The 62,350-nt window shown below is 42.4% G+C and overlaps 4 protein-coding genes, 1 long non-coding RNA gene and 1 pseudogene across 7 annotated transcripts in view; 4 read left to right on the forward strand and 2 right to left on the reverse strand.

Moving 5' to 3' along the window:
* The window catches only part of LOC115107758 (scavenger receptor class A member 3-like), a 12,695-nt gene extending 9,433 nt beyond the window's left edge, over window positions 1–3,262 (reverse strand). The window contains exons 1-2 of one of the 2 annotated variants that reach the window (XM_029631372.2): window positions 3,088–3,262; window positions 2,691–2,800 (exon numbers count right to left, since the gene is read on the reverse strand). In XM_029631372.2, the coding sequence (XP_029487232.1) occupies window positions 2,691–2,697 (7 nt within the window). In that variant the 5' untranslated portion in view covers window positions 2,698–2,800; window positions 3,088–3,262. The other variant, XM_029631371.2, reaches the window with a different exon arrangement.
* Window positions 3,263–9,815: 6,553 nt separating this feature from the next.
* LOC115107759 (clusterin-like) lies at window positions 9,816–17,477 on the forward strand. The gene is made up of 9 exons (XM_029631374.2): window positions 9,816–9,939; window positions 13,101–13,231; window positions 13,349–13,497; window positions 13,673–13,843; window positions 14,052–14,490; window positions 14,581–14,712; window positions 15,048–15,274; window positions 16,919–17,094; window positions 17,221–17,477. The coding sequence occupies exons 2-9, from the start codon at window positions 13,141–13,143 to the stop codon at window positions 17,231–17,233; spliced, it is 1,398 nt and encodes a 465-aa protein (XP_029487234.2). The 5' UTR covers window positions 9,816–9,939; window positions 13,101–13,140; the 3' UTR covers window positions 17,234–17,477.
* An 828-nt stretch (window positions 17,478–18,305) lies between these two features.
* LOC115107760 (ralBP1-associated Eps domain-containing protein 1-like) lies at window positions 18,306–34,064 on the reverse strand. Its single transcript, XM_029631375.2, is given in 20 exon segments — window positions 18,306–20,057; window positions 20,231–20,336; window positions 21,038–21,094; window positions 21,096–21,175; window positions 21,278–21,364; window positions 21,459–21,632; window positions 21,895–22,093; window positions 22,188–22,260; window positions 22,411–22,509; window positions 22,745–22,832; window positions 24,836–24,916; window positions 25,411–25,529; window positions 25,688–25,842; window positions 26,088–26,151; window positions 26,429–26,594; window positions 27,038–27,102; window positions 28,368–28,527; window positions 28,759–28,952; window positions 30,264–30,387; window positions 33,324–34,064. Coding segments are annotated over 20 exon segments (2,313 nt in total). The 5' UTR covers window positions 33,477–34,064; the 3' UTR covers window positions 18,306–19,988.
* A 236-nt stretch (window positions 34,065–34,300) lies between these two features.
* LOC115107301 (uncharacterized) lies at window positions 34,301–36,173 on the forward strand. Its single transcript, XR_003860180.2, has 2 exons — window positions 34,301–35,651; window positions 35,743–36,173. It is a non-coding gene; the product is annotated as an uncharacterized LOC115107301 (long non-coding RNA).
* Window positions 36,174–41,603: 5,430 nt separating this feature from the next.
* LOC115107475 (costars family protein ABRACL-like) lies at window positions 41,604–43,683 on the forward strand (annotated as a pseudogene).
* An 824-nt stretch (window positions 43,684–44,507) lies between these two features.
* LOC115107761 (headcase protein homolog) lies at window positions 44,508–49,937 on the forward strand. 2 transcript variants are annotated; one of them, XM_029631378.2, is made up of 4 exons: window positions 44,508–44,936; window positions 47,170–48,264; window positions 49,043–49,197; window positions 49,443–49,937. In XM_029631378.2, the coding sequence occupies exons 1-4, from the start codon at window positions 44,777–44,779 to the stop codon at window positions 49,605–49,607; spliced, it is 1,575 nt and encodes a 524-aa protein (XP_029487238.1). In that variant the 5' UTR covers window positions 44,508–44,776; the 3' UTR covers window positions 49,608–49,937. The 2 variants fall into 2 exon arrangements, with proteins under 2 accessions (XP_029487238.1, XP_029487239.1); XM_029631379.2 differs by having other exon boundaries at window positions 47,173–48,264.
* The last annotated feature ends 12,413 nt before the right edge of the window (window positions 49,938–62,350 follow it).

Genomic DNA, 62,350 nt, shown 5'->3' on the forward strand with positions numbered 1-62,350 from the left:
TCTCAGGTTCTGTGCTATAGTTCTTTTTTATTTTTATTTATTTTTTATTTCACCTTTATTTAACCAGGTAGGCTAGTTGAGAACAAGTTCTCATTTGCAACTGCAACCTGGCCAAGATAAAGCATAGCAGTGTGAACAGACAACACAGAGTTACACATGGAGTAAACAATTAACAAGTCAATAACACAGTAGAAAAAAAAGGGCAGTCTATATACAATGTGTGCAAAAGGCATGAGGAGGTAGGCGAATAATTACAATTTTGCAGATGAACACTGGGTAATGTGTTAAAACCTCTCATGAACTGAAAGTAATGAAAATAATCTTTATTAGGTTTAAATAATCATCCCAATACTTCAGGCATGCCTCAGCTACAACTATGGAGACAATTGAATTTCAACAGCCGACAAACTTGTAAGGGGTGAGAAATTGACACAGCGATGTATGGAGAGGATTAGAGATGAAAAACATTCAGAATGTTTCAGTTCTTAGGCAATGGTTTTGACTCTAAGAAGGAGGAAGCAATAGGGTTCATTTGTCTCACGGCCAGATGTCTTACAGTACGTAGCCACCCACATGTTGAGCTCTGTCAAAACACCTCGGCAAGAACATTAGAGGCAGTGACTGCGTTACATACTGTAGTCCTCTTCGGTGCTTCTCAAAATATAGTTGATTATTTGTAACCACATGCACATGAATACCCACGTAGTAGGTGTGAGGGTAAGTTTGACAAGCTGGCTAATAATCGAGTTGTCACATGTTAGGCTAAATAGTCAAATGATTTAACACTGTAACCTAAGAAAGGGTCTGGAAGAGAGGTCCATACAGAACTGCTGATAAGGCAAGGCCAATGTTGACTGCCTAATGATGGTCAAATGATGACACCCTAGGGAGAGGAACTGGAGTCAGTAAAGTGGGTTCTGTTTCCACAATAGGACAGCCACTTAGTTGGCTGACCCATATCTAATGATGCTATGACTGTATAATAGTCTATAGTCTAACCTGACACCTCCATCAGCATGACATGGCCCAATGTTTCTATTCCCAGTGCATTTGTTCTGCATATTAAATCATCACCAATGTGCATGTGAAATACACAGTGAACAAAGAGAAGGTTATTGGTCTTTCAGTCTGTCCTCCCACGCTCATTGTTGTAGTGAACTTTAGGCCACACTGAGCAAGAACATGACACCAGTCAATTCCCTGCAAGTCTACAAACCTCAGGATTTGTCAATGCTTGTGGTTACCTTACTGTGTTACTTCTTAGGATTACATTCGGCAGTGGATTTCTGAACTCTACACTTACAGCAATCTCTTCATATCAACCTAGAATATGTAACCCAGAACAGGGAAAATCCAGATTTGTTTGACTACTGAGTACAAGCTTTGGCTCAAAAGGTTATGTTGTCCTGTCTTTTAACAGAGGCAACGGGCAATCCATCCTCCACATGAACAAATGCCAAGACTGAAAACAAATTCTATAGTGTACTGGTTGAAATGTCCCCTTGAATGGAGTTCACTTAAAGCTTTTAACATGAATACCTAAAACCCTAAACCCAAGAGACACGAGATGGGGTTGCTCCAGAACCAAAGGGGCCTCAACTAATAAAGACAAGTGTCTTCACAAGCCACTGTTGACATCCAACTGTTTTAGATGAACTTACAAGGGAATGCGTGGTTCCTTTCAAAGCAATGAAATGCCTGGAATGTGTTGATCCAAATGGTCTTGCTCCAAGTTGTGGAGAAATGATCACAAACACAACCCCTTTACTGTGGTTCATCTGTACTGGAGTGAGAGAGTTGACTAGAAATCAAATTATACTATAAAACATGCCCTCGTTTTCTCCAGGAAAACGCTTTGGACATCGCATGATAGAAACAGACTAGTAATACTAACAAGGGTCTTGTTCTGTAGTCTAATGAACTTCTCTCTTGCAATCGCAGTAGTTTTCTATAATAACAACCTGTCATTGTCATGTGCCAAATAATTCTGACTGAATGTCTATGTCGAAGGAATACATTTGTCTTTCCAGATTAGAGGTGCTGTGTTAAACAGTCCTATTCATATACTTGTATGGCAGTCTGTGTCTCCAGTCAGAGTTCCTTCTACTTTACTGTACTATATGAGCCAACCACACACCTGCTGCTTCCACTACAGAGGTGCCTCCTTCCTGTTTTACATTAGGAATGTTAGACTGCATGTTTTGAGCTCTAATGGAGCACGCTCCTAACAAGACAAGAGGAGACCTCCTACCTGTGTGTTCCCCTGTAAATACCTCAACACTTAATAAGACCTTCAAAGCTAAAGCCATGTCGCTACTCTCCAATTCTCCAAGAGGACTCCTCAGATTTCTCAGCCTCTTCAAAGCTCCTTAAGAGTCTTATTTCATGCATTGTTGACAAAAGTTAGTATTCACATGTTATCCTTTCAATAAGGCTCCAATAAGATCTTTAAAAGAAGCCCAAAAGCAAATGTGCGGCTGCTGAAAATGGAGAGCTTTTGAAAAGGGTGGATGTTCCACATCATTCTCACTGGATCCTGAGGTACTGGTCTTAAAAGCAAGCTGTCTGCACATTTGTGTGCAACTGGTGCACTTTCAAGTCTCCTACATAATATATTATATTCCTCCACGGCAGGCAGTAGTCTGAAGTCTAATACAGCATCAACAGAGAATAATCAAAAGCCACTTTACCTTTCATGGTGATTCTTCAAGGCAGCTTTGGTGAGGATGTGAAGAAGTTGTTGCCCGGACAACAGCCTCTGACTGTCCTAGTCTCTCTTCTCTGCAGAAAAAGTATCCTCCTGGACAAGTAACGAAAGAACTGTGTCAGTCATTCATAGGACTTACCTGTTAATTTATAACTGCTATATATCCAGCCAGACGTTTCTCTAAACAACTAGAGTAGGAATTCTTCAAGCATGGGCTCTCTCTCTTACCAGCAACTTCTCACTTGAACTGCAGCTCACATTCATAAAACAGTCTAGCTCTATTAGTGCATGAAGACTACCCGGCTACATGCTACAGTTAGTCTGCTTAAAGGCAGCTGCTCCTCCTGCCTCTCTCCGTCAGAGCCAGAAGAAACTAATACCTTGGACAGTAACCATCTGCAGCTTGGGGAAACATGACTAGGAGAGAGGGAGGGAGAGAGATGGAAGGGGGACTGTGAGAGGGGAAGAAGAGGCAGGGGAGGAGGGTGCACAGATAGTCCGTTCTGCAGCTTGAGGAAACATGACTAGGAGAGAGGGAGGGACGGAGAGAGGGAGGGAGAGAGATGGAAGGGGGACTGTGAGAGGGGAAGAAGAGGCAGGGGAGGAGGGTGCACAGATAGTCCGTTCTGCAGCTTGAGGAAACATGACTAGGAGAGAGGGAGGGACGGAGAGAGGGAGGGAGAGAGATGGAAGGGGGACTGTGAGAGGGGAAGAAGAGGCAGGGGAGGAGGGTGCACAGAAAGTCCGTTCTGCAGCTCAAGCTAATTGCTAACAAATGTTTTAACATGGAGGAATGGGCACCTTTACTGCCTATGGCCTCCCTCCGCTGTTCAAAATGAAATACTTTTCTCCATGTCTGACAGGTCAGGGGTAATTCATGTCCAGAAGAAAAGAGGCAAACCTCAAGTCATTTCAGAAACCATGTCGTTGAATGGTTATAGACCACTTTAGAAGATAAACATCAGCTTAATTTACTTATAATACAATGTATCCCTCAATTTGTCATGGAGTGAGATGATCTGTCAGTAGACTTATAACGGCACATTGGATTTTCAACCCAGCCTTACTTATTTACATCGAATACAAACCCTTACCTTTTATCCTGATTATGAGGGAGGAAAGTACATTTGCTTGGTCCTCTTTGATCATTGTGCAGGGACATTGCATATTATTTTGGAATTTAAATGGAATAGTTTCTCAGTATGCAGTTTCCTAATGAATAACAAATACCACCTAATTACCCTCCATATGGGTGCATTATTAGCCATGGGTCATGCAATGCCAACTATTGTATCAATTATTCCCAACAATGATATCATGATGCTATAATGTTAGCAGGATGAACTCTTGCACCAGACCAGAGGAAGAGCAGATGCTTCTCTGTGAACCATATGGGCAGTAGTCACATCAACAGTCACCAGGATACGGATGACTGAGGAAGTACAGAGAGGATCTGGACAGGGCAGGAGGAAGTTATCCCATCACTGAACAATTTGAAGATTATTACTCGAGCTAAATGAGCTCATTTTTCTCTCTCCTCTAATTGAACCTTTTAGTTGGCTCCTTCTCTCCTGGTACCTCAGGGCCCATATACAGAGTCAATGATCTAGTTGCTCTAATGGAGTCCATCTATACGTTCCAACAGAAACCCTTTCATTGCTTTTGTCCACTTTGCTCCATTCTCAACAGATTTTTGTGATTGTTTTAGTCTTATTCTGCTCTACTGATGTTTTTCAATATGCAGTGACTGTACAAAATGTTGTGACCTTGGATGGGAATCATTACCAGCCAGTAAATCAATGGATGGATAAGCATTGCAAGATGCTCAGATAATCCTTCGTTTGGAAAAGTTTCTGAAAGCAATTTGTTTCTTAAGAAATGGATTCCAGCTTGCTTTGATAAAGCGCCATCTTTAGAACATGAGCTGAGGGAGATTTCAGAAAGAGAAAGCGTGCGAGAGCGACAGAGACAGTTGCATGATTAAAGACCACGGACGTGTTTTTCCTTCAATCGCATAAGCACAAGGTAAGAGGTTGTCCTTTCCCACTGTTAAATGGCCTTTTGGCTTGGAGAGCGGACATAATATTATAATCACTAGGAAGATCTAACAATATGCATGATGTTAGCCCCTATGCAAACGGCTTCAATCAGCATTCATTTAAACACTTTCATCAGGTTATTTATCAATTTAAATAGAACATCCCCTCTGTAGTTGAGATTAATAAACCAATGTGTTTTAAATGTATTTGCATTGCTGTTACTGGGGCAGCCATTTTGTAAATAGCCTACATTCCAGTTTAATGAGTTTATTATGAGAGGCCCTATGTTTCAATCCATAACAGATTAAATCAACATAAAACTGCTATCAAATAAATAGCCTGGCCACTGATTAATGGGAAGTTCATGACTGGTTTGATTTGTCAGTGATGCAGAGAGAGGCCATATTGGCTATAGTTTAGAGGCCGCTATTTTTAACACGTTTGTGTATACTTACATACAGATGTTGAGGCCTGAATGTTTCTAATAGCAGATGTAATTCAGCTGTTTGGAAGGATATCTATTAACCCTATCAGTCCCGAGACCCCAGCAAAAAATCAGACTTTCACTTATATTTACAGCCCTTATATTTAGCCTCACGGTTAAGTGTGTTACCATTTTATTTTCAGGACAACAAGTAGAACACTTTGACATAAACAGTTGCATTCATGAGTTTTATTGGCAATAAGGAAAAAGCAAAGCAAAATCCTGTTAAAAATGAATTTATGTGAATGATGTATGTACAGAAATGGTTTGCTCACTGGGAAATGAATATCCAACAAGTCAGTGACAACTGTGTGGAGTTGGTGACTGCAACTTTGTGAGCTTATTACAGTATTATAGACATTATGTCCTGGGGTTTCCTATGATCTTCTATGTAAGAGAACCCCTTACCTGCTAACGACTCTTTTGAGCATCATATAGCAAAACATGTTACATGTGCGTGAGGTTTGTAGCTCAAACCATTCGGACTTCGGGATCCGCCCTTGTATCACTAGCTCAGCCCCCTGTTAATCACACAGACTAAAGCAGAAGAAATACACAAAGTCGAAAACGCGGGTGGGACTATAGCAGTTAATGATGTTTCTAAAGGTCAGAACGCTATCACCTTTAGGTTTAAGACCAATTACTGAAGTTATGTAATTGTAATTGTCCCTAGAATTTCTAAGCCTTTCTAGGGAGTTTTTCCTAGCCACTGTGCTTCTACACCTGCATTGCTTGCTGTTTGGGGTTTTAGGCTGGGTTTCTGTACAGCACTTTGAGATATCAGCTGATGTACGAAGGGCTATATAAATACATTTGATTTGATTTGATGTAATGTAAACTCCCGAGTGGCGCAGAGGTCTAAGGCACTGAATCACAGTGCTTGAAACGTCACTACAGACACCCTGGTTCGAATCCAGGCTGTATCACAATCGGCCGTGATAGGCCCAGCGTCGTCCACGTTTGGCCGGTGTAGGCAGTCATTGTAAATAACAATAAAGGTTATAAAAATACACTATGGAGGAAACTGTAAATGTGGGACATTGACATGATGTTATGCAGTAGTACTGTAGGATACATTAAACGCAGTAGTACTGTAGGATACATTACAAACGCAGTAGTACTGTAGGATACATTACAAACGCAGTAGTACTGTAGGATACATTACAAACGCAGTAGTACTGTAGGATACATTACAAACGCAGTAGTACTGTAGGATACATTACAAACGCAGTAGTACTGTAGGATACATTAACAAACGCAGTAGTACTGTAGGATACATTAACAAACGCAGTAGTACTGTAGGATACATTAAACGCAGTAGTACTGTAGGATACATTAAACGCAGTAGTACTGTAGGATACATTACAAACGCAGTAGTACTGTAGGATACATTACAAACGCAGTAGTACTGTAGGATACATTACAAACGCAGTAGTACTGTAGGATACATTAACAAACGCAGTAGTACTGTAGGATACATTACAAACGCAGTAGTACTGTAGGATACATTAAACGCAGTAGTACTGTAGGATACATTAAACGCAGTAGTACTGTAGGATACATTACAAACGCAGTAGTACTGTAGGATACATTACAAACGCAGTAGTACTGTAGGATACATTACAAACGCAGTAGTACTGTAGGATACATTACAAACGCAGTAGTACTGTAGGATACATTACAAAAGCAGTAGCTGGTAACACAATATTGAGCTAAACTGAGGACATGTGGGTCTAAAGATTAAGCGTGAATATCAAGTAAGAGTTGTGATGAATGAAAGGTGCATAATTACTTCAAGAATGACACTTTGATCTCAATGCCAAACTTCAGAGACTGCCGAAACAAATGGCCCATGCAGTCCATTTTAATGGGGCAACATGAGGGACTAGGCAATAACCCACCTGATTTAAATGCCTTGGCAGATAAAACACAACAGCGAGAGAAACAGACGTCAATTTAACGTCTATTCCATGTTGGTTCAACGTAATTTCTTAAAATGACATGGAAACAACGTTGATTCAACAAGTGTGTGCCCAGTGGGTTTCATCTCCTAAAACTTAACACCATGCCACAAGAACCTATGCCAAGAGCATTATTCAAGTTTGTTTATATATTATCTCACTTCTATACTTAAAACTGTTGTGTTAAGTTCATACCCACATTCAAAATATAAAAGAATCTATATAAAACGAGACAAATTGAGATCTTGTTGCTAGGACACTCCAGCTGTAATGTCCTGGACAACTGAACTTTTACCTTTCCTCTTATTTGAAACCACAAATCAGCCCTTGGAGACTGCAGACACAGTGCCAAAGTATGAGTGTGTACAGTGCCTTCAGAAAGTACCCCTTGACTTTTTCCACATTTTGTTATGTTACAGCCTGATTCTAAAATTGATTCAATAAAAATAAAAATATCATCAATATACACACATTAAGCCATAATGACTTTGCAAAAACAGGTTTAGATATTTTTGCTAATTTATAAAAAAAAACATATAAAAAAATATCACATTTACATAAGTATTCAGACCCTATACTCAGTACTTTGTTGAAGCACCTTTGGGAGCGATTACAACATTGAGTCTTGGGTATGACGCTACAAGCTTGGCACACCTGTATTTGGGAAGTTTCTCCTATTCATCTCTGCAGATCCTCTAAAACTCTGTCAGGTTGGATGGGGAGCGTCGCTGCACAGCTATTTTCAGGTCTCTCCAGAGATGTTCGGTCGGGTTCAAGTCCGGGCTCTGGCTGGGCCACTCAAGGACATTCAGAGGCTTGACCCGAAGCCACTCCTGCGTTGTCTTGGCTGTGTCCTTAGGGTTGTTGTCCTGCTGGAAGGTGAACCTTTGCTCCAGTCTGAGGTCCTGAGCACTCTGGAACAGGTCATCAAGGATCTCTCTGTACTTTGCTCTGTCCATCTTTGCCTCGATCCTGAATAGTCTCCCAGTCTCTGCCGCAGAAAAACATCCCCACAGCATGATGCTGCCACCACCATGCTTCACCGTAGGGATGGTGGCAGGTTTCCTCCAGACGTGATGCTTGACATTCAGGCCAAGATAATCTTGTTTCTTATGGTCTGAGAGTCTTTAGGTGCCTTTTGGCAAACTCTAAGCAGGCTGTGTCTTTTACTGAAGAGTGGCTTCCGTCTGACCACTCTACCATAAAGGCCTGATTGGTGATGTTCTGCAGAGACGGTTGTCCTTCTGGAAGGTTATCCCATTTCCACAGAGGAACTCTAGAGCTCTGTCAGTGTGACTATCGGGTTCTTGGTCACCTCCCTGACGATGGACCTTCTCCCCCGATTGCTCAGTTTGGCCAGGCGGTCAGCTCTAGGAAGTGTCTTGGTGGTTCCAAACCTCTTCTATTTAAGAATGATGAAGGCCACTGTGTTCTTGGGGACCTTCAATGCTGCAGACATTTTTTGGTACCCTTCCCCCAGATCTGTGCCTCGATCTGTGCCTTTCCAAATCATGTCCAATCAATTGAATTTACCACAGGTGGACTCCAATCAAATTGTAGAAACATCTCAAGGATGATCAATAGAAACAGGATACATTTGAGATCAATTTCGAGTCTGAGTACTTATGTAAATAAGGTACTTATGTTTTTTATTTTAAATACATTTGCAAAAATTTCTAAAAACCTGGTTTTGCTGTCACTATGGGGTATTGTGTGTAGATTTCGGAATTATTTTGTATTTATTTAATCAATTTTCTGAATAAGGTTGTAACGTAACAAAATGTGGAAAAAGTCAAGGGGTCTGAATACTTTCTGAAGGCACAGCAAATATCACCCTAGCAGTTATTCAACATTAGGGCCCAGAACTTGTTATTCTCTGTGTGTTTTGGATGGGATGCAGCCAGGAATCTAGTTTAGCCTTTTCTTCCTTTAGATAATTTCAATTCTGAATGAGCTTATGTAATGATCATGCGTCACAGGAAAAAATAAAGCATAGTCATAACTGCAGACATCTGGTCACTGGCCTGACCGTAGAGCTCAGCTTGGCAACAGAACAATTAGGGCATGAAGTAACATATTTAAATCTGCAGGGCTCATTAACCAACCCTTTTATAACCTTCCAGAAGTAGCAGGTTCCCACTCGGAACACAACATTCCCGTAAATACCTGTGTTTGGTCGAGCGTTTGTGTGAGCCTGGAGCCTGGGACTGTTGTGTTTGAGCCAAGTGTGGGGATAAATATTGAAATAGAGCTACAGGGTGTTACAGTAAATGTGTGCTCTTGTTTGGCTGATGCCAATATGTTTTGAATGGGACTCATTTTGCACTATCCTTTTGTGTGTGTATACTGATGCACCCAAGTTAATCAGTTGTTCAGCCCTGAGTCATGGGGATGAGTGTTAATGTAAAGAGCAATCATCTTTAAAGTACCCTCCCTCAAACTTGTTTACTGACCCACACAGCACACACAATCCTCCCTCTATTTGGTTTGTCTCCCAGCAGCCATGCAGAGAGAAGCTAGAGGGGGTTAGTGACACACAGTGCAACACTGCCCACTTCTGGCTGCTTCATGGCTCAGCTCCGAGCTATGGCCGGAAATTACACAACTTCTGGAAAAGTCCAAAGCCACAGGGCATTATATGGGAGTGAATCACAGTGCCAACATCACCGCTAGGTCATGTATAAATACCTAGCAGCGGACAGCCCCACTGCGCTTCATCCACTCTGAAGAGGCAAGATCCACAGGGAGGTGAGTGGTCCTCTGCTGCCTGTGAGAACAATTGTGTCTCGTGTTTCAGAGCACCAGCCCTGTGCGCAGATATCTTTTGCTGCATATTAAGATAGGTTTATTGTTGGAATGCTGGATTGCTCTTACCATTTCTACCTGGGGATCAAGCTTTTATTGTTGTTTATTATTATCAACTCTTGACCTTGCAGAAATGTTGCAGTGATGGGACTGTATTTCCTGATTCTTACTCATGGGTGACCTCTAGTATCAACACTGCTATTTCTGCCTGGGAATGACCCAGATATGTACTAACAATATCAAAACATTTTAAGGTTGCAAGCTTTATTCGACACATTTGCTATAAAGAATGTACACATTTTGATAATTTAGTTCAACATCTTTTGCTCAAAGGCACAAATTCACTCTGAGTTATGGAGAGTTGTTATTGGGTTGATATTCTAGCTGCGCAGGGCAAGTTTGAGTGAGATGGACAGAGTAGACAGTAATCAAGTCTGGACACTGCAGTTCTCTGACCCCATGTTTTCCCCTATTAGGAGGGTATTAAAATGTGCAAATCCATTCTAATACAGGACTCAGTCCATCTGCGTGATAGATCAGAATTCTGTGTTCTACTTTTGAGTTCTATAAATAGAGTTCTGTTTTGTCCTGCAAGTACTTTTGGAGCAATTTATGAGTAGGAAGTTGTTAACTATTGTTATTGACTTGTTTTTCTCCCATTATTATTGTATTTTAGAACAACGTCCATTTTCTAGGGTTTGCAGGCTGACAAAACTATCTGTCCCAGATCCATTTGTTAGAGGCAGCTCTCCTCCCACTCCATGGGAGAAGCTTCAGTAAAGACCCTCTGGAGAGGCCATGCAGCTGTCTCAGTGGTCCTCAGAGAGGAAACTCAAGTGTCTCTGCAGACACCAGCTGGAATCAGAAATATTATTAGAATAAAGAATTCAGAGGGACTTCATGGTTCTTACATAACCAAGCTAGGTGTTTTAGTTTGGCAAAGACTCATCTTCTCTAAGTGTTTTCTTATTCTATATCAGTGGCGCAGTGGTCTAAGGCACTGCAGTCCCTGGATCGAATCCAGGCTGTATCACATCTGGCCATGATTGGGAGTCCCATAGGGCGGCGCACAATTGGCCCAGCGTCGTCCGAGTTTGGCCGGGGTAGGCCGTCATTAAATAAGAATCTGTTCTTAACTGACTTGCCTGGTTAAATTAAGGTTAAATAACAAAAACAAATGCTGTTTGGAGTCTGATCATATGTGATGATGCCTCATTTGAGACATCCTTTATCCAGCCAGACCAGTATAATGTGTAAGTCTACAGTCCTCAGACGGAAAATGTCAATAATATTTTCCAGAATTTTATCCACCCAGACCTGTAAAACAAAAAAGGCTACTAACAGTCATGTGACTGAACATGTCAACATTATGACCTCCTTCCATGGTGACATTTCCATTGAACATCTGGTGCAAAAATTGGACAGATGTGTCATTATTTCTCCAAATTAAGATTAGTTTTTTTGTTTCTCAATGATTCAGTGTTTTCTTGTATATTGCACAGTGAGTGTTAAATACACAAGGGAATTATAGGGCTGCCTGGAATATTCACAGAGATTAGTGGAGAAGGATTTGTGTTTGTACTTCCTCCTGTTGGAGTGGAACAGAAACAAACGTTTATCTGTCAGATAAATGTCTCCTAATCCTCACATTGTATCCATGTCTACAGGGCTCTAGGAGTCTAATGTCTATACTTATATTAACAAAATTAGAAAAGTATCAAATGTGACAAAGGTATATGATGTAATGCAGATTAAACACACTGCATCCTTTGGCTAAAATTTGCTAACGTCAGAATGTTCTCGTGGTATCCAATTAGTACTGTTACTGTCTTGTCTCATCACTGCAACTCCTGTACGGACTCGGGAGAGGCGAAGGTCGAGAGCCATGCGTCCTCCGAAACACAACCCAACCAAGTTGCACTGCTTCTTGACACAACGCACATCCAACCCGGATGCCAGCCACACCAATGTGTCGGAGGAAACACCGTTACACCTGGCGACCTGGTCAGAGGGCACTGCGCCCGGCCCGCCACAGGAGTCGCTAGTGCGCGATGAGACAAAGATATCCCTTCCGGCCAAACCCTCCCTAACACTGGACGACGCTGGGCCAATTGTGCGTCGCCCCATGAGCCTCCTGGTTGCGGTCGGCTGCGGCAGAGCCTGGGCTTGAACCCAGAATCTCTGGTGGCACTTAGACCACTGCGCCACCCGGGAGGCTGCTGTGTCACACTTAGGATTGCAAAGGGAAGGTATATTACTGGAAACTACCAGAAATGTGGTATCTTTCAAGTATTTTATGTAATCTATCACAAGATATCTAGTGGCCTTTTGGGTACTTCAGATTTTTACAGGAGTCTAATTATCTCTTGCCCTCTGTGTGACCTTATCACATGTAAAATATATGAAATAATTAAATAAGATGATATTCAAATAAAAAAATGTAATGACAAAGCTGTAAAACATTACCATCAACGTAGTGTATACCATTGGTTTTTTAATATGAGGGTTTCAGCATGAAATATCCTTTATATTATATTAAATATTATATTATTTTACACATTTATTTTATTTTACAACTTTGCTGTCCATGTTTTTTAATCAAATGATGAAAAAAGTCAATAGTTGGAAGAGTTGCAACTATGGACTTGCCATTGTAGGTTAGATGGTTTTTTTCATTAGTCAGTCAATTTTCTCTTGAACCATATGTTGTATCTACTAGAAACTCATGGACAATATGGACACAGATGTAAAAACGTATACTATATATACATGTTTTTTTTAAATGATTCAAGTATAAATTACCAAAGTTACGATAGATTCTCTCTTAATTACCAAAATTACTGAAGATTCCGGTAACTTTGCAACCATAGTCACACTATTATCATTATTAGATGTGAAACATTACCCTCTAGTGGATATAATCAACATCACAACAACACCAAGGGCAGATGTGAACTATGAGGTCATTTTGCAGTGCTTTTCATGAGGTGTAATCATTACATCCAAAATACCCTCAGCCCCAAGTAGCTTCCATAGGCATCCCCTCCCCATAAATGTATTAGATTTAGGTTTGCCAGTGATTTTGTATCATGTCTGTTTTTCAGGTTTGTACTGCATCAGTCGCTTGATATATGAGAAAAAGTGATGATGAAAGTCTTTGGGTCAATAGTGGGCCTTGCCCTGCTCCTGGTCTCTGCTCAGTGTCTACTGCCTCCATCCAAGGACGATCTAAGCCGTAAGTCACCTGAGAACTAAATATTTTTTAAATACCGGTAAATTGTATGATGCGGGATGTTCTGTCCATTGGAGTCACTTTGGAGATTTATTTTTAAGCAACGATTCTTATTGGCAGAGATTTCTCTCCTCGGAATGAAGTACCTGGACAAGCAGATAGAAAATGCTATCAGTGGGGTGAAGGAGATGAAGACAGTGATGGAGAGGTCTGGAGAGGACCATGAGAAGTTCCTGAGTGCCCTGGAGAAAACTACACAGCAAAAAGAGGTACAGTGTATTTGAGCATCATACTGTACATGTTGAGCTTGGTCACTATATTGGCGCCCCAAAAAAGTCAGTGATCAACTTGTACATTTTGTATGCAATTCATCACCTTATACAGTTTCCTGGGTGATTACAGTAGTTCCCAGCCACTGACCCTGTTTCTGTGCTTGTTTGTCAGGATGCTCTGAAGGCAGCTCAGGAGATGGAGACGAAGCTGAGTGAGGAGCAGGAGGTGTGTAACGGCACCATGCAGTCTCTGTGGGAGGAGTGCAAGCCCTGCCTGAAGAACACCTGCATCAAGTACTACTCCAGGACCTGCAGCAGTGGCGCTGGACTAGTCGGCAGACAGGTATGGCCTCAACTACACTACTCAACTATTATCAATCAATCTCCACATTGGTTTGCAACTGTAACTCAAATATGTTTTGTGAGAAAGACTTACACAGGGGCATGCAGTACAAAAGCACATGATCAATGTGCTTAAGCTATTGTTATACAATCCTTCCAAATAAAATAGGTTACTATTGTACTAGCCGCTTTCTCCTGTTTTCTCTCAGCTGGAAGAGGTTCTGAACAGGACCTCTCCATTCTCCATCTGGATCAACGGGGAGAACATGGATGTTCTGGAGCGAGAGGACCAGGAGCAGAGCTGGAGGTTCCAGAATCTGGAGGAGCGCTACTCCAACGTGGCCGATGGGGTGGACAGCATCTTCACTGACAGCATGAGGGTGTTTGACCACATGCGCTCCCTCAACCCTCCCATGTTCCCCAGCCCCTACCGCATGCCCAGCATCTGGGGTCAGGGTGAGAGGGCCAATGAGAGAGCAAAGGCGGGCGAGGTGCATTCCCGTGTGGTCAGGTCCCCTCTGAAGGACCCAGACTTCCATGGGTTCCACAACATGTTCGCTCCCATGATGGACATGGCCTGGAATATCTTTGGCTCCATGGGGCCTTTCATGGATGCAGATGCTAACTTTGACATCAATCCCTCAGAGGGTATGCCTCAGTCCTAATTAAACAACTGTTATTAGACCATAATACGATGTGAAGAGTCACAAAATTACCTTTGGGTCTTTTTTTCCACAGAGGGGAGTGTGAATGAGGATGTTGTTGTGACAAAGCCTTCCGGTATGACCTGCAGAGAGATACGTCGCAATTCTGCTGGCTGCATTAAACTGCGAGGAGAGTGTGAAAAATGTGTAGCGATCCAGGATATTGGTAAAGCCCTTCAGATTTGTCTTTTCTCTTTTGCAACATTCACATAACCCAAGTGCTTCATAACTCAGAGGTCAGAACAGGTCTGAACAAAAGCAAGCAGGATTATCCTTGGCACTGACATCACAGGGAGTAGCATTCATCATGCAACATGCACTGGCTTGTACACCTACATTTTCAAGTCTCTATGATACCACAAAGCCAGGCCTTGGCTGAGTCAAGTATAATAAGTTACTATTACATCACACCAGAAGTTGCTGACACAGGGCTGAAGGGATAACAGCAACCCTGTTCACTTTATAGTTGTGTATTACATGAATTGATGTTCTCTCGTCCAGACTGCTCTGGGAAGAAGCCTCTGACTGGTCCTCTGAAGGAGGAGCTGGAGCAGGCCCTGGCCATGGCTGAGAAGTTCACCCAGGAGTACAACAAGCAGATGAGGAGGTTTGAGGAGAAGATGTCTAACACATCCAGCCTGCTGGACCTGTTCAGCAAGCAGTTTGGCTGGGTGTCTGCCCTGGTCAACAATACCGACACCAAGGATGGAATCTTCAAGATTGAAACAGTGAGACTCCATAGTCTGCATGGGGTTTCTATTACTAAAGTATTTCTTTCTATCATGGTCTTATGAATAGACGTACAGTTGAAGTCGGAAGTTTACATACACCTTAGCCAAATACATTTAAACTCAGTTTTTCACAATTCCTGACATTTAATCCTAGTAAAAAATCCCTGTTTTAGGTCAGTTAGGATCACCACTTTTATTTTAAGAATGTCAAATGTCAGAATAATAGTAGAGATAATGATTTATTTCAGCTTTCATTTCTTTCATCACATTTCCAGTGGGTCAGAAGTTTACATACACTCAATTAGTATTTGGTAGTATTGCCTTTAAATTGTTTAACTTGGGTCAAACGTTTCAGGTAGCCCTCCACAAGCTTCCCACAATAAGTTGGGTGCATTTTGGCCCATTCCTCCTGACAGAGCTGGTGTAACTGAGTCAGGTTTGTAGGCCTCCTTGCTCACACACGCTTTTTCATTTCTGCCCACAAATTTTCTATAGGATTGAGGTCGGGGCTTTGTGATGGCCACTCCAATACCTTGACTTGGTTGTCCTTAAGCCATTTTGCCACAACTTTGGAAGTATGCAGAGAGTCACTGTCCATTTGGAAGACCCATAGATGATGCCATCTATTTTGTGAAGTGCATCAGTCTCTCCTGCAGCAAAGCACCCCCACAACATGATGCTGCCACCCCCGTGCTTCACGGTTGGGATGGTGCTCTTCGGCTTGCACGCCTCCCCCTTTTTCCTCCAAACATAACGATGGTCATTAGGGCCAAACAGTTCTATTTTTGTTTCATCAGACCAGAGGACATTTTTCCAAAAAGTACGATCTTTGTTCCCATGTGCAGTTGCAAACCAGTCGCTTTTTCATGGTGGATTTGAAGCAGTGGCTTCTTCCTTGCTGATCTGCCTTTCAGGTTATGTTGATATAGGACTCGTTTTACTGTTGATATAGATACTTTTGTACCCGTTTCCTCCAGCATCTTCACAAGGTCCTTTGCTGTTGTTCTAGGATTGATTTGCACTTTTCGCACCAAAGTATGTTCATCTCTAGGAGACAGAACGCGTCTCCTTCCTGAGCAGTATGATGGCTGCGTGGTCCCATGGTGTTAATACTCGCATACTATTGTTTGTACAGATGTACCTTCAGGTGTTTGGAAATTGCTCCCATGGATGAACCAGACTTGTGGAGGTCTGCAAGTTATTTTCTGAGGTCTTGGTTGATTCTTTAGATTTTCCCATGTCGTCAAGCGAAGAGGCACTGAGTTTGAAGGTAGGCCTTGAAATACATCCACAGGTATACCTGCAATTGACTCAAATAATGTCAATTAGCCTATCAGAAGCTTCTAAAGCCATGACATAATTTTCTGGAATTTTCCAAGCTGTTTAAAGGCACAGTCAACTTAGTGTTTGTAAACATCTGACCCGGAATTGTGATAGTGAATTATAAGTGAAATAATCTGTCTAAATAATTGTTGGAAAAATGACTTGTGTCATGCACAAAGTAATGTCCTAATCGACTTGCCAAAACTATAGTTTGTTAACAAGAAATTTGTGGAGTGGTTGAAAAATAATAACTCCAACCTAAGTGTATGTAAACGTCTGACTTCAACTGTATGTTGAAATGTCTTAATCTCCTCCAAGGTCATGTCCAAGGACACGGAGGACCCTGAGAAACCAGGGGACACCAACGTGTCTGTGCAGCTGTTTAACACCCCTGCCATGACCTTCAGTGTGCCTGGAGACATTACCTGGAACGACCCGAAGTTCTCAGAGGTGGTGGCACAGGAGGCCCTTGACCGCTACAAACAGACAACAGTGTGAGTGCTGCTCTATTACTGGACAAATAATATTGCAAATCAAACCAGGCTTTATTTTTTATTGTTCAACTGCACCATGTGACAATGACAAGAAATGTATTTTAACTTACTTTATTCCCTTTCCAGAGTGGTGAAGTAGACATCTGGAGGGCACCAATGTTCAGGACAATTTCACAAGTCAACTATAAGAGAAGAGAATAGAAGTGAAAGCTACGTCCTCATCATTGTTGATATTACAAGATATTGTATTCCTATATGTTCTGTGTAACTAGAGTTCATCCTGCTATAAAAAACCTAACTAGAAATGGTGCACCAAGTCCTGTTGTCTTGAGAAAGAAGAATATAGTACTAATGTTACCCTTTGAGTAAAACTTGCTCACTGATCCTTGTTTCAAGTGAATTGCAACTTTTTATTTTGTACTTTGTGCTCTTCTGTCTGCATCATTTCCAATCCCCCATATTTTTTTTGTAAATATATACAGTGGGGCAAGAAAGTATTTAGTCAGCCACCAATTGTGCAAGTTCTCCCACTTAAAAAGATGAGAGGCCTGTAATTTTCATCATAGGTACACTTCAACTATGACAGACAAAATGAGAAGGAAAAAATCCAGAAAATCACATTGTAGGATTTTTAATAAATTTATTTGCAAATTATGGTGGAAAATTTGTCATAGTTGAAGTGTACCTATGATGAAAATTTGCACAATTGGTGGCTGACTAAATACTTTTTTGCCCCACTGTATATACACACACAGTACTCGTCAAAAGTTAGGACACGCCTACTCCTTCCAGTTTTTTTCTCTCCTTTTTACTATTTCCTACATTCACTGTAGAATGGTGAAGACATCAAAACTATGATATAACACACAGGGAATCATGTAGTAACAACAAAAAAAGAAGAGTTCATCTAAATATATTTTATATTTGAGATTCTTCAAAGTAGCCACCCTTTGCCTTGACATATTTTCCCCTAACCCTACCACCTCTCTCCTAATTTGAGTAAACGAATGGACACCAATTAGGCATCTACTTCCAGCTTATACACTACATACCTTTTGCTTGAGAAATGTTACACCAGGGGAGAAGTTAACTTGTATGTCAGACTGGAATACATAAATTGATAGTGTTAAAAATGTAGCAATATACACATTTGTAAGTTCTTCCTTGAGTCAAATCATCAATAAAATAAATTAGACCTGGTAAAAAGGCAGTTAAAATATTGTGCAGTTTTTATTTTGTGTAAAAATCACACAGCTGCTAGTTCATTCTGCAGAGATACATCCATGCAGTTAAACATCTATGATCACACAGCCATAATATAAGCAATTAAATATAATATTTGCTGTTAGTCAGCAATTAATGCAAATGTACATATGAGATCAAAAGGTGTGTATCATATACAATATACAACATACCCCTTATACAGTACATCAACCTGAACAGCAGGGAAAAGAAGGCTCAACTTGGTTCAATACAGGGAGAATAGATTACAGTGGAAACCTGAACGCCAGGAGTAAGGCTTTTGAAGACAGGTTAAGAAATTAAGAAAACACAAGAAGTTCCAGAAAAACAAAGACAGTTATACAAGGTGTAGGTACCAACACAAATGTCAGACTAGGTAAGATACCGTATACAGGTAGAAATCAAGTGGTTTGTATTTAAGCACTGTCTTCATACTAGATAAGAGCATGAACAACATGCGGGGGGTGGACAACAAAAAAAAACTGGGGAAAAGTGCAGTCGTTTCATTCTGGTCTCGCTTCCATAGTTGGTTATCATATCTCACAGGGAACCTTGTGGTTGGGGCAGGACTGATTCAATTTATGTACCGTAAGAGGCACAGGCAGCGTCAGCATGAGCAACTACAGAGCCAGGAGCAAAAACAAAAATGTGGTCTGTCATCTGGGGGTCAATCACTTCACATAGTAACACAGCTCATTTTGTTACAGATTAAATTGCAGAAGACTAGTGGAAGAAAAAAATATACATACACACTCATTTCATCATGCCGTTTATGTAACCATTGCGTGCCCAAATAAATCCAAACACACACCATACATACAGCACACATGTATACAGAGACGCACATGGACAGAATAGCCCTCCGCGTAGCGGGATGCTGTAATAAACTGGAACATGAATTCATTCCTGTCACATGATCAGTCCAAAGCTCTCCAGGATAGAGAGTCATCTCCTGCAGACTCCTCACAATGCCTTCACTGGCATGATTATCTGTCCTCGACAGGTCCCAGGAGACCAGGCCCACACACAGCACAGGCAGACCCCAGAGTGCTCCTCTACTGGACACTTGTCATCATGGGGAAGAATGAGGGAGGGAACTCGGCCTTCAGTACCCCATGACTCAAGTTCCAGTTCAGTGCCTGTCAGTCTGGCCCCGGGGCCTGTGATATAGTATAAGGGATTGACGTCCAGAATAATCTTTGCTATTTCTTTGATAAATAAAAGTGCCAATATTTGTAACATTCCTATCCCAGCCCCTTTGGAAAGACTGGTCTGTCTGATGAGGGCGAGTCAGGGTGTGTTGTTGCAAACCGACCGTCAGTCCGACCGACAGGCGGTCAGTCCGTCAGTCAGCCCGTCAGTCGGTCAGTCAGCCCGTCAGTCGGTCAGTCAGCCCGTCAGTCGGTCAGTCAGCCCGTCAGTCAGTCAGACCGACCGACCGACCGTCCGTCCGTCCATCCGACAGACAGACTGTCAGACCATCAGGCAGACCGTCCAACAGACAGACGGTCGGTCAGTCCATCTGGTTCCCACAGAAGAGACAGCAGAATGCAGAGGGAATGGACAGTGGAGATAACATGTGCATCACACAAAAGGCCCCTTCAGGTCTCTCCTATCTTCTCTCATGGACTTGTCCTCCTCACACACACAGGTTACAAATGGGAAAATGGTCTGAGCTGTTCCAGTTGAACCTCCAAAGATATCCTCTCTTCTAGTAAATCCTATGAATTAAAAACAACAAGATAAACAATCCTCAAACGAGGACTAAAGTTTAACCTTGTTAAAGGCTTGGATTTCGTGAAGATAACATTTTCCAAAATAAGCATCAGGTTCATTTTAGTAACAGAATAGCTAGCTAGCATGCATGCATGTATTATTGTAATCACTCCTATACCTTTAGCTGTTGCTGTAATTCACTGTTGAGTCTGGCCAAAACTGTGTTGGTTTCCTTGTTTCTTCTGATAGAGGCTTGAATTGCTTTTTTATCCTTACCAACAGACCTGTAAAAAGTATTCAAGAGAGTTTTAAGTTCGTTGCTGATGTTAACTACGGAATCTAATGATCAACAACCACAGACCAGTCACTATTCAGATTTACTATGTGCCCGATGTCACAAGAAGGCCAAAAAGATCATCAAGGACAACAACCACCCGAGCCACTGCCTGTTCACCCTGCTATCATCCAGAAGGCGAGGTCAGTACAGGTTCATCAAAGCAGGGAACGAGAGACTGAAAAACAGCTTCTATCTCAAGGCCATCAGACTGTTAAACAGCCACCACTAACATTGAGTGGCTGCTGCCAACATACTGACTCATCTCCAGCCACTAATAATGTAAAAATTTATGAAAAATGTATCACTAGCCACTTTAAACAATGCCACTTCATATGTTTACATACCCTACATTACTCATCTCATATGTATATACTGTACTCTATACCATCTACTGCATCTTGCCTATGCCGTTCTATACCATCACTCATTCATATATTATTTTATGTACATATTCTTATTCATTCCTTTACACTTGTGTGCATAAGGTAAGTGTTGTGAAATTGTTAGGTTAGATTACTAGTTGGATATTACTGCATTGTCGGAACTAGAAGCACAAGCATTTCGCTACACTCGCATTACCATCTGCTAACCATGTGTATGTGACAAATAACATTTGATTTGAGATTCCTTTGAAACCCCTGTTCCTACCTGGGAATGGATGGCAGTGTAGCTAGAACAGTGGCTATGACGTTAGACTTCGGGGAGGGCTTCATCCTGGAGTTCGTCCTCGGATTTCAGTCTCCGGCGGACAGGTTTGGGTGGGGGGGCCATGATGGACCCTTTGGCCTGACAGGAAAAAAACAAACCAACTGTATAAATCATCTGAACAAATGAGGACATTTAGGCCCCCAGTATTGGCATCATGATCTCAGTAAGTCCACTACTTACAGAGTTCACAGTAGCTGCAGCTCTCTCTTCCTGGTTGTCAATCTTCACAGTTCTCAAAGGCCCAGCCCCTTCTGTAGACTTCTCTACCTGTGAACAGAGCACACACAGTCTCAGTCTCTTTTCTTATAACAGAGCACAGCTGATAGAACAGGTTCTGTATTATACTCTATGTCTGACTCACTGGCAGACTCTCTGGGTGCTTCTCCCCGTCGTCACTGGGCTGATCTGAGGCAGCGAACGCCTGGAACTGACTGAAGTCAGCGAAGTTGGGCTGCTCTGGGATCTGCTGGGGCGAGGTAGTGGAGTGAGCTGCCAGGCCCTCATCCGAGCGATGCCCACTATGAGGACCAGAGGTCTGGGGACAAAGGGAATAGGATAGACAGAGTTCAGACTTAACACTGCATATTGAAAACTGAACACAACCTTGAACTGGAGAGTACATGGTCAATGACTGTAGTCTGTGTAGAGTGAATAGAGCGTATGGACAAGAAAAGACAAAGGGAAGAGATTTCAGCATTTCAATGTGTATATTTCCTATTAAAAAAAAGACTGCCCAGAGGTGGCAACATCTCTTCTGCTATGAGATTGACTTTCTTCTGTCTGTATTGGTTTTCTACCTGTGTGGGTAGCGGCCTAGGAGGTATGGCTGGAGGACAGGCCACGACTCCAGATTGTTGTGGCCCTGTGGGGTGAGCGGCAAAGTTTCTGTTCATGTCTAGCGAGGAGGAGCGGGAGTGGGAGGCATTGGGCCTGGGAGGGGGTGGTGGGGGGGCAGCCGCCACCTTTAGACCTTCAGGAGAGGTCCCAGAATTAGACCTACAACCCAGACAACACGGCTAGTGAGCTTACTGTTCAAAAGTGCTTCAATAAACAAAGCATCTATTATCTCTAGACATTGAGACTAACTTACCTTTGTCTTGTTACAACACTTGTAATTGGGTCTTGATCTGAAGTATATGAATCTGAACTGCTATAACCATCACCTTTAGTAAAGAACATGAGTATTCTGTTTAACCAATCCTCAAGGAAATGCCATATAATTATGGTCACATGACATTTTCTACAATAGATTTGCCTACAAACTGCAATAGTCCTAAGTTCCTTATGATAATGGAACATCGCTTGACACTTACCAGAGTTAGCTGTTACAAACTTCATAGAGGTGGCAAGCTTGGTTTCTTCAGAGAGCTCAGGTGGTTTAGCCATCAGGGGACTGGTAGGATGTGTGTGGTCTGCAGGAATGAGAAAGAAAAACAGTAAATTCCATCAACAGTATATATATATATATATATATATATATATTTTTAAACAGTTCTTAAGAGAAAAAGGTACAGTGCATCCCTTCACCACTCCCAGCCAAATAAGTGAGAGTTGCTAGTTGATGGAGTCTCAAAAGTGAACACTGCTTTAGAGGACAGAGCTCAGTGTATGTTTAAGCGCTGTTATCATATGGGGAAACCATCTTACCACTTCCGGTTCTCTTCAGCTCCATCTCTTGCATATGGATCTTGCTTGGGGTCATGCGGATGGGAACAGGGTGGACAATAGCTGTATCCTGTAAGGACAAAGGTTTATTGTTTGATCATTAGCTCACAATAATAATGCCTGGAATCTATCCATTCCCTTTCTGACTGTAAAGAGAACTCCTTTCATACTGTCAGAACAGTTTATAAGGTTAGAAAAGGCTTACAGTGGGGCAAAAAAGTATTGTCAGCCACCAATTGTGCAAGTTCTCCCACTTAAAAAGAGGAGGCCTGTAATTTTCATCATAAGTACACTTCAACTATGACAGACAAAATAAGAAAAGAAAATCCAGAAAATCACATTGTAGGATTTTTAAGGAATTTATTTGCAAATTATGGTGGAAAATAAGTATTTGGTCACCTACAAACAAGCAAGATTTCTGGCTCTCACAGACCTGTAACTTCTTCTTTAAGAGGCTCCTCTGTCCTCCACTCGTTACCTGTATTAATGGCACCTGTTTGAACTTGTTATCAGTATAAAAGACACCCGTCTACAACCTCAAACAGTCACACTCCAAACTCTACTATGGCCAAGACCAAAGAGCTGTCAAAGGACACCAGAAACAAAATTGTAGACCTGCACCAGGCTGGGAAGACAATCTGCAATAGGTAAGCAGCTTGGTTTGAAGAAATCAACTGTGGGAGCAATTATTAGGAAATGGAAGACATACAAGACCACTGATAATCTCCCTCGATCTGGGGCTCCACGCAAGATCTCACCCCGTGGGGTCAAAATGATCACAAGAACGGTGAGCAAAAATCCCAGAACCACACGGGGGGACCTAGTGAATGACCTGCAGAGAGCTGGGACCAAAGTAACAAAGCCTACCATCAGTAACACACTACGCCGCCAGGGACTCAAATCCTGCAGTGCCAGACGTACTGGCTTAACCAGGGGGACACATGTCCAGGCCCGCCTGAAGTTTGCTAGAGAGCATTTGGATGATCCAGAAGAAGATTGGGAGAATGTCATATGGTCAGATGAAACCAAAATATAACTTTTTGGTAAAAACTCAACTCGTCGTGTTTGGAGGACAAAGAATGCTTTGGGGCTGTTTTTCTGCAAAGGGACCAGGACGATTGATCCGTGTAAAGGAAAGAATGAATGGGGCCATGTATCGTGAGATTGAGTGAAAACCTCCTTCCATCAGCAAGGGCATTGAAGATGAAACGTGGCTGGGTCTTTCAGCATGACAATGATCCCAAACACACCGCCTGGGCAACAAAGGAGTGGCTTCGTAAGAAGTATTTCAATGTCCTGGAGTGGCCTAGCCAGTCTCCAGATCTCAACCCCATAGAAAATCTTTGGAGGGAGTTGAAAGTCTGTGTTGCCCAGCAACAGCCCCAAAACATCACTGCTCTAGAGGAGATCTGCATGGAAGAATGGGCCAAAATACCAGCAACAATGTGTGAAAACCTTGTGAAGACTTACAGAAAACGTTTGACCTCTGTCATTGCCAACAAAGGGTATATAACAAAGTATTGAGATAAACTTTTGTTATTGACCAAATACTTATTTTCCACCATAATTTGCAAATAAATTCATAAAAAAATCCTACAATGTGATTTTCTGGATATTTTTTCTTCTCATTTTGTCTGTCATAGTTGAAGTGTACCTATGATTAAAATTACAGGCCTCTCATATTTTTAAGTGGGAGAACTTGTGCAATTGGTGGCTGACTAAATACTTTTTTGCCCCACTGTATATGCGTGGCAATTATGCAGATTTAAGAAACCAGAAGATATGGGAAAGATATTTCATACTGCTATAATTGATCAAATAGCCCTGACATTGACTTGCCTAGTTAAATAAAGGTCAAAATAAATAAATATATTGTAGAACCCAATATATCATATTTTTAATATGGGACAGAAAGTTGAGTATCCAATAAACTAAGCAAGCAAAATCACATTGACACCTCCGTTGTGGCAGATTCAGCAGAATTAAGTACATGCACTCGAAGAGAGAGATCAAGGGGCCAAGGGTTAATATTATCATTAATACAGAAACAGGCAAACTATGTGATTGACTTACAGGGTCAGCTGGTGCAATGTTAGAATCAAATTGGGTCAGAGTTTGTGAGCTGGAGGAGCGTTCACTAAAAGTCTCCCACTGCTAGAGACAAGAGCAGAAGTACATCAGCACCACAGGCATCTCAATGGATCGTCACACACAGGATGATTCCAGACCCAGTTACAAACCCCACTGCTCTCCCACAGGAGGGGTGATGAACTACATTTATCATCACATATCATCCATTAGTAATAGTGAGGAGGGGGTGGATATTGGCTAGAAACTGGTTAGTGATAACTAGATAAACAGAAATGGAGCAAACTGACTTTGGGACTGATAAGAATATCAACAATTGCAGCTTTCTGACAAAACATATACAGTATGTAAATTAGTAAGTACTAAGTGGTGTTTCTCAGAAATGGATAAGAAAGGTTCTGAATCAGGAAAGTCCTGCAAGAGGATAGGTACTAAAACCTCACAATGGAAAGGACCTTATCGATCATTTCATTGAGAAGTCATTTACAAAATGCTGGAAAGGTAAAAGTTCAATAATGTCCTTTTCTACAGTGATAACATGGGGTGGTGCTGTGTCCAACCTCGTTGCCCTGGTTGAGATCAGGCCAGGTCTGGTTGAGTGAGGGCATGGGGGACTTGTTTGGGGTCACCTCGACAGGGGAGCCCGAGTAGCCGACGTCGGGGGCCTGGTCTGGAACCTCTAGAACATGGAATATTTATACCATCAGGATGACTGTTCCATTCAATCACACTTATTTCTTTCCATGTTTCATAAATCAACTGTCTGCAGCAGATGGTCCCCGGGGCAGATTTTGACAGATTCAGAATATGTAGCAGTAGGAAAGTACGAGGTATTACCTGCTGAGTCATCCAAGTCAATAAGCTTTGGCATAAGACTCTCTGGCAGCTTTTCGGGAAGGTCATAGCCATTTTTCCTAGCAACAACAAGATGAAATGCAGCACAGAACTCATCCAGTGTCAACGCCCCGTCTTTATCAAAATCCGAAAGCTCCCTGTAATGCAAAGAATGTGAGAATATTTATTTAAACCCACTCATGCATTGCAATCTCCTGGAATCCCTTGTGAATTCACCAACTGGTAGCCAAATTCATTAATTGAAGAGGAGTTACCGAAGGTTATATTTTCCATTCTTTGATATAGCTTCCTAGATTAAAACTGAAGCAGATAGCTCATATGTTATCATTAGATATGTGGAACATCTCAACTAAAGCCAATAGCACACCTTCTAATAACTTACCAAATGTGGGACAGTTCAAGAATAGGTAGCTTTGATTTAGTGAAAAACTCTTTTGCGGCAGAACCTGTAATATAGACAAAGGGGAAAAGTCAGTTAGTGATAGGCCAATCATTGTAGTGTAACAGCCAGAGTCCCTGTAACCTTTAAATGGGAACAAGTGTAAAAGGTGGTCTCAAACTAGGGTTGCAAAATGTCCTTAAATTCCCTGGTTTGTCAGAAATCCTGGTGGAAGATTCCTGATGTTCTGCTCATTCCAAGAATCCTCCATCCAGGTTTAATGGAAAACCTGGACATTTTTGGAAAGTTACAACCCTATTCCAGACAAAGATCACTCTACTTACCAGGAATGAAACCGTTGAGGTCGGGCTGGATGGTCTTGAACTGATTGATGTAATACTGCCTCTGCTCGTCTGTGATTTTCCAGGGGTCGTCATAACCGCTACTGGACTGTCTTTGGATTTCATTGGCTGTAGTAACAGACGCAACCGTTCGTATGGAAGAGTTCTCCTAAAGGCAGCCAAGTGAAACATTTAGAGGAAAATAACAGATTGAAACAATCCTTTGGAAGAGCTGTGATAGTACTAATAGGTAATGAATACACAGACTGTTGGACGATGGGAAATAAACAGAAGAGTATCAGAAGAGGATTTGCAAGTGTTTGTTTTCAAATACCTCAACCCACTTACAATGAATCTTGTTCATTTGGACACAGAACTGTTCCTGATTTATTGCAGTGAAATATGTATTTTTATGAAGGGGAAACTGAAGCCATCAAAAAAGAGCATATAGTGAAGTAGGCTAGACAAGAAGTTAAGATAAAGCTCCATCTCTGCCTTTAAGTGAGAAAGATGACAGGTCCATGGAAGCATTTGCTGCACTACCTGGACCTGCGAGAGATGCATTGGTGGCATTTTGCTGGAGGAGGGGGGATAAGTATCTTTCAAACTGACCCAGCTTTCCTGAACGGGGGGAGGTGAGTGGGCAGACCACATCCCATCACCTACCACCACAGGTCCTATGGAGAGAGGATAGTTACACAGCCTCAGACAGTGCCATTAGATTACACAAAGATCGTTCTTGCAACAGTAGAGAGCATCCTCAAGAACTGTTGAAGGACTGGACTACAGAGAGACAGTGCGGTGAAGAAGTATTTGCCCCATTTTTTGATTGTCTCTATTTTTTGCATGAAGCATGAAGTGCTCATTTCAAGTCGTGCCACAACATCTCAATTGGGATTAGGTCTGGACTTTGACTAGGCTATTCCAAAACTTCAAATTTGTTGCTTTTTAACCATTTTCATGTTCATTTTAATTATTCAACTAGGCAAGTCAGTTAAGAACAAATTCTTATTTACAATGACGGCCTACCAAAAGGCCTCCTCCGGGGACAGGGGCTGGGATTAAAAATAAAAATATATAAATATAGGACAAAACACACATCACGACAAGAGAGACAACACAACGCTACATAAAGAGAGACCTAAGACAACAACATAGCAAGACAGCAACACAGAATGGTAGCAACACAACATGGTACAAACACTGGGCACAGACAACAGCACAAACGGCAAGAAGGTAGAGGTGTGTTTTGGATCATTGTCTTGCTACATGACACAGTTGTGCTTCAGCTTCAGACGGTGGCCTGACATTCTCCTGTAGAATTACCTGATAGAAGGAACCATGAATTCTGCTCTATTAAGTCAAGTCGTCTAGGTCCTGAGGCAGCAAAGCATCCCCAAACCATCAAACTACCACCACGCTTGACCGTTGGCATGAGGTTCTTACTGTGGAATGCAGGGTTTGGTTTTCACCAGACATAAAATGGGACCCATCTCATCCAAAAAGTTGACTCGTGTTTGCCAAAAAGCACCTGGATGATCATCAAGACTCTTGGAAGAGTGTTCTATGGACAGATGAGTCAAAAGTATAACTTTTTGGACGACTTTGCTCATGAAATAAGTACGTAATTTGTTATTTATTCACTCAGGTTCCCTTTATCTAATATTATGTGTTGGTTGAAGATCTAATAACATTTAGTATAAAAAAAATGTGCAAAAGTAGCTACAATTAGAAAAGGGGCAAATACTTTTTCACAGCATTGTATGACATCAACATCCTCGTCAGGAAACAAACCAGTTCTGTTTATTGGCTGAACCTCTCATTTATTTAAGACATGCAAAAGTTACAGGATGGTGAACGTCAATAAGACGCATTATTGGACATCTCCATCGCCAGATTGTCATCTTCGCAGAGGATACAGTTTGCAGAGTAGAGTGTGTACCTGATTGTGCTTCTCTGAAAGGTGTCCAGACAGCACCTGCCACCACCACAGGAGGTCTCTCTACGTTCCCCCCGCTTGCCTGCCGTTTGTGCTTTCTCCAGGCATGAGGCGAGGTGGGAGGGGACTGGTGGGGAGATACCACTGGGGATGTGGTGTCGGGCTGCAGAGGGGTAAATAACATTAGATAAAACGTATGTCTATCAAAGTTAGATCTGTCTCAGTTTCTTCAAAAAAGGATAATACAAATTGGTTTGTATCAAATAAATGTTGATTTCCTTGCCTTTTCCAACATGTAGGCTATATCAAACTTTCACCACTATCAAAATACCAGCTCTTATTGAGCATGATATCTAAACTACTTCTCCAGGCGGGAAGAATGATTATGACTGACCTGTGGTTCTACTGTGGGCACACAGGGCTGGATGACCTCGTGGGCAGACACCTTCTTGACCTGCCCCCGGCCAGGGGGTCGTGGAATCACACCCTGGTAAGGCCCCTGGTTCTCCAAGTCGGGGTACATGGCTGTGTGTCTGGCCTCCTGCTCATTTTTGGCCACAACAAAGCGAGGCAGAGGCAAGTCCTTGACTGTGGATGAAAAACACTGCTTGATAACAGCACTACCTCAAATCCCCTCCAGCTAGTTGTCTTGACAAGTCAGTTGTTGTAGTTTAGCATGGCTTATCACAACAAAAGTGTTGATATTGAAAACCAGATCAAGTTAAGTATTACAAGATTGACAACGTGTGTGTGTGTGTGTGTGTGATGTGTGTGATATATATATATATATCTCTCTCAAAGGTGCTTTACAAAGCTTGATGTAGTCATATGACAATTCTAGTTGTTTTTCTTTGTTGAGTTAATGTGTGTGTGTTTTTATGTATTTTTGTAGTTTGTCAGGGTAATTGCTTGTGTGTGGGAGTGATTATTTTGTTCGTTTTTTTCTTGGTTTGTTTGCTTTTGTGTGTCCACCAAACTGGGGTAGTGGGCTGAAAGGGTGGGGTGTTCTCGGGGAGGTGTGGAGGGTAGTCTGGGGGACCATGAACCTTTACCTCCCACTTTCCTATTGTGGTTTGAAAAGAAAGACCAAACACAGGACAAAAAAAAGGTGGCGGCTAAAAAAGACGGGGAAAAAAACCTGATGTTCATGTTCTGAAGGGCAACTTGGAGTCTTTTCCTCCAATCTCACTGGCCCAGCCGCCCGTTTGGGTTGAGCAATTTCCTGTTGACTTAAGTCTCTATTCTTCTCTTGTATCTTAACCCTACAGGGATGCCTTTATTTCCTGCAAATGCTCACCAATGCTCTATCTCTGAACCATCCATATATTTGCATCCTGTTGCTTATTAATAGACAGATATGAGACTTGGGTGAGTCTCCCAAGTGATGCACATATCCTCCATGTTTTGACAGAATATTACACATTTAAAAACAGCTCATCTCTAGGGAGCAAATTCAGTTCAATACCAAAACATACCTTATTTGTATTTTAGGCCCATGTGTTAGGGCTGTGATGATACCAGTATTGCGATATTTGGTCATTAATGATGTTTGTTTCCAACATTGTGTCTGTTTTCCTAAATAAGTTAAATCTGCTTTGTGTTTTGTTAAATTGCCACGATAATAACGAGTATCGCCATATTGGTATTGTCTCGGCCCTACTGTGTGTCCATTGATTCAAATGGGAAACCTAGTCAGTTGCACAACTGAATGCAACTAACCCAACCCCTCTGAATCAGGGAAGAAGTTGGTAAGTGTAGGCTATCCTTATTCCATCTTTGAAGTTATGCAATCAGCTCTCCTGTTGCAACGTTTGAAGTCAAATAAATGCCATTGTATAGTCATGGGGGTTTTAGGGGTCCATTTCTAATAGTTGGAGAATTCTAGACATGTTTACTCACCAGAATTGAGGCTCTCTACCCGGAGAGGCAGTCCAGACTGGGCTACAGCGATGAGTTTCAGTGCAATGTAAAACTGGCTCCTTCCAAAATGGCCCAGGCGAGTGGCTCCACAGAGCTCTGTTATCTGAGACAACAAAATATTACCAACATCAGTCTGTAGAGTGATACAAACTCATTATGTTAATGGACTACTGTTTTGTGCCAAAATGTTATAATGGGGAGAATGCTGCAGTCTCTCGCAGAGAAAGTTCCAAGGACATTGCTTCCTAACAGAGGAAGACAGTTGTTGCTTTGCATGCTTACTGAGCAATGTGACTTGTGTCTGCACAAAATGGTCTGTAATGTCTAAAAGGAACATGCACTATCTGAATATGGAGAGGTGTACACCTTTAGCATTGCAGTGCTATAGGGTAAGACCAACGTTGGTTAAAAAAAAATGATGCTACCAGCCTAGGCCTAGTGAGTCAGCATCATTTCAATGTGAAATAGGCGGTCAAACTGACAGACCCAGGAAACATTTCACATCTCAGATTTATGGATCATGTATAAAGCCTATTCTTCAGTACACTAAACAACCATAGCAGAAACTATTAGTCTTGTGTTTCTGCAGGAGGAAGAAATCATGGCCCAAAAAAATAGCAAGTTAATTATGTACACCAGGACAAATGGCTGAGGAATTAGACTGAGCCGGTCAATAACTGACACTTCGAATGAAAGACAGCCCAGAAATCCTTCAACCGTGACAGTAATGTTGATGCCAGCCCAGAAATTGATAATAGCACGAATATACAAAGAAATAGGCAAGCTGAACAGAACTATGTTCAAGTAACTCAGTCTGTGCTACAACGCACATTCTACTGACTTTACATCTTGGATTTGATAAATCATTCAAATGAGCACTTTGACCTTTGGATAGGTCATTATCAACAAACCATCACAATAAAGGAGCACCACTTTCGATTTGCCTGCTGGGGGGGGGGGGGGGCAGCTCAGATAAAACCTTTTACAACTGTGTGCCGTTTTCAAGGGATTGTAAAATAAATGTTAACTACTTGGTTGTAATATTATCACCTCTTGAAGAGCATAGAATGACATTTCTGATTATTCCATGCAAAACAATTGTACACATTTAGCTATAGCCGAATATGCACTCTTAAGGAAAAGGAGCCTACCGTTATTCCTTAAGGTCCAAGGAACTTATTTGCTGAGTTAGACTGGCTCTTGCAGCCCAAACAACCAAATTCTCCATCTAAAACATGAATCGATTCTCAATTGCGATACGCGTCTAGAAACATAAAGCCCTTTACTTTCATTTCAAATAAAAAATGCTAAATACTCACTAATCCTATAAAAAAAGGTGGGTATCAATTTAACCTTTTCTTTATTATTTCTCGGTGATATTAAAAGATACCGTACCGCAAGTGATGCGTAGTAATGTTCCTCCCAAGCTTCTGGGTTCTTAACAAAACGCACCAGTACAGAAGAGGCCTTCATCCAATGACTCTGATGTCTAATGTAATGTCATGGAAATGAGAGTCATGATCAGGAGCTAATGTAGCTCTATCAGAGTAATACAACAAGTAACTGCATGTTTATCATGATCAGTAAACATCAATTGATCATGTAATTTCAGATATGTTAGGGTAGTTTCACAATATCTCTCAATATTGGCCACCATCAATTGGATATTTGAGTGATATAAAAGTGAAGTAGACCTGTCAAGTATGAGTGGTTTAGGTTCATTTCCCATCCTTTGTGGGCTCTGCATGTCAAGCAGAAGGGATGTATTTGCCGATGTACTGTTAGTTGATAATGTTTACTTGGTAAGCTACTGGTAGAAACTTTGTACACTTGGCTAAACATAGTGGTAAGTAGAGGTAATGTACTTTTTTCTCCAATCAACGTAGGCCAACCTAGTGAAGTTGGCTATCATTATCAAATTTTTAACATGACTTTTAAGAGTGTTTAATCACTATTGGTGCTAACAGACATGATAGGCTTCATTGATTGATGGACCATGACAAATTGGCTAACTAGCTAATAACATGTTTGACTACACATTTAGCTACATACCAAATTGATAGGCTACCCTCACTTATCTGAAAATACATGATCAATGGATGTTAACTGATCATGATTAAGCATGCAGTTAATTGCTGATTAACTTGGATGATAGAGCTAAACATTTGGAATAATCGGAAATGTGTATATCAAGAGGTGATGATATTAAAACCAAATAGTTATAACATTTATTTAACAATCCCTTGAAAACGACACATAGCTGGGCTCCTGAGTGACGCAGCAGTCTCTGGCATTGCATCTCAGTGCTTGAGGCGTCACTACAGACATCCTGGTTCAAATCCAGGCTGTGATTGGGAGTCCCAAAGGGCGGCACACAATTGGCCAAGTGTCATCTGGGTTTGGCCGGTGTAGGCAGTCATTGTAGGCAGTCACTGACCTGTCTAGTTAAAGGTACATGCATATACATACACATGTATATATTAAACGGACACAATCTCATATATATATTGTCACACACAATTGTCGTTAATAGCAAAAGGTGGGGGTCGCATTACCCCCCAGCAGCCAAATCGATCGCTCTGCACAGTATTATGTTTTATTGATAACGACCTATATAATCAAGGTAATACAAATAATATTGTGTCCGTTTAATATGGACAATATTATTGTAAACTTTGTATCCAGTCATCAACTAAGTATCAACTGCACAAGGAAGGAAGTGGGCTATAGACTGTTAGGTACCTAATAATTAAAATTGTAAGACTATCAAGCAGAAAGATAGCTAGAAGAACATTAGAAATAAATATGGTGCTGAAAGAACATGTCTATTAACATCAGTTTGCCCATGTAGATAATGGAATGCTAGCAACTTGCTAACTTCCTCTGGGTAGCATACTTGGTTAGCAGTTAGCAAAGTGAAAAGGGGCTTTACAACTGGCTAACGTTAGAAGGTGTCTTGTCACGTTCACCAGTCAACAAGCACGCCACATACAATAAATCTCTATCACACTTCACAGATTGATACATTAGCTAGCTTACCTGCAGGACAACCTCACTGGGTAGCTGGGCCGCCCGGAAAAGATCAAGAACTTTGCCGTTGGAAGCCACTTTCTTGGTGTTGTCCGTATCGCAATAAACGAACAAATCAGAGTAATACTTCTGCTCCACATCAGTTAACGTTAAACTTTCCATTATGGCATCAAAAGTACGCGATCAGCAGACTAATTTTGTTATCCTTGTGATAACTGGACTCAACAAGGCGAGAGGAGCGACGTTGCTGGTCAGCTTTGCTAGTTTCTCAGCTTAGCTAAATACAACTGTAGTTAGCTAGCTATGGCAAGAAGGAAGGGTTTAATTTTTTTGTATTTCACCTTCGTGAATGTCCTCAGAAACTAGCCTAGTAGCAATATTACGTGCCGACTAATTAGAACAATGATTTATTTCGGATAATTATGAATTGATCAATCAATAAAATGTGAGTAAATAATGACTGACGTTGCTACCAACGTTAGCTAAACAAGCTAGCTATATGATATTAGCAGGTAGCTTAACTAACAACGTTAGCCTGAAGTCAGCAGTGCCAGTAGTCAACTTCCGAGACTGGACGTCGCTATTGAACAGTAAATCAACCGGAATTCGAGTTCTTCCGGTTCTATTCCGTTACCGTATGTTGTTTCAATCAATTTAAAATCTTTCTTAATTATGTTAGAAGTAAAGTTTCAGGGTCTTTTGGCTCTTTCCTCCATCAGCCAGAGCCGCCATTCCTATACCCCGTGATGTCATCGTGAGAGTCAGCGCGTGTCTGCAAAGCAGGGGGGACTAACCGTGTCCCGGATGAAGGATGTCAACCATAGAAATATAATGAATAGAACGGGTCTCCCCATTCAATTCAATGGCCTTTTGTCATTTGACAAAGTCCGTCCTTAGCCCTCTCTTTCCCGTCCTCTCTTCTCCGTAACCCGGAAACCGATAAGTGTTGTGTGGTCGAGGAGTTGTTCCAATTCGTTTGTAGGCAAACGGAAGACGGTCCTCCCCTCCTCGATAGCCTCCTTTTGGTGAGGAAGCAGAAGTGTATCCTTCTCAGAACAATTTTGAAATCTGCCACACCCCCTTTGAATCCGTTATTGTTTTATCGAAGGAATGCACTCAAATATGTGTTCCTTATCATGTATTTTAAAAATGTCCTGCACAACTAGCTACATTTGTTTTAATCACTTTATACATCTATTTTGGGTTTTCCCCCAAGTGTTGGAGAAGGAGTCTCATTTCATACAAGTACATTTTCGTCCACTTTCCCCTCTCCTGGCTGCCTCTCCTTTTCTCAATTGATTTGCTTAATTCCTGCGTCCTTAATTCCTGCATCCTCTCTCCAAGGTAATCGGGGCGAGGCACTGAGGAGAGGGAAAGTGGATGAAAAATGAGATTGCATTTGGATTACTGTTACAGTGCTATTTGGGTTATTAATTGGATTTGTTCAGACATTTCTTAATTTCTTTCTTTTTACATTGTGTGTATTTTTGTGTATTTTTGTATTGTGTGTTTTGTATTGCTGTTTTACTACACTGTTGGAGCGAGAAACACAAACATTTCGCTGCACCTGCGATAATGTCTGCAAATCTGTGTACGCTACCTGTAGGGTTCTGCATTTCTTTTCTTAGTCAACCTTGTTATTTTTATTTGTGTTCTTGAACATAGCCATGTTTCTTTGTGTTCTGGAACATAGCCCTGTCTTTCATTTTTGTTGATTGATTTCACCTGTGTTCGGTCTCATCAGTTCCCTATTTAGTTCAGTTCTTTCTGTTTGTATGATTGTGAGGTTTTGTTTGTTTTTGACCATTGCCTGCGACCATGATTCTTGCCTTTTGCATCAGACCGTGGCTCTCAGTTCACCTCACTTGTATGGAAATAATTCATGGAACACCTGGGGATCATGGTCAGTCTCCCCTCTGGGTACTGTCCTCAAGCTAATAGGCAGGTGGAGCAGGTTAATTAGGAAGTGGGCAGGTTCCTGAGGTATTACTGTCGGGACCGGTGGGGGAGTGGGTGGGTTTTTTACCTTGGGCGGAGTACGTGCAGCATTCCCTCTGCCACTCCTCCACTAACCTCCCCCCAACACGCACTGGAAAGGCGTATCAGCCGGCCCTGGCACCTTGGCATCCCAGCCTGACTGAGGCCCCTGCGGTGGACGAGTGGTTTCGGCGCGCTGAGGAGACCTGGAACGCTGCGCACACTCGTCTCCAGCGGGCTGTGTGTTGGCACAAGAAACAGGCCGACCGCCACTGCAACGAGGCGCCTGTTTTCTCTCCAGACGACCAGGTCTGGCTCTCCACCTTTAACCTGCCTACCCTGCTGGAAGCTAAGTCTTTGGTTTGTGTGTCTGTTTTTAAAGTCCTGAGGAGAGTTAATGAGGTAACGTACCATTTGCAACTCCCTGTTGACTTTTCATGTCTCTCCTCAGGCTAGTGGTGTCTGGTCCCCTCGCTGAGGCTGAACCCTGTGACGCCCTGCCTCCTCCTCTGGACATCGAGGGAGGTCCGTCATACTTGGTCAGTGAAGTCCTGGATTCAAGGCGACAGGTGGGGCGTCTCCAGTACCTCATCGACTGGGAGCGGTACGGCCCAGAGGAGTGGTGACGTGTTCCTGCGGTGGACATCCTGGACTCTTCGCTGACCAGGGTTTTTCACCATTGGAGCCCTGACTGACCCACACCTTGTACCTGAGGCCGGTACTGAGGTCTGTCTTGTCTCATTACGCACACCTGGTTCCCCCAGATTTAGTGTGCCCTCTCTTCCCCATTGTGTTTTTTCTTCTCCATTGGTGTTGAGTACCTTTGCTCTGTTGTATTGTGCACTTGTTGTTTTAAAGGAGACATAAAACCCTTATTACGTATTCCTGTGCCTGTCTCCTATCATTATACAGCATTAATAGTTATTGTTGATGGCCTTCATGAGAGAATTACATTGGGGGATTATGTAGATTACATTTTTGATTCATTTAGTTACTTAACTGGTTAGACCAATAGACTTATAAAGAGGGGTTCCTGCAGATTCATTGAGAGTGTGGTTCGATGTGACAGTTATTGATGTTTGTTCCCATAAGCACAAAGTCAGTATAAATTCCTGACAATAGTCTAAATGAATTGAAGAACACGTCAGCTTTTGCCAGGATTTTACTCAAGCAATTTTACATCTAGGTAACGTGTTTGGTGCAGTATTTCTCAAGTAAAATGTCTTATGTAGACGATGCTTGGCAGGTCCGTTTCACTGTTTCCATCAAACTTTTGTGTGTAAAGTACGTCGGATAACATTTAATGACAGGCCTGATGGAAACATTTCGGAGGAACTTTCAAAATGTTGACAAAACAAAATATGCCAGAAGTTGGGATAATTGTCTAAAATAAATCATGCAAGGGCTGTCGGTGGAACGCTTGGTTATATCAATACCCTTATTTTATTTATTTTATGCAGTTTATCTGCGGTCAAATGGTATTTTGGATGCAGAATAACTGCAGTGTACTTGTTGCAGATAAAAGACTGTGCGTGATGTAGTGCACACACACATTTGCAGTTAAATTCAGTTTGGAAACACCACTGGTGGGGAAATGATCATAGTCTTTATGCAGATGTTAGAATATTCGCATGAAATCTGAAATGTCACCAATTGGATGGAAACCTCGCTAATAGCGATGTTCCTGTTAACTTATGTGATTTTGTTTTTTCACGACATTTAAGTTCGCATAGAAAATACAATTTCCTACTAGGGTGCATTTCCAATGAGAACGATCTTGTGTCGATAAAAACATTACCGATTTAGGCAATTTGTGTAATAAATCAGTGACCGCCTGTATGCTCTCCCACCTATCTGTCATGTCTCATGTAGCCTTATTTGCCACATTCTAATTATTCACGTGCCAATGTATTGACACGGTCCGTGACATTGTAAAACTTGCCAACCAGAAAAGAAAAGTGACGCAATTCAGGCATTCTTGAACGAGAAACTAAATGTTTTAGTTGCAAGCAGTAGACATTTTGAATGCAATGTGGAATGGATCTTTATAGTTACGCGGTGACGTCACGTCTACCTTACAAATTATTCGGCAATCATCCTCTATTCGAAAAATCCACTCGTTGAATAGATAAAAATAGCTGTTTCAATGAACTTGTCAAGTGATTTTATTTTTAATGTTGACATTTAGAAAGTTTCCATAGAAAATAGACGCAATAATTGCCTGCTAGGGTGAGGTTACCTGGACGCAAAAGCCAGCATGGATAGTATGCAATTTCATATTTGATCGATCTTTAGAAAAATTGTCCTATATATCTGCCGTTTCCATTAGGCTACACCTAATGGTGTAGCGACGTCGCTTTAGTCAAATAAACCCGGGTCAATGGAAAACTGCCTACTGTTGTCGATCTTTCGAAACGTTTATCTTCCGTTTCCATTACACATGTAATCATTTTTTGTTGCGACATTGCTTTTGTCGAATAAACCTGCGTCAATGGGAACTTAGTTAGTGCAGGGTGTATTCTGCGGATAGAGCGCAATCACCGCAGCTGTTTATCGGGTATGCGTGGGCATTGTTCAAATCAAAACCCAACCATCAAGTAAGTCCTGACGAACTCTTAATGAAATATCACAAAACCCAGTTTAGATTATATTGACTTCATGACAAATGAACCTACTTGCACTTTCTAGTCAATTTTTGCACTGGAATAAATGTTTCTGACAAACATCGCTGTCACATGCCGTTCAACGAAATAAGTTGGTTCTCGAGTTCAGGTCTGCTTTATTAATGCAGATGCAAATTACTTATGTATTTAATCAAACATCACACGAAGCTACTAGTGGTGCTCAAATTAATTATGAAAGGGTTTTTGAGATGGGCTATTATCAATCTATCTGTCAGTGTCTAGCAATCTTCACCCTGGCCTTAGTCCTTTTTTTTTTAGAGTGAACACATTTATTGCCCCTCAACAACATAGAAGCATATGTGTTAGTCAGTGACGTAGAATGTCAGAGGCTGTGGTTGACCAGGCCTGAGAGGTTCATTAGGTGCAGTTCAGGAGTATGTGGGGCAACCTAGGACTTTATAAACTGTTATTGTTTCTCTTGAGGATGATAAGAGGAAACTAACCAAGAACAAATCAAAATAAAATGTTATTGGTTCCATACACATGGTTAGCAGATGTTAATGCGAGTAGCGACATGCTTGTGCTTCTAGTTCCGACAGTGCAGTAATATCTAACAAGTAATCTAACAATTCCCACAACTACCAAATACACACAAATCTTTAGTAAGAATAAGAATGGAATAAGAATATGTACATATAAATATATGGATGAGCGATGACTGAGGGGCATAGGCACGATGGTATAGAATACAGTATATACATATGAGATGAGTAATGCAAGGTATGTAAACATTATTAAAGTGACTAGTGATCCATTTATTAAAGTGGCCAATGATTTTGAGTCTATGTAGGCAGCAGCCTCACTGTCTCAGTGATGGCTGTTTATAGTGATTGCTGTTTAACAGTCTGATGGCCTTGAGATCGAAGCTGTTTTCAGTCTCTCGGTCCCAGCTTTGATGCACCTGTACTGACCTCGCATTCTAGATGGTAGCGGGGTGAACAGGCAGTGGCTCGGGTGGTTGTTGTCCTTGATCTTTATGGCCTTCCTGTGACATCGGGTGCTGTAGGTGTCCTGGAGAGGAGGTGGTTTGACCTCTGTGATGCATTGTGCAGACCACACCACTCTGGAGAGCCTTGTGGTTGTGGGCGGTGCAGTTGCCGTACCAGGCGGTGATACAGCCCAACAGGATGCTCTCAATTATGCATCTGTAAAGGTTTGTTAAGGTTTTAGGTGACAAGCCAAATTTCTTCAGCCTCCTGAGGTTGCATTATCCTCAAAGCAGGCAAAGGTGTTTAATTTATCTGGAAGCAAGCTGTCTGTGTCCATGACGTGACTGGTTTTCTTTTTGTAGTCTGTAATTGCCTGTAGACCCTGCCACATGCGTCTGTCGTTGAATTGCGACTCCACTTTGTCCCTATACTGTTTGATTGCCTTGCGGAGGGAATAACTACACTGTTTATATTCGGCCATATTCCCAGTCATCTTTCTAAGGTTAAATTCAGTGGTTTGCGCTTTCAATTTTTCACGAATACTGCCATGTATCCATGATTTCTGGTTAGGGTAAGTTTTTAGTCAAAATGGGTACAACATCTCCAATGCCCTTCCTTATAAACTCACTCACGAATCAGCGTATAAATCAATATTATTATCTTAGGCTGCCCGGAACATTTCCCAGTCCGTGTGATCAAAACAATTTTGAAATGTGGATTCCGATTGGTCGGGCCAGCGTTGAATAGTTCTAGTCACAGGTATATCCTGTTTGAGTTTCTGCCTATAGGACGGTAGGAGCAAAATGGAGTCGTGGTTGGAGTTGCCGAAGGGAGGGCGGGGGAGGGCCTTGTATGCATCACAGAAGTTAGAGTAGCAGTGATCCAGTGTATTGCACGCACGCGTTCTACAGACAATATGCTGATAGCCTTGTTCTCAAATTTGCTTTGTTAAAATCTCAAGCTACAATAAATGCAGCCTCAGGATATATGGTTTCCAGTTTGCATAGAGTCCAGTGAAGTTCATTGACGGCCGTCGTGGTATCTGCTTGAGGGATATGCACGGCTGTGATAATAACCAACGAGAATTCTCCTGGGGGATATGGTTGGCATTTGATTGTAAGAAACTCTAGGTCAGGTGAACAAAATGACTTGAGTTCCTGTATGTTATGATTACACCGTGAGTTGTTAATCATGAAGCATACACCCCCGCCCTCCTCCTTCCCAGAGATGTTTATTTCTGTCGGCGCGACACAAAGAATCCCGGTGGCTGTACCGACTCGGACAACATATCCTGAGAGAGCCATGTTTCCGTGAAACCGAGAATGTTAAAATCCCGGATATCTCTCTGGAAAGCAACCTTTGCTCTAATTTAGTCTACCTTGCAATCTAGAGACTGGACATTGGTGAGTATTATACTCGAAAGCAGTGGGTGGTGTGCACGCCTTCAAAGTCTGACCAGGAGGCCGCTCAGTCTACCTCTTCTGTGGCGATGTTGTTTTGGGTCGGCCTCTGGAATCAGATCCAATGTCCGGGGTGGTGGTGCGAACAAAGGATCCGCTTCGCGAAAGTCGTATTCCTGGTCGTAATGTTGGTAAGTTGACATTGCTCTGATATCCAATAGTTATTTCCGGCTGTATGTAGTAACATTTAAGATTCTCTGGGCTAACAATGTAAGAAATAATATATAAAAAAACAAATCTGCATAGTTTCTTAAGGGACTAGAAGCAAGGCAACCATCTCTGTCGGTGCCATCATGCTAAACAAGGTATGTGCTATCTGGGATTCTTGGGATGTCCCAACTCTGACTTTACCCTATTTGAAATGTAAAATAGTTACGGTTAGGTAAGGGTGCTGGTTAGGGTCACATTTACATTTCCCAAGGGTCCCAGATAGCAATAACAGGCACAACTTCGATAGTGTTTTCTTCTCAAAGTTGCCGGGATGTCACATGTCCTACTTAGGCTATATCTGTACACTCCCAATAACATGATAATTACAACTTCTATTAGATCAAATAAACCTCATGTAGCAAATAAGCCATTACATTTTTTTGTTAACCAAATTCAACACTCATTGACCTCCATACAAAAACTCTTTGCTTGGTAAGCAAAGAAATGGCACTTGCTGGAAAAGACAGATTTTGGGCTGAGTTATCCCTCTTGCTTTGCCTCTTCCTCTCAGTTTACGTTGTGTGGTTCAAACAAAAACACCCTATTGATTGGTTGACAATGATGAATACCACAATGTAGGATGAAGTTGAAGAAACTTTCAGTCAACTGCAGTCAACTTCATGACCTATGATTTTTATAAAAATCATGCAGTTGACATGTACTATAGGTGCAAGTCGGAAAATGTTTATCCCCATAATGCAACACCCTTTGAAAGGCTGTGACACAAAAGTGATCTGTTCGAATGTGCCCATAATTGCAGCTTGTTACAATGTGACATTGATTTGTTTATTCTGCTGCTGTAGACCATTTAGCAACAATGTAGTCCATCTTTAAAATACTTTGTTGGAATATACTGTATTAATAAGGTACCATACATTATAATAATACAATACAAGGAATGTTATGACTTAAATGTCTTCATTATGACACCCCTCCCATTATTCTCCCTTGCTATTGATTTTGGCTTCTGGGAACACCTGTATAATATTGGCATGTAACATTATACACTTTGTTGTACTTCTAGGGACAATGACTGTTCAACATGAAGTATCTCTGCTTATTGTAGAGATCCAACTGTTTGCCTGTAAAAATAAGTCTAATCTAGTATTACAGTGCACGTTGTTTATAACAATAACCAATGCAAAAATCAAAGAGATAGTAGTCAATCAATCTGTCAATAGACACTTTTGTGTAAATATAGCATGTGGACACCCCTTCAAATTAGTGGATTCGGCTATTTCAGCCAACCCTGTTGCTGACAGGTGTATAAAATTTTGCACCCAGCCATGCAATCTCCATAGACAAACATTGGCAGTAGAATGGCCTTACTGAAGTGCTCAGTGACTTTCAATATGGCACTGTCATAGGATGCCACCTTTCTAACAAGTCAGTTCGTCAAATTTCTGCCTTGCTAGAGCTGTCCTGGTTGCCTGTAAATGCCATTATTGTGGAAAGGTCTATGAGCAACAACGGCTCAGCCGCGAAGTGGTAGGCAACACAAGCTCATAGAACGGGACCACCGAGTGCTGAAGCACGTAGCATGTATAAATTGTATGTCCTTGGTTCCAACACTCACAACAGAGTTCCATACTGCCTCTGGAAATAACGGCAGAACAATAGCTGTTCGTAGGGAGCCTCATGAAATGGGTTTCCATGGCCATGCATCCGCACACAAGCCTAAGATCACAATGCCAAGTGTCGGCTGGATTGGTGTTAAGCTCGCCGCCATAGGACTCTGGAGCTTCACCATCTGGCAGTCCGACAGACGAATCTGGGTTTGGCGGATGCCAGGAGAACGCTATCTGTCTCAATGCATAGTGCCAACTGTACATTTTTGGTGAGGGAGGAATAATGGTCTGGGGCTGTTTTTGATGGTTCGGGCTAGGCCCCTTAGTTCCAGTGAAGGGAAATCTTAACGCTACAGCATACAATGACAACATCAGTGCCCGACCTCACTAATGCTTGTGGCTGAATTGAAGCAAGTGCCCTCAGCAATGTTCCAACATCTAATGGAAAGCTTTCCCAGAGGAGTGGAGGCTGTTATAGCAGCAAAGTAGGCACCAACTCTCTAATAATGCCCATGATTTTGGAATGAGATGTTTGAAGAACAGGTGTCCACATACTTTTGGTCATGTAGTGTACTCTGTTAAAATAATAAAATCACCAGGGATAGGTGGTGTGATTCCTGCAATAGGGGATGCACTGTATTTTAAAACCTCTACAATTCTAGTACTGGGGGGGGACCAAAGTCTGCACACCATGTGGATTCCCAGAATCATAAAGCTATTAATGAGATCTGTAATTAATTAGTACAATAAAAGTAAGCATATTTAGTCTTCATTTGGACACTTGCTCTTTATCCTCAGGCAGTGCAGCAACTGTTTGTGAACTCCTCTCTGGCTGTTCCACCTCTTAGCTCCACTACCTCATGCTCTCTCCTGCTGTTGAAAATCCCCTGGCTTTCATATTTGTTTAGAGCCATGCTTCCTCTTTTTTGCTCCTCAGCTGACACAGCCTATTTGAGTGTATTGTTTCAGTATGATCCACTGTTTATCTGAACTGTATATATAATGATTAATGTTTCTGAATGTTTTGGTGGGGAGATGGAACTAGGTGGGGAAGCCTTGCCATTACCATGCAGTGTTAGTGGAAACATGTCATAGACATTCACAAGAGCTTTAGGAATGTTGAGTTCTCCTCACTCAACCCTGCTTTGTTTTACACATTCAGATGGACAAACTAGTGCCAAATTTGGTGTTCTGTTCAATGCCTATAAGTGCACCAATATCTTTGAGGCTTTGGTTGTGATTCTGAGGGCTGCCAAGATCTTTCTGAGGGCTGCCAAGAGGAAAAAGATCATCGCATTTGAAAGGGGAGCTGCTCCTGCAAGGTGTCCATGACAATGTTGATAACCATCAGCTTCATTCTTGTAGAGGAGTGTGTTATCATTATTCAGGTGATAAGTCAAGCGTTCCTTTGAGGCTTTACTATTACATCTACCAGGGATCATAAATCAACATTTTATAAATTCTTAGGACTACAAATATTGTATTTCTAGGGGATGAAATACGTAGACTTCTTAGGAAACAACTTCCTCCTGTTTTATTAAACCTTACAGGAATCACTAAATGGAAATTGAATTGATTGTTTAAATTGTAATTTTTCTACCTCGTGTGGAACTAAGAGAGCAAGTGCTTCAAGAGAGACCTTTGCCCATACTGCTTTTGCAAAAGCCTCTCTTGAAGCACTTGCATTTTAGTTTTTCCAATGCATGGTGTTACTGTTATTCAAGGAAACACATACTTAGTATTGTGCTCTGGTAGGAAAGAAATGTGAAACTTGATATGGGAAGCAATTGTAATTCTTCAAGAAAATGGCTAGAAAAATAAATAGAAACAATGACAAATTTAGAAATGTACAATTTCTCTGAACTAATACAATGCATTTACAGTATGATCATTAATCAAACTTCATCAAAGTGCAGTTCCTTTCCAAAGTTCATCATTGTCTTATTATGTAAATAATACATTCCTAAGAAAGCAATGGGGGGGTTCTGAGGATGGTGAATAAAGTACTAACCTTTACTTTGCAGCCTGATTATTAGCCCAATACAACAGATGCATTGCATACATCTATCTTTTTGTAGCCTTATGCTGTGTTATTACATTGCACTCTGCCTCTACTGTATTATTGAAGAACATTTGTATTCATGAAAAGGATAGGAGACCATGTAACTGCAGACTAAGTCTGCACTCAATCTATTGTTGGCAAAGCCATAGAAGATTATGACTGCAACTGTAGCCTCAGATAAAGCATTGACTTGATCCTGAGGTATTACCGTGGATTCCCGTTCCTACCAGGCCCCTTTACTTGGGACTCCCTTGCTAGATCTAATAATAATTTACAGCAATGGGTCGGGGGGCGGGGCCGTGTTTCGTCATGGAGGCAGGAGGAAAACAGAACAGCGCCTGACCGATCTACATTCAAAGCAGGAATCAAAACAAGAAACGGACACGCCTTCTTCGTAGGTTACCTTTGCTGTCACAACTGCAGAAATCTAGATGGTGATATAGCTGCAAAAACAGTACCACCTGCAATCAAGAAGAGAGAATCAGTTAATTTGAAGTGGGCTTCAAATGGAACCCGCAGAAATGGCAGACAGTCGATTATAGTTTGAAATTATTCATATCAGGATCAGTAAAATGCCCAACCAGAAAAGCAACAAGGGGAAGAGAAATAAACGCACTAATAGTAGTGGAGATGAGCAAGAAAATGGAGCCAGTGCTGCCGCAACAGTGGGAGCACCAGGGGTAACAACCTTATTGGGTGCTACAGCTGCACCGTTACACGAGCATACAAGTGGTAAGTGTGAAATTGTGTCAAAACATGCGTGACAAGTTATTGCAATGGATTTTATTGCATACGCACTAGACGACAAGCTTACGTTGTTTCACATTTCATTGTTGTCATCGACTGTACCTAACTCACGTGTTATTGCTTTATTGGCAACTAGCTTTATACATTGGTAATTTAATGATGCGTTGACATGGAGCTCCATGCACTGCCGTATCACGACGCACACATTCAGCCTGGTCTCTTAGACTAGAGTAACATAATAAACGTATATCCGGGAAACGTCAATGACGTTAAGTTACCTTTGGTAACCGCCCTACATAAGACCGAATGTTATTTTAGGCGGTACACGAAAGTAACGTGATTGGTCGGGGTGGATGGGTGAGCCTATAACGCAAACATGTAGCAACTCAAAGTTGCGTGTTTGAATCTCATCACAGACCATTTGAACTAATTAGCAACTGCTTAGCATGTTAGCTAACCATAACCTAAACGTCTAACAACCCAAAGGTTACGTGTTCAAATCTCATCATGGCAACTTTAGCATTTGAGCTGATTAGCTTTGCAACTACTTACTACTTTTTAGCTACTTTGCAACTACTTAGCATGTTAGCTAACCCTTCCCTTAACCCTTAGCCTAGTTAACGTTATCCATTTAGCCACCTAGCTAACATTAGCCACAGCAAATTGGAATTTGTAACATACTATACACCTCAAATTCGTAACATATTGAACAAATTGCAATTCGTAATATATACGAATTGTAATTAATAACATAATTTTAAGTGGTTGGCGGACATTCACAAATCATACTAATTGGAGTGTCCTGGATTTACATATGTCTTAGTATGATATGTTTCGTATCGTATGTATTAATTTGTGGATATCTATAATCCATTTGGTATTGTATGTTACAAATTGAAATTCGTACAATATGTAACAAATTTGCTAAATGTATAATATTTTACGAATTCCAATAGTTTTTGGCTAACGGTGGCTAGGTGTCTAACGTAGGTTATGAGTTAGATGGAAGGGTTAGTTAACATGCTATGTAGTTGAAAATAACTAAAAAAGTAGTGAGTAGTTGCTAAAGTTGTCCTTGATTAGATTCGAATATGCAACATTTGGGTTGGTAGACATTCGCATTATACGTCTACCCGCGACGAGCCAACCTACTTTCATTTTTGCCTTAAGTAACCTTCTGTCTCATGTACCCATACCAAACGTAACATATTGTACAATTTTACTTTACATTTACTATGTGATGTCTAGTCTGAGACCAGGCTGATCTAGAACCTGAAACGGTTCTTCAGCTGTCTGAAGAACCGTTTTGTGTTACATGTAGCACTGTTTTGGGCTCAAAGTAGAGCCCTTTCCACAGTGGGTTCTACATGGAACCCGAAAGGGGTGTACATGTGTAACAGTGCTACTTCCGACCCTCTCCTCGCCCCTACCTGGGCTCTAACCAGGGACCCTCTGCACACATCAACAACAGTTACCCTCGAAGGATCGTTACCAATCGCTCCACAAAAGCCGCAGAGCAAGGGAAACCATTACTCAAAGTCTCAGAGCGAGTGACGTCACCGATTGAAACGCTATTAGCGAGCACCTCGCTAACCAGCTAGCCATTTCACACCGGTTACACCTGGAACCAAAAACGGTTCTCCTATGGGGACAGCCAAAGAACCCTTTTGGAACCTTTTTTTCTACGAGTGTAGTGCTTCTTTAATTACTTCATTAAAGGTCTCCCCTGATTCGTTGAAGGCCACATTTTCATTAAATCTATTCATTGGACTACTTTCCCACTCACTTGGCTGTACTGATGGGTTTCCCTGTCTGATGTGTATTCAGATGGCCTTTCTCAGTGATCCATGCTCAGTGATGATGGCTCTTATGTTGCAAAATAACACAGATTCCATTAGCATTCTTCTTATTTTTGAATGTTCACACAGTCCATTACTGTTTAATGTTAAGTTCCAGACAGGCTCTGCATTGATGTTTCAGTCCTGAATCGTTCACTAACAGCATGGAATATTTTCAACATTGCATTCACAGGAGTTAGTCTTTACAGCATTAATTAAAATCTATTATGTTTAATATCATTTTGTTGTTCTGTGATATGTCCAAAGTGAATTTTGTGCCTCAAAAGCTCATGTTTGTTTTTATTTTCAAGTCATACTTTGTATGAAGATGTTATAATATATTTTTGAGTGATATAGTAACTCTTTTGTTTTGTGTTCAGCAGAAGCCCCCTGTGCCACCCCTCTTGTGTGCAGTCTGGCCAGAGACATTGACCTTGAGAAGGATGACTATCAACGTGTAGTGTGCAACAGTGATAGCTGCCCCTATGGCAACTGGATGCACTTGCAGTGCTTCTACGAGTGGGAGAGCAGCATCCTGGTCCAGTTCAACTGCATTGGAAGGGCCCGCAGCTGGAACGAGAAGCAGTGCCGGCAGAACATGTGGACTAAGAAGGGATACGACCTGGCCTTCCGCTTCTGCTCCTGCCGCTGTGGCCAGGGCCACCTTAAGAAAGACACAAACTGGTACCAGGTGAAGCGCATGACAGATGTAAAGAAGAAGATCCCTCTGGAGAAGAGCCTGGGGAAGTTGAGCAGCCTAACTGGAGCTGGAGGGGGTGCATGTGGAGGTGGGTTGGATCTGCCTGATGATCCTAAGAGGGGCAAGTTACATGGGGGCAGTAAACTGGCTCACAGAGCAAGTCAGGAGCTGCCTCACCGACAGTCAGTGGATCGGCAGAACTCTCAAGAGAGGGGACACGTAGGGCTGTTCTGTGCAAGCAGCCTGGGGCCCCGCTCACCCTCCGAGTCCCCGGGCCAGTCCCCTCCGTTAGGCTTCTCCTTCTTCTCCCCGCCCGCCTTCGCAGGGCCCCGCAACTCCCGGCACCTGGGGGAGTTCCTGAAGAATGCAGTGCACATGGATAGCCACCGGAAGCACATGCTGGCAAGCGGCATGCTGGGTCGCGGAGGCCACCTGGATCACACCATTTTGCCTCTGCCCAGACTCACCCTGGGGGACAACCCAGTGCAGTTCCTGCGAAGGCTGGACCTCACAGAGCTGCTGACCCACATTCCCAGACACAAGCTGAATACCTACCACGTACGTATGGAGGATGATGCCCAGGCGGGCCAGGGAGAAGACCTGAGGAGGTACATCCTGTCGGCTCTGAGCGCCAGCCACAGGAACATGGTCAACTGTGCCCTGTGCCACCGCACCCTGCCTGTCTTTGAGCAGTTCCCCCTGGTGGACGGGACCCTGTTCCTGAGCCCCGCTAGACATGATGAGATCGAGTACGATGTGCCGTGCCACCTGCAAGGTAGGCCTGCGGAACAATGTCTGTCTCTGAGGAACTGAATTTGAAACACTTAAGCTATCAGGTTCAGCAGACAGCCAAAACATTGCACATGCGTCATAAGTATGTTGTGATAGGCTACAAACTCAAATATTGCTAACGGAAAATGGCATCATTCTTGTTTGATATTCTGTGGACATATTTGGACATATAGTCTCAGGAAACCTGTAATTACAACATTGAAAATGATTGCCTTGGTTCCGAGCTTCCTGCTGAGGTAGAAAAAATGTGTACAGTGAAAAGTTCAAGCTTACTGTTGACAGCTGATAAGGTTTCAGGAGCTACAGTATGTGGCTGCAAGCAAATTATTTGGACTCAAAAGGTGTATGGTGGGACAGACAAAGGTCTTCAGAATAACAATTTTCATAATTTGTTATTCTGGTCTGCATATAGGGTGTTATCTCTTGCATATATTTAAGATGAGAACACACCATAATTAACTTGGCACAATACAATTAATGACTTTAATTGAGAAGTAAATGAAATGATTATGCCACATGAATGTGATCAAGCATATCATACATATCAATCAAGTCAATCTATCCAATTTTCCACGAGCAGCTTGGTAGCTATTCACCACATGGATATGAATTAAACTGGATGGATGATGTTGCTTTGATCTTCAGGCTTTGATATGCATGATTAATATGCGTTACAGTGAAATCCTTTCATGCATGTATTTTTTACGCTGTAGGGCTTATTGTAGATTCTATTAAATAACACTATTGTCTCTCTTGTGAAGGGAGGCTGATGCACCTGTATGCAATCTGTGTCGACTGTCTGGAGGGAGTCCACAAAATTGTATGTATCAAGTGCAAGTCCAGGTGGGATGGGAGCTGGCACCAGTTGGGGACAATGTACACCTATGATATACTGGCTGCGACGCCATGTTGTCAGGTGAGTAGGCCATCACATCTTTTTCTTCTCATGAGAAATTCATTTTGGGGTCAGTATCTGCATGGTCAAGGGTCGTCATTCGGACATGGCAGGCTGCCATAAAGTAACTTCATGGGCCGTAGTCCGAGCAGAATGGAGGTTGTGTTGTGGCTAGATCTCTTGCTATCAATTAGTCTCATTGACATTATGAATGGAAAAGTCAACTACTGCAGATCCATAGCCATTTCCTCTCTTTGTGCCCTTAGGCCCGTCTGAACTGCAAGCACTGTGGTAAGCCGGTCATAGATGTCAGGGTGGGGATGCAGTACTTCTCAGAGTACAGCAACGTGCAGCAGTGCCCCCATTGTGGGAACCTCGACTACCACTTTGTCAAGCCATTCTCCTCCTTCAAAGTCTTGGAAGCTTATTGACAAATGTTGTGCATGTATGCTAGTGCTGTTTCTCTTGTTACATTTTTTTTTAACTAGGCAACTTAATTTTGAGCCTTGAATACTTTTTTCTGGGATTCAGTTATTGTTTTCTCTTTTTTTAATGTATAGAAAGAATATGACTCCACTAAAAAGTTCCAAGACAACATCTACATGATTTCAGAAAAAATTATATTCATAAGACCTTAAACGGTTTGGAGCTGTCTGGCACTTAAAAAGACGAGCAACACATATACTGTGACAAGTGAATGTATCTGTAGGTCAAATTGCATTTTTACAAAAAATCTCTAATAAAGGAGAGAAAGAAATGTTGCATGTTCTCGTTCGTCATAATTGGCAAACAGCAAAGAGTCGGTGGAAATTAGTACATTTTAAATGATACTGTGAATCTCTTTGGTTAATGCTTGGCTTATTGGTGCACAGTGATTGGTACATATCACTCAAAATAATGTTTAAGATCACAAATAACAATAACTGTAGCAACCCTGTGTTTATAAACATGGATATTGACTTTACTACTTAAGCATGCCTTTGTGGCACAGTCGATGCCATGCAGGGCTACAGGCCAGAAGGTTGAGGGTTAGCCGATCACCACGGATGAGCTCACTATTTGAACAAGGAGAGTGATGAAGTGCTGCATCAGATGACTGGCCTCCTCAATCACCCAACCTCAATCCAATTGAGATGGTTGGGGATGAGTTGGACCACAGAGTGAAGGAAAAGCAGCCAACAAGTGCTCAGCATATGTGGGAACTCCTTCAAGACTGTTGGAAAAGCATTCCTCATGAAGCTGGTTGAGAGAATGCCATGAGTGTGCAAAGCTGTCATCAAGGCAAAGGGTGGCTACTTTGAAGAATCTCAAATATAAAATATATTTTTAATTCAACACTTTTATTTACTATATGATTCCATGGGTTATTTCATATTTTTGATGTCCTCACTATTATTCTACAATGTAGAAAATAGTCCAAATAAAGAAAAACCCTGGAATCAGTAGGTGTGTCCAAACTTTTGAGTGGTACTGTATATACTCACCCTAAAGTTACATTAGTAGCCAGCAATGTTGCTGGGGCTGGAGAGGCGGCATCCTTCTGATGTACTCAATATGACTGTCCCATGTTCTCCACTGCAACCTGTTGAAGAGGGCTCCCCTGACTGTGGGAAGCCCGAGATCTATTTTTCTGTTGCCATAATGTGAAGAAGCCTCCGTTACATCCTGCTTCATACGAGCAAAATGTGCTTCCTGCACACAATCGGAAAAGGGAAAACCATACAACGGATGCAGAAATGTGGCTCTCTGGTAGTCCACCCATTAGGGTGTTACTGCAGCCCCACCTGGTGCTGAGTAGTATCCCACAGGTGGAGGAGAGGGAACATAGGATCCATGCTGCACCGTCCTCAGGCGTGGGGTTTCCATAGGCTCCAGAGAGGGGGGTATAATCCTCATGGTAGTAGTACACTGGATACCTCAGAACCATACTCCACTGGACCGCGGGTTGGCAGCGTGGCAATTACCCTGTGTGGTCTCTGTGGGCCGCCATACTAAAGGAAAGGGGGATACCTAGTCCACATGTTTTAAGCAGACCACCATAGTGCCTGTGCCCAAGAACACTAAGGTAACCTGCCTAAATGACAACCGACCCGTAGCACTCATGTCTGTAGCCATGAAGTGCTTTGAAAGGCTGTTCATGGCTCACATCAACACCATCATCCCAGAACCCCTAGACCCACTCCAATTTGCATACCGCCCAACACATCCACAGATGATGCAGTCTCTATTGCACTCCACACTGCCCTTTCCCACCTGGACAAAAGGAACAGCTATGTGAGAATGCTATTCATTGACTACAGATCAGCGTTCAACACCATAGTGCCCTCAAAGCTCATCAATAAGCTAAGAACCCTGGGACTAAACACCTCCCTCTGCAACTGGATCCTGGACTTCCTGACGGGCCGCCCCCAGGTGGTAAGGGTAGGTAACAACACATCCTTCACGCTGATCCTCAACATGGGCCCCTCAGGGGTGCATGCTCAGCCCCCTCCTGTACTCCCTGTACACTCATGACTGCACGGCCAGGCACGATTCTAACACCATTGTTAGATGGGGGTATAACAACGAGACAGCCTATAGGGAGGAGTTCAGAGACCTGGCCAGGTGGTGCCAGGACAATAACCTCTCCCTCAACGTGATCAAGACAAAGGAGATGATTGAGGACTACAGGAAAAAGAGGACCGAGCACGACGGGGTTGCAGTGGAGCAGGTTGAGAGCTTCAAGTTCCTTTGTGTTCACATCACCAACAAACTAATATGGTCCAAGCACACCGTGACAGTCGTGAAGCGGGCACGACAAAACCTATTCCCCCTCAGGAGACTGAAAATATTTGGCATGGGTCCTCAGATCCTCAAAAGGTTCTACAGCTGCACCATCGAGAGCATCCTGACTGGTTGCATCACTGCCTGGTATAGCAACTGCTCGGCCTCCGACCGCAAGGCACTACAGAGGGTAGTGCGAACAGCCCAGTATATCACTGGGGCCAAGCTTCCTGCCATCCAGGACCTCAATACCAGGCGGTGTCAAAGGAAGGCCCTAAAAATTGTCAAAGACCCTAGACATAGGCTGTTCTCTCTGCTACCACATGTCAAGCTACCAAGCTCCTCCCCTCTCCACACCACTGCCACTCTCTGTTGTCATCTATGCATAGTCATTTTAATTAACTCTACCTACATGTTCATACTACCTCAACTAACCGGTGCCCCCCGCACATTGACTCTGTACCGGCACCCCCCTGTATATGCTGTTATTTTTTACTGCTACTCTTTAATTACTTGTTACTATTTATCTCTTATTCTTATTCAGATTTTTTTCACCTCTGAATCAGAGAGGTGGGGTGGGCTGCCTTAATCGACATCTACATCATCGGCACCCGGGGTATATTGGCTTGACTGCCTTGCTCAGGGGCAGATCAAAAGATTTTTACCTTGTCAGCTCAGGGATTCAAACCAGCAACCTTTCAGTTACTGGCCCAACACTCCTACCCTCCAGGCTACCTGCTGAGGTGTCAGCAAAGGCACAAATCCAGCTTAAAGGACCATGAAAGAGAGAGCACTAAAAAAATGAAAATGTATATCCCCAATTTTCATTTTCGTCAGGGTGTGTAAATAAAGTTCCCTGTATGTGTTGACTCTTGGGGTGCCTTATTCCCCTCTAACTGGGGGCGGTGTCAGTTGGTCACAGGTCAGCAAATACGTGGAGCCTGGTCGCTCTCTTTCAAGTACACTCATAACAATCTAAGCATTATGATACATCTATTAGATCAAATAAGCCTCACATATCAAAATAACAATTCATGTTTATCTTGACTAAATTTGACACTCATTGCCCCCCAAACAAAAATTCCTTGCATGCTTAACATAGATAGATTTTGGGCAGAGACAGGGCTTTTGCTTTGCCTCCCTCTCTCTGCCTGAACCAACTGTCACTGGTTTAAACTATGATAGAGAGGTGGGGGTGTTCGTTTCATTTGGAATAAGCTTTTCTTTTCATATTTACCACTATCAGTACAAAATGGCATTTTAAACAAATAAGGGAATGGTTCAATTAGAGACCCCCCCAAAGTTTGACTTATGTTGCATTTTGGGGAGCTCATATTTCCTTCTGGGGTTTGAGCCCCCTTTGGCCCCCCGTAATTTGCACACTGAACAGATGTTTATTTGCATTTATCAAATGGCGTGGCGGTGCACAGTTTGGATGCTAGAATTATATTTTGGACGAACATGTGCAGTTAGCCTTGAAGTAGCCTAATCAGATTAAAACTTTGACTGGCTGTGTTTATGCCACACATAAAAAGGTAATACATTTTATATTTAGGCTATATTGAAGAGTTCTAGGTGAGTGAAAAATAGCTACTTGGATCGGAGAGGAGGCAGTGCAACTTTAAGCTTTCCTGAATAACTAGGCATTCAGAAAGTATTTATTGAAATGAAATACAGAAATATCTCATTTACATAAGTATTGACACCCCTGAGTCAATACTTTGTAGAACCAACTTTGGCGGCAATTTCAGCTTTGAGTCGTCTTGGGTACTGTATGTCTGTATCAGCTTTGCACATCAGTGGCGTGTATTCATGGATGCCAAGGGAAGGGAAAAATACATGTAAATTTTTTTTTTTTTTTTAAATGCATCTTTCGTCTCTCTGTGTTTCATAATTTTACTTAAAATCGCAAGAGGCGGAATGTATCTCACTGGAGGAAGCACCCGAGCGAGCGAAACAGCGCCCCTCTTTCTCAGTATGTTTAATCCCACTTATCTGAGGCTGTCTGGTCTTAAAGAGTATGACATCGTTGCCGCCCGTAGCATTTAATGCAAGGGAGGCGAGAGGGGAATAAGGCACCCCAAGAGTTAGCACATACAGGGAACTTTATTTACACAACTGTTGCATCTCGTTGTTCTTTCTACTTGCACGCACACACAAATCAGCACCATCGACAGCCACATCCTATTTAGCTTACTTTGATTCGATTCAATTGTTTTTGGTATCTTAAAGTTGTCACCGTATTAAACTAAGTGCAGGTGATTTGATGATGAAATGTTCCTGGAATAGTGGAGGCAGCACCTGTTTTATTTTCCACTTGTGGTAACTCACCATGTTTCTAAGTCAATGGTTGTTTAGTAGTCCGAAACATTAACTTGCTTGACCATGCTGTAGGTCATGAAACTGTTTGTTACATGCAAAATGCTTTGTGGACTTCACTGGACAGATGTTGCTCTCCGGTATTGTGATGAAACAAAGGTGTGGTGGAATTTATTTTGCCACTGTGTCTTATAATAAAATGTTACCCCTTTTTCGTGATTACGATCTTGTCTCATCGCTGCAACTCCCCAACAAGCTCAGGAGAGGCAAAGGTCGAGTCATGCTTCCTTCGAAACATGACCCGCGAAACCACACTTTTTAACACCCACTCGTTTAACCAGGGAGCCAGTTGCACCATTCAACTGACGACCGAAGTCAGCCTGCAGGCGCCTAGCCTGCCACAAGGAGTTGCTAGAGCGCAATGAGCCAAGTAAAGCCCCCCGGGCCAAACCCTCCCCTAACCCAGGTGACGCTGGGCCAATTGTGCACCGCCCTATGGGACATCCGGTCATGACCAGTTGTGACACAGCCTGGGATCAAACCCAGGTCTGTAGTGATGCCTCAAGCACCGCAGTGCCTTAGACCGCTGCACCACTCGGGAGGCCCTACTTTAAAGTATTTTTACGTAAGTACTTTTTACACCACTGATGAATGGTGGAAAGAGGGCAGGAAAGATACAGAAGTTAGACTGGTGAGCTATATTGATCTGTGGTATAGTTAGTGTGCGGAAAAGTATAGTGCCTAAGGATGTACCAAAACACCTTTATAGGGAAGGCTCATACAAGGCAAGCAGATGAGGACATTTGCCTAGGATGGAATAAATTATGTAGTAAAACCTGCAAATGGTCAAATGTAAACCAGAGAAAAAAGATACCACCCCCCCCTTTGCCCAATTTTTTAAAAACTATCTGCAAAGGATGAATGTAAATCAGGGAGAGAAAAACAAACACAACCCACCCCAAAGCAAAAAAAAAGTTAGACAACTGTTCCCTATTTTAAAATTTAGAACGAGACACCTCTTGCTCCACAGTGACATAGGGTGCATGCCAGGCAGCAGGTTGTCAGCCAGCCTGCCAGCTTAGTGGAGTCTGCCACTAGCATAGTCTGTATCCCCATTGAGACCGTGTCTGTGCCTTGATCTAGGTTGGGCAAAACTAAACATGGCGGTGTTTGCTTTAGCAATCTCACTGGAATAAAGACCTCCTTTCCTATCATTATTGAAAGAGATTGTGATATCTCACATCTCAAAATAGGGCAACTTAATGTTTGATCCCTCACTTCCAAGGCAGTTATAGTCAATGAACTAATCACTAATCATAATCTTGATGTGATTGGCCTGATTGAAACACACTTAAGCTTGATGAATTTACTGTGTTAAATTAGGCCCCTCCTCCTGGTTACAATAGTGACCATATCCCCCACACATTCCGCGGAGGTGTTGCTAATATTTCTGATAGCAAATTTCAATTTTCACAAAAAAAGACAGTCTTTTTGTCTTTTGAGCTTCTAGTCATGAAATCTATGCAGCCGACTCAATCACTTTTTATAGATACTGTTTACAGGCTTCCTGGGCTGTATACAGCGTTCCTGACTGAGTTCCCTGAATTCCTATCGAACCTTGTAGTCATGGCAGATAATATTCAAATTTTTGATGACTTTAATATTTGCATGGAAAAGTCCACAGACCCACTCCAAAAGGCTTTCAGAGGCATCATCGATGTCCAACATGTCTCCGGACCTACTCACTGCCACAGTCATACCCTGGACCTAGTTTTGTCCCGTGGAATAAATATTGTGGATCTTAATACCTTTCCTCATAATCCTGACCTATTGGACCACCATCTTATTACGTTTGCAATCGCAACAAATAATCTGCATAGACCCCAACCAAGGATAATCAAAAGCCGTATTCCTAGAATTCCTCCACCTACCCAAGGACGCCAGAGTACAAAAATAGGTTAACCACCTAACTGAGGAACTAAAAGTGGCAGTAATAAAGACTCTCTTGAAAAAGCCAAACCTTAACCCAGAATTGTTTTTCTTTTTTAACTATCAGCCTATATCGTATCTCACATTCCTCTCAAATGTTAAATAAAAAGCAGCATCTCACTGCCTTCCTGAAGACAAACAATGTATACAAAAGGCTTCAGTCTGGTTTTAGACCCCATCATAGCACTGAGACTGCACTCATGAAGGTGGTAAATGACCTTTTAATGGCGTCAGACCAAAACTCTGCATCTGTCCTTGTGCTCCTAGACCTTAGTGCTGCTTTTGACACCATCAATCACCACATTCTTTTGGGGAGATTGGAAACCCTAATTGGTCTACATGGACAAGTTCTGGCCTGGTTTAGATCTTATATGTCGGAAAGATATCAGCTTGTCTCTGTGGATGGTATGTCCTCTGACAAATCAATTGTATGTTTCGGTGTTTCTCAAGGTTTCGTTTTAGGGCCACTATTGTTTTTAGATCTTGGTGATGTCATTCGGAAACATAATGTTAACTTTCACTCCTATGCGGATGATACACAGCTGTACATTTCTATGAAACATGGTAAAGCCCCAAAATTGCCCTTCCTGGAAGCCTGTGTTTCAGACAAGGAAGTGGATGGCGGCAAATGTTTCACTTTTAAACTTGGACAAAACAGAGATGCTAGTTCTAGGTCCCAAGAAACAGAGATCTTTGTTGGATCTGACAATGTCACGCCCTGATCTGTTTCACCTGTCCTTGTGCTTGTCTCCACCCCCTCCAGGTTCTGCCCTTCTTCCCCACTTATACCCTGGTTTTTTATACCTATGTTTTCTGTCTGTCTGTGCCAGTTCGTCTTGTTTGTTCAAGCCTACAAGTGGTTTGTGTCTCAGCGCCTGCTTTTTCCAGTCTCGCGTTTCTCTCCCTCCTGGTTTTGACTCCGAGCCCACCTGCCTGCCCACTCTGACTGAGCCCGCCTGCGGTCCTGTACCTTTGCTCCTACTCTGGATTATCGACCCCTGCTTGCCTTGACCTGTCGTTTGCCTACCCCTCTTGTTACAATAAAAAAAATGTACTTGTACACAGTCTGCAGTTGGGTCTTACCTGAAACCTGACAGACAATTCATCTTGGTTGTACAGTCGTCTCAAATAAAACTGAAAGACCTCGGCGTTACTCTGGTTCCTGATCTCTCGTTTGACAAACATTGAACATTTCAAGGACAGCTTTTTTCCCATCTCCGTAACATTGAAAACAATCAGAAATGTTGTCCTAAAATGATGCAGAAAAGCTAATCCATGCTTTTGTCACTTCTAGATTAGACTACTGCAATGTTCTACTTTCCGGCTACCCGGATAAAGCACTAAATAAACTTCAGTTAGTGCTAAATACAGCTGCTAGAATCTTGTCTGTTCTGCCTGCGGCTATGGAACCCTGACATGTTCTCCGGATGTGCTACCTTGTGCCGGACCTGCTGTTTTTGACTCTCTCTCTCTACCACACCTGCTGTCTCAAACTCTGAATACTCAGCTATGAAAAGCCAACTGACATATACTCCTGAGGTACTGACCTGTTGCACCATCTACAACCATTATTATTATTATTTGACCCTGCTGGTCATCTATGAACATTTGAACATCTTGGCCATGTACTGTTATAATCTCCACCTGGCACAGCCAGAAGAGGACTGGCCACCCCTTATAGCCTGGTTCCTCTCTAGGTTTCTTCCTAGGTTCCTGCCGTTCTAGGGAGTTTTTCCTAGCCACCGTGCTTCTACATCTGCATTGCTTGCTGTTTGGGGTTTTAGGCTGGGTTTCTGTATAGCACTTTGTGACATCGGCTGATGTAAAAAGGGCTTTGTAAATACCTTTGATTGTTTGGGGAGTTTCTCCCATTCTTCTCTGCAGGTCGTCTCAAACTCTGTCAGGTTGGATGGGGAGCGTTGCTGCACAGCTATTTTCAAGTCTCTCCAGAGATGTGCGATCGGGTTCAGGTCCGCACTCTGGCTGGGCCACTCAAGGAAATTCAGAGACTTGTCCTGAAGCCACTCCTGCATTGTCTTGCCTGTGTGCTTAGGGTCGTTATCCTGCTGGAAGGTGAACCTTCGCCTCAGTCTGAGGTCCTGAGCGCTCTGGAGCAGGTTTTCATCAAGGATCTCTCTGTACTTTGCCACGTTCATATTTATCTTTATCTTGACTAGTCTCCCATTCCCTGCCGCTGAAAAATATTCCCACATCATGATGCTGCCACCACCTTGTTTCACAGTAGGGATGGTATCAGGTTTCCTTCAGATGTTAAGCTTGGCATTCAGGCCAAGAAGTTTAATCTTGGTTTCATCAGACCAGATCTTGTTTCTCATAGTCTGATAGTCTTTAGGCACCTTTTGGCAAACTCCAAGCAGATTGTCATGTGCCTTTTACTGAGGAGTGGCTTCCGTCTGGCTAATCTATCATAAAGGCCTGATTGGGGGAGTGCTGCAGAGATGGTTGTCCTTCTGGAAGGTTCTCCCATCTCCACAGAGGAGCTCTGTCAGTGACCATCAGGTTCTTGGACACCCCCCTTACCGAGACCCTTCTCCCTCGATTGCTCTGTTTGGCTGGGCAGCAAGTTCTAGGAAGAGTTTTGGTGGTTCCAAACTTCTTCCATTTAAGAATGATGGAGGCCACTGTGTTCTTTTGGTACCCTTCCCCAGATCTGTGCGTCGACACAATCCTGTCTCTGAGCTCTACAGACAATTACTTCGACCTCATGGCTTGATTTTTGCTTGGATAATACTTGCCAGCCTACCAGTAACGGACTGTCTCCACTACAACGCCGGATTCCTGCCGTAATCCCTGGACCATTCTCCTGATCTTCACAGCTAGCTAGCTAGCACCCACCGAGTTACCCAGTACCGACGCTATCCCTGAGGCTCACCTCCCGGCCTACTCAGTTGTTCACCCGGACTCCACCCAAACACGGCTAGAACACACTACTCCACCGGATCCTTGCCGTAAGCTCTGGACCTTGGCACCGGATCACCGCTGCTACCGAGTGCCTATAGTGGCTAACGCCCCTGCCCCGAAGCTAGCACCGGTTAGCCGTGAGCCAGGCGCATCTCCCAGATAGAAAACTAAATTACTACAACTACAATACCTCTTTCGCCATTTGGCTTGGATCCTTAGTCGACACGGCGCCCCGCAGCACCACCATGACAGGTCTGCCGACGAATACTCCATCCACTGTGCCTTCAACCGGCCTCCGTCGGACGTGGGAGCAGACGCTTCTACTAGCCCCGGGCTACTAACTTTAAACGCTGTGTCGCCCGCGTGCTAGCGTAGTAAAGACTACTCCGCGGCTTCCCTGTCTCATCTATTGTTGCCCCCTGGACCCTATGATCACCTGGCTACATAGCTGATGCCCGCTGGACTGTCCATTAATCACAGTACTCCATTCTGTTTTATTTATTTATTTGTTATTATTATTTTGTTTATCTGTTGGCCCCAGCTGCAAACTCAGGCTCTGTGTGTAGTTAACCGACCCTGTCTGCCCATTCATTTCCATTTTACCTGTTGTTGTTTTAGCTGATTAGCTGTTGTTGTCTCACCCGTTGTCTCACCTGTCTTAGCTAGCTCTCCAAATCAACACCTGTGGTTACTTTATGCCTCGCTGTATGTCTCTCTCATATGTCAATATGCCTTGTATACTGTTGTTCAGGTTAGTTATCATTGTTTTAGTTTACAATGGAGCCCCTAGTTCCACTCATTATACCTCTGATACCTCCTTTGTCCCACCTCCCACACATGCAGTGACCTCACCCATTATAACCAGCTTATCCAGAGATACAACCTCTCTTATCATCACTCAGTTCCTGGGTTTACCTCCGCTGTACCCGCACCCAACATTTAGCATGCAATAATGTAGCCTAAATCAAGTGTATTATTTATCTATTGACTCACGTAGTAGCCATACATATACCCTAGGCTATTTTCCTATCGTCCCAATCCCACTAAAACGCAAAATCTTGACTACTGTCTCGCATGAAAATTCGTAACTTTATTCTGTAATCCATAGGTTGCATTATCAAAGCACGTCTGGGCTATGCATGTCAAAACACCGCTATAACATGTCCCCTGCTTCTCTGCGCTGTCTCGTATTGTTGCCGATATGAGAGCTCCGGTGGAGAATGTGTGATCAACAAACTATATGAGAGTATATATGGATATTTATTTTACGAGTTAGTCCCCGTTAAAATACCTTGATACTTAAACAATTTGCTTTCCATCTCCCCGTTATTCATGATCTGATATACTATCTGTATAACCAAATAGTAGATATGTCATTCGTTGGGGGTTATCTAGCAAGTTTAGGAACTTTGGCCATTTTACTTTTGTTTAAATACCGTTACAAGGTTTATATAGTTCGACAATCCTGTGCCGGGGTGCGCTCTGTGTCGAGATATCCTAGGCTTACTGGTGAAATGTGATTAATTAATTGAGGAACATAACGCTCTGAATGTTGAACGGCCTTTTGAAATTCACAATGTCATTTGCGATCAAAGTTACTCTATCATTACTAAATCACAGTTTCACTTGCTGTGACATCTTTACACAGTTGCGCAGCCAAGAAGACAATGTGAAGCAGCGACAATCTTATTTTGGGAGAACATTGAGTGACCTTATCTTGGTTTAAACGTTAAATTGGCACTTCTATTTTTTACGGTATTTCCTGGGACTTCCCGGTTTTGCAATTTGGCAGATTTTGGGGAAAATGTGAATCTCTAATCCGCGAAGACGTACGGTGTAATGTAAAATGTCATAATGGTTGGTGCTTTCAGGACAACTGGGAACTCAAAAAAAGAAGGTACAATTCTGACGTCAGTCAGGTCGGAAAGTCGAAGCTCTAGATGCCTGAGTTTCCGAGATGGAATTCCGAATTGGATGACCGTTCAAAACGATTTTTTCCCCCAGTCGGAGATGGTTTTTTTTCTGCGAGTTCCCAGTTGTCTTGAAGTCGGACATTTCCGAGTGTGCTGTTTAATTAAGACTTCATCCATAGGTGCGTTCAGTTCGCTTGAACGTTTGCTACGTTGCGGAACGGTTTGTTCAGAACAACACGTTTCCCCAAAACGTTCCTGTAAATTATTGAAACGATTTTGAGGGAAGTTTGCTCCTGTTTGGTGGTTGTGGCTCGAAGCAATGCAATACGTATTTAAAGGGCAATGGCCATGCTGACAGCGTTCGACAAGGCAACCCCTCGCACTGAACTGGTCGTTCAGTACAGCAACTTTCTCGTTCAATCGAACATCCCAGAACGTAAACACGTACTGAACGCAGCCCATGTTCCACTGTCTCGTTCAGTTTCCATGTGAGTGAACCGAACCCAGACTCCCTGCTCTCACTTCACTGTCAATAACTGCTGATGAAGTTGCTGATGAAGCTGCTGATGAAGCGGGTTTAGGGGATATCTTTTATCCGATATCTAAAGTCAGGAAAAGGGGGCCAGCCTGAGAGCCGTTGGGCCAGTAACCGAAAGGTTGTTGCTTCGAATCCCCGGCTGGCAACGTAAAAATATGACGTACTACCCCTGAACAAGGCAGTTAACGTCATTGTAATTAAGAATGTGTTCTTATCTGATTTGCGTAGTTAAATAAAGGTTATAAAAAATGTTATGACTAGATATTTGGTATGGGCAACATGAACATGTGGTATCTGGGGCTGTAAAAAAAGTGGATACCTATTTTAATCTTCAGGCTAAAATGAATTGTATAGGCTGTTGGTTGATACATTCATCTCTAAGTTTCTGACTGTATGAAGTGCAAGCTCTCCTAAAATATGAGGTATGCAATGAATTTATTCCACCAACATTTTCCCAAGACTGTTAAAGTTGATGTGAGTGTTTCTAGACATACTGTATCAATCCAGCATGCGATTAAAAATGAGAGGAATGTCAGTATGAGGGTTTTGGTGAAATTTTGAATGAGTTTCAAAGGCCCCATCTGGTGGCCACAACAATGAAGTGAAATATAACTGTGACCGGAAAGCTTTGAAGAACCTCTGCCATACTCTTCTTGAAACAGGTTTTGGAATTACGTGTAGCCTGTTTCCCTACGAATTTGTACGTTTGCAGTGTCTCTTTCTGCCTGCT

This window comes from Oncorhynchus nerka, linkage group LG24 (genome assembly GCF_034236695.1).
Source record: "Oncorhynchus nerka isolate Pitt River linkage group LG24, Oner_Uvic_2.0, whole genome shotgun sequence".
Classification (NCBI taxonomy): Eukaryota; Metazoa; Chordata; class Actinopteri; order Salmoniformes; family Salmonidae; genus Oncorhynchus; species Oncorhynchus nerka.

What these genes read in the sequence shown, in the direction of transcription:
- LOC115107759 (XM_029631374.2), top strand. Translation starts at nt 13,141, where the DNA reads ATGATGAAAGTCTTTGGGTCAATAGTGGGCCTTGCCCTGCTCCTGGTC. An exon ending in CTGGACTAGTCGGCAGACAG is followed by an intron (nt 13,844 to 14,051) that starts GTATGGCCTCAA and finishes GTTTTCTCTCAG; the next exon opens with CTGGAAGAGGTTCTGAACAG. An exon ending in TGACATCAATCCCTCAGAGG is followed by an intron (nt 14,491 to 14,580) that starts GTATGCCTCAGT and finishes TTTTTTCCACAG; the next exon opens with AGGGGAGTGTGAATGAGGAT.
- LOC115107761 (XM_029631378.2), top strand. Translation starts at nt 44,777, where the DNA reads ATGCCCAACCAGAAAAGCAACAAGGGGAAGAGAAATAAACGCACTAAT. An exon ending in GTTACACGAGCATACAAGTG is followed by an intron (nt 44,937 to 47,169) that starts GTAAGTGTGAAA and finishes TTTTGTGTTCAG; the next exon opens with CAGAAGCCCCCTGTGCCACC. An exon ending in TGTGCCGTGCCACCTGCAAG is followed by an intron (nt 48,265 to 49,042) that starts GTAGGCCTGCGG and finishes TCTCTTGTGAAG; the next exon opens with GGAGGCTGATGCACCTGTAT.